Source organism: Phascolarctos cinereus, unplaced genomic scaffold (assembly GCF_003287225.1).
Source record: "Phascolarctos cinereus isolate Bilbo 61053 unplaced genomic scaffold, phaCin_HiC Scaffold_5;HRSCAF=322, whole genome shotgun sequence".
Classification (NCBI taxonomy): Eukaryota; Metazoa; Chordata; class Mammalia; order Diprotodontia; family Phascolarctidae; genus Phascolarctos; species Phascolarctos cinereus.
The window spans coordinates 295,405,780-295,475,047 of record NW_027555958.1 but is presented as its reverse complement, the minus strand read 5'-3'; the positions used below and the strand labels follow the sequence as shown (position 1 = coordinate 295,475,047).

At 43.7% G+C, this 69,268-nt stretch overlaps 4 protein-coding genes across 12 annotated transcripts in view; 3 read left to right on the top strand and 1 right to left on the bottom strand.

The window, feature by feature from the left end:
- The first annotated feature begins 15,245 nt into the window (after positions 1-15,245).
- On the top strand, positions 15,246-50,671 carry HROB (homologous recombination factor with OB-fold). 4 transcript variants are annotated; one of them, XM_020997801.2, is made up of 10 exons: positions 15,248-15,536; positions 16,500-16,550; positions 19,386-20,507; positions 21,342-21,425; positions 22,938-23,075; positions 23,417-23,525; positions 46,398-46,483; positions 46,988-47,116; positions 48,858-49,005; positions 49,970-50,671. In XM_020997801.2, the coding sequence occupies exons 1-10, from the start codon at positions 15,507-15,509 to the stop codon at positions 50,032-50,034; spliced, it is 1,962 nt and encodes a 653-aa protein (XP_020853460.1). In that variant the 5' UTR covers positions 15,248-15,506; the 3' UTR covers positions 50,035-50,671. The 4 variants fall into 4 exon arrangements, with proteins under 4 accessions (XP_020853461.1, XP_020853462.1, XP_020853460.1 ...); XM_020997802.2 differs by lacking the exon at positions 49,970-50,671 and having other exon boundaries at positions 15,246-15,536; positions 48,812-48,997; XM_020997803.2 differs by lacking the exon at positions 49,970-50,671 and having other exon boundaries at positions 15,246-15,536; positions 48,753-48,905.
- A 1,127-nt stretch (positions 50,672-51,798) lies between these two features.
- ASB16 (ankyrin repeat and SOCS box containing 16) lies at positions 51,799-58,091 on the top strand. Of its 2 annotated transcripts, none has more exons than XM_020997807.2 (5): positions 51,799-54,415; positions 54,858-55,125; positions 55,597-56,083; positions 56,611-56,724; positions 57,245-58,091. In XM_020997807.2, the coding sequence occupies exons 1-5, from the start codon at positions 54,055-54,057 to the stop codon at positions 57,428-57,430; spliced, it is 1,416 nt and encodes a 471-aa protein (XP_020853466.1). In that variant the 5' UTR covers positions 51,799-54,054; the 3' UTR covers positions 57,431-58,091. The 2 variants fall into 2 exon arrangements, with proteins under 2 accessions (XP_020853466.1, XP_020853465.1); XM_020997806.2 differs by having other exon boundaries at positions 56,611-56,852.
- A 90-nt stretch (positions 58,092-58,181) lies between these two features.
- Positions 58,182-62,475, top strand: TMUB2 (transmembrane and ubiquitin like domain containing 2). 5 transcript variants are annotated; one of them, XM_020997808.2, is made up of 3 exons: positions 58,182-59,079; positions 60,397-60,957; positions 61,131-62,475. In XM_020997808.2, exons 1-3 carry the CDS (start codon positions 58,604-58,606, stop codon positions 61,492-61,494), a joined length of 1,401 nt encoding a protein of 466 aa, XP_020853467.1. In that variant the 5' UTR covers positions 58,182-58,603; the 3' UTR covers positions 61,495-62,475. The 5 variants fall into 5 exon arrangements, with proteins under 5 accessions (XP_020853467.1, XP_020853469.1, XP_020853470.1 ...); XM_020997810.2 differs by having other exon boundaries at positions 58,863-59,123; XM_020997811.2 differs by having other exon boundaries at positions 58,988-59,128.
- Positions 62,476-62,557: 82 nt separating this feature from the next.
- ATXN7L3 (ataxin 7 like 3) overlaps positions 62,558-69,268 on the bottom strand; it is an 8,262-nt gene continuing 1,551 nt past the window's right edge. Inside the window, exons 2-13 of the mRNA XM_020997813.2 lie at positions 69,043-69,153; positions 68,407-68,539; positions 67,668-67,839; positions 67,462-67,559; positions 67,285-67,307; positions 66,970-67,015; positions 66,749-66,780; positions 66,342-66,410; positions 66,021-66,064; positions 65,598-65,669; positions 65,368-65,501; positions 62,558-65,145 (exon numbers count right to left, since the gene is read on the bottom strand). Coding sequence (XP_020853472.1) covers positions 64,997-65,145; positions 65,368-65,501; positions 65,598-65,669; positions 66,021-66,064; positions 66,342-66,410; positions 66,749-66,780; positions 66,970-67,015; positions 67,285-67,307; positions 67,462-67,559; positions 67,668-67,839; positions 68,407-68,539; positions 69,043-69,093 — 1,023 coding nt within the window. The 5' untranslated portion in view covers positions 69,094-69,153 and the 3' untranslated portion in view covers positions 62,558-64,996. The remainder of the gene's footprint in view (positions 65,146-65,367; positions 65,502-65,597; positions 65,670-66,020; positions 66,065-66,341; positions 66,411-66,748; positions 66,781-66,969; positions 67,016-67,284; positions 67,308-67,461; positions 67,560-67,667; positions 67,840-68,406; positions 68,540-69,042; positions 69,154-69,268) is intronic.

The window sequence follows — 69,268 nt, the reverse complement described above, 5'->3', positions numbered from 1 at the left end:
AGAGAGAATATTTCTATGTACACAAAAGAGGATTCAATATAAAACCATGCATTTTTACTTCATACTGCTTACTTTTTTTTTGCAAAACTATGTCATAAATACTAGACATCATTTTCAAAGCTACATTGCTTTTCTGCACTTCTAAGTATTCTTTTGTTCTCTGCTATGTACTTTTTATTTATTTTTCTCCCTCTCTCCTCATTCTGCCCCAGAGAAAACTACAATTAGACACAAATACACATACATACATACATACATATATATATATATATGTGTGTATATGTATATATACACACACACACACACACACACATACATATACGTATATGTGTATCAGTTGTTTCTCTGGATGGGGATAGCGTCTTCCTTCACAGGTCCTTTGTAGTTGATTTGAGTATTTATAATATTCAAAATTACTTAAGTCATTCAAATTTGTTCTTAGAACAATATTACTGTTACTGTGTACAATGTTCTCTTCGTTCTGCTCATTTCAATCTTCATTATTTCATGCAAGTCTTTCCATGTTTTTCTAAAACCAACCAGCTTATCATTTCTTATAGCACAGTAGTAGTCCTTCACAATCATATACTACAACTTGTTTAGCCATTCCTCAATCGATGGACATTCCCTCAATTCAATATAAACTTCTGATCAAGTAGAAATAGACAGTAAGAAGATCAAACTCAGATCTCCTAACTCTAGTCCAATGCAAAGAATAGAAAATTCTTACCCCTGAATGGAGGAGATTCTGTCAGTTTGTTGTTTTTCTTAATTTTATTTATTTATTTGTTTGTTTGTTTATTTGTCTCTCTATCTTATTCACCCAGGCTGGAAGTGCAGCATCCATTCAGAGACTGATCCCAATACAGATCGGGACAGAAGTTTTAACCTACTCCATTTTATTCTGATCTGGACCTGTTCACCCTTTTCTAGGCAGTGGTGGCCCCCTGATTCCAGGGACTCCCCATATGGATGCCAGACAGTGTAAATACCCAATTGGCTTTAGATCTATAGCAGTTCAGAACTGCTACCTCTCAAATGATCTGCCCGCCCCAGCCTCCTTAGCAGCAGGTACTACAGAAATGTGCCAACATGGCTCAGTCAGGAAGTTTATAGAATCATAGCATCTTAGAGTCTGAAGTGACCTCAGGTAGTCATCTAGTGAATCCCCTCAACAGAATTCTGGCCCCTTCCCCATCCTACCAAAGTGCTTAAACTCTGATATTATCTCAAGAGACAATTCTGTTCCTGATAGCAGTTAGAGCAATGACTCAAGAAGGGAAGGAAGGAGAATAAGCACTTGCTTGGAACTGTGTTAAGTACTTGACATATTTTCCCATTTGATCCTCACAACAGCCCTGTGAGGTAGGTGCTGTTATTATCCCCATTTTATAGTTGAGGTAACTGAGGCAGGCAGCAGTTAAGTGACTTGCCCAAAGTAAAAAAGCCAGTGTCTGACTCAGGATTTGAACTCAAGCCTTCCTGACTCTAGGCCAAGCACTCTGTGTACTATGATGCCACCCAACTACTAGGATGGAGGTGGGGGGGAGGTTCAGAGATTTCATCCTCCATATCCGAAAGAGGAAACTTATATGGGCCTACATCCAGGCCAATGCCAAACCAGGGTAGGACCTCCTTATTTCTTTCCATATTTAGGCTCTAAGGTGTGGTCATGCCAGCTTTTCTGTATTCCTTTTCTACCCAAGAATAATGAACCATAGGGACCTAGGATCTCTTACAGCAACCATAAGATGCATTCCTGTTGGGGTCCCCCATTCTATCTCCATAAGCACATTCAAACTCAAACTGAAGAAACCAAAGGAAATAGGCAGGAGAGTTAGGCAAAGGGACTAAGAATTTACTGTTGGCAGAGGTGGCCAGTTCTCAGGTCTATAAATATTGAAAACAAAACACCCCTATTATGGCCCTGGTCCTAAATACTTCACTCAAAGTTATCACTGTAAACATTCCTTGCTTCTCTCCTCCTGCTGCTACTTCAAGCACCTTGGTTTCCCTACTGTTTGGGCCAGGCCTGATTTAGTCCAGCCTGGTAGTTCAGCTTAGGTTTGGAATGAAATAAAATATCTGTAGACCAAATAATGTTGTTTGGGTTTTTTTGGTGAGGCAATCTGGGTTAAGTGACTTGCCCAGGGTCACAAAGCTGGTAAATGTCAATTATCTGAGGCAAGATTTAAACTCAGATCCTCCTGACTCCAAGGCTAGAGCTCTATCCACTGCAACACCTAGCTGCCCCTCAAATAACAATTTACAAAATGAACTTTACTTGACAAGAGCACGGAAAGGATAATCTTTAAAAATATACTATTACTTCAGTTTGATACATCTCCCCACCACTATATATTGAGACATAACCCATCAGGTGTGTTGACTAGAATGGCAGCAAGGTGTCCATCAGGCCTGAGGACCCCTTCTCTTTTGCTGGGGTTTTTATGTATTAGGTCACTATAAAAGCTATTTCAACAATTCAAGCTTAGTCCCCTGAGACAAATAAGTTTCAAGGACAGCTTTATTGCCTTACAGAGATAAACTAGCTTAGACTACATGGCAGGGATTTTCCAGTCTTAGTAGATGTTGTTCCTAAAACATTACATCTCTTGGTGGCAAGGTCCCATAGGTCTTTAAGGAAATCCTCTACCACTTAAATGGCCTTAGGGGGCAATACTGGAAAATCCTGATTCAAGTATTTTAGAATTCTGGTAGAGACAGCACTGGAGAAGAGAAAAATATATAGACACACAAAAAAGCCAATTAGTCAACAAGCATTTATAAAAATCAGTCAACAATCATTTATAAAGCACTTACCATATTCCAGGCACTGTGCTAAATGCTTAAGGATCCAAAGAAAGGTAAAAACACAGTCCTTGCCCTCAAGGAGCTCATAAAAACAGCAAGAAATATAATTATCCCATGGAGGAATGACAAAATACAGCAGAGATTGAAGACCAGAAATATCAGGTTACCCTACCACAATTTTAACTCTGTCCCAGCTGCATTGCAGAATTGAAAATGTCCATATTCTGCATCCTCACCTAGGCATGCCTGTACCCTCATATAACTTTTTTTTTTTTGGCAAGGCAATTGGGGTTAAGTGGCTTGGCCAAAGTCACATTGCTAGTAAGTATTATGTAAGCCACATAGCTAATGTTATGTGTCTGAGGCCAGATTTGAACTCAGGTCCTCCTGACTCCAGGGTCCGTGCTCCTCATATAACTTCTTTAACCAATCTAATATACCAATTGTGTATTATTTCATAACACTGGCATTTATGTATATTTCATATCTTCCTACTAGACTATAAGCTCTATGAGGACAGGGACCATATATTATTCTAATTTTGTATCTCATGTAGCACCTAGCAGTGTTCCATACACAATATAGTTTAATAAATATTTGTTTAATTGAATTGATGTACTAACTATAAATGGAATAGATCTTCAGAGTAAGAATATATCACTATAGACCATCAAGAAATTCTTCACAGACTTCAAAAGATTGGATGGCAAAGCATGTCTCCTGCCCTTCAGCAGTGATGTGGCTGGCAGAGTTATGGAAGGAGTCAGGTATGGGCAATGCATGGATTATGCAGAATCACAGATTTAGAGCTGGAAGAAGAAAACAAGCATTTATTAAGCACCTTCTATGTATCTAAGTACTATGCTAAGGGCTTTCCAAATATTATCTCATTTGGAAGAAACTGAAGAGGTCATCCAGTCAGCTCCTTTATTACACAGATGAGGAAATTAGCCTAGTAAGCATCTGTCAGGATTCGAATTCAGGTCTTCTTGATTTCAAGTCTAGCACTCTATCCACTGTACCACTGCTTAACTATACAAAGAGGTCCCAACTAGTTCGAATTATGAATCCCCTAAAATGGTCTCATTATTGAAATTCATATCATATATTTCCATTGTGGTGGAACCAATTACTATATTTTACATAATTATAATTTCAAATAAGTGTGAATTCAAATACATGTAACTACTTCAGAGGATTCATTATTCACACTAATCTGGACCTGACTATACAGATTTATTCTATTGTGAGGGGGATTATTGGACAGTGATAGTGATGTAAAAAAATTGCTTAAAGGGAAAAAAATATAATAAAATGAGAGGGTCCTTTTGATTTCTGGGGGAAATATTTAAAGCAAAGGCTTCACAGACTTTGAGGTGAGACTTGAACTGGACCCTAAAGAAAGGTAGGATTTGAAAATACAGAAGGGAAAGGGGAAGTTATTATAGACTAGAGAAATAGTGGAGACAAAGACTTTAGGCCAGTCCTCCACTTATTTAGTCTCTTCCTCAGGATGACTCATTTTCTCCAAGGAGAAAAAGCAGATGCTGACACTTGATCTACAGTCAGAAGATAGGAGAGAAAGCTCCTGAGGGACACTTGATTGAGGCAGTGAAGTATAGTGGAAAGAGCTTTGGACCTGGAACTAGGAGAACTGGGTTCATATCCCACCTCCAACACTTGCTAGCTGTGTGATCTTTAGACAGTCACAATCTCTGAATCTGTTTCCTTATCTGTGAAATGGGGATAATAATAATATTTGCTTTATCTGCTAGGTGGCACAGTGGATAGAGTGCCAGACCTGGAGTCAAGAAGACTCTTCTTCATGAGTTCAAATCCAGCCTCAGACACTTCCTAGCTGTGTAACCGTGGGCAAGTCACTTAACCCTGTTTGCCTCAGTTTCCTCACCTATAAAATGAGATGGAGAAGGAAATGGCAAATCACTTTAATATCTTTGCCAAGAAAACCCCAAATGGGGTAACAAAAAGTTGGAAATGACTGAACAATATCTACTTGTGTTGACATGAAGAAAGTGCAGTATTTTTGTTAATTAGTCAGCATTTATTAAGTGTTTACTATGTAGCAGATACTGATCTAAGCACTGGGGATATACTGAAAGGCAAAAACATAGGATCACAAATCTAGAGGTAGAAAAAAACCTAAAAGGTCAAAAAATCCAATCCCCTCACTTTACAGACAAGAAAACTGAGGCATGAAAAGGGTTGTGTTTTTTGGTTTGGTTTGGTTTGGTTTTAAGATTCACCCAGGGTCACACAGCTAGTAAGTGTCTGGGAAAGGATTTGAATGAGGGCCTTTGTGACTCTAAGTCTAGTGCTTTATCCACTGTGCCACCTGAGCCTTAGTCCTGTCCTCAAGGAGCTTCCATAAAGTGCTATGCAAATAGGAGCTATTATTAGAAGCCATGTGTCATAGCTCCCCAAGCTTACCGCAAGACAATGGAAAGTTGTTTTAGGGAGCTCCCAGGCTGTCCACTCTTCTCATTACCCGGCAACAGTGGGTGGTGGTAGGGGCCCTATAACTCCCTCCTTGGCAAAGCCACTCAACCCCAACTCCTCCCTGCTGCCCCCGGTGTTTGTCCCCTTGATCTGCTTTACAAGCCTAAGTCCCTCCTACTGAAGGCCTAGCTTGCACCAGCTTGTCCCTTTACCCCCACGCCTATCCCTTTAATAGCTCCAAGCTGAACTGCGCCCTCTCTCCCCACAATTCAGTTCCCAATCCTAACCAGGGCATAGATCTACAAGGACTCAGTCAACCATGCTTGTCATTCCCCTCCCTCCTCCCAACTTCCTGGCTGCAATGGAGACTTTGTTAGAGCTCCCTCCCCCTGCTCCTGGGGGGAAAAATAGCTGAGAGAGACAAGTTGGATGTCTCCATCTTTCAGTGGGCTGAGGGAGATGACTCATATGCATTGATGCCTCCATGGATTGAGGGACTAGAGAGATGAATGGGATGCAAGGCAGAGGGAGGAGCTGAAAGTGGTGCTGGGGGAGAGGATTGTTTGGTGCCTTTATTCTCCCTGTGTCAATTTCTTCAGCAACATCTGCAATGCGTGGGGTAGAGTAATTCCGTGGACTGGCAGGCTGAGCTGACGGTGTCGGGTGCTGACGTTGGATTTCTGCCTGCCGGCCTGGCCCCAGGAATCAGAAGTGTTCATGAATGACTCACCTGCTTATCAGGGTGATTCATTCCTCTGTTGGGGATTGGGGAGCAGCCTCTCTGTGGGCACACACACACACACAACTACACATCAACAACTTGAGTAAAATCTGTTCATAGCTAGTGTCAGGGACAAGGGCAGCATCTGTTCTGTAGGCTTCCTGTGTGTGAGAGATGGAGAAGAGCTTGTTACTATATACACAGACATGATTTGACATGATTGGATTGAAGTAGATCCACACACAGTAGAGCCAGGTGCTTTACAATGGGATTTGACTGCACGTGAGGATAAACACAACACAATCATATACACAACTCCACAGATAGGTACTTATGCTACCAGGGTGTAACTAGCAGACTGTAAGTGCCTCAGGGAACCGCCCATGGGGAAAAGAGAGATGCTATCACTCCCCATGGGCTTCTTCCTTTGTGTCCATCTGGACTCTGGGGGGTGGGCTATCTGTTCTGGTGCAATTACACCAAAGGTGACACTAACCTCTCTCTCTACCAGCCCTCCAGCAAATTAATTTGTCGCCTCACAACTTCAGCTAGTTCCAGCTTGGCTAAAATGTGTTTGTGTGTCTTGGACTGGATTGGTGCTTTCATTGGCAAGAAAATTCTATCAATGCAAATTAGCACTGGCTCTGCAACTTACAGAGCTGCCACAGCACAAAGCGCAGGTGACTTGCCCAGCGCGACATAGCCAGGGTATCAGAGGTCTTCCTGACTCCCAGACCAGCTGTCTATCTACTACTCCACACTGCTGCACACAACTGTCTACTGCACAAACACACACACTCCACATACCCAACCAAACATCTGCATAACTCCATATACAGCATATGAACGAATGTGAAATGTCACAATATAGCACTAGACCCAAAAGTCAAACCACACACCACAAACACATATCTAAACATATTCTCCCTATAGACATAGGCTGACTCACTGAACCACACCAGCACAGGTATGTACATACATACACACCAGCACACACATACACACACACATTCACGTAACAAAAATAGACAAAAGCTCTACTCTCAACAAAAGCATGAAAATACATTGAAATAGATGCAAACTGCCACCACTGTAACCATATGGCACATACCAAACGCATGCATGGATAGAAACACAGGCTTGGTATATGCATAGACAAATGCTGTAATATAATGTATAAATGGCTTCATTACATGAAGATGATACTACCACCCAACATAGTATGTTCTGTGATTCTCACCTCCCTTCCACTACAACAATGGACTTTTATTCTGGGTACCCTGGCATAGGTAGTTGAGGCTCTGACTTATCCTACCACAGACTGGGCCATCCTAGCCAGCCATCTCTGCTACCATAAGGGTACTACCCCTCCTCTTTCTAGCAGACCTTTGTCATCTTCTCCCTCTAAAATGTACGTCCTCAAGGGTAGGAACTGTCTTGCTTGCTTGGCACTTAGTATAGTGTTTGGCATATAGAAAGTCCTTAATAAATGTTTTATTCAACTATCCATCATCTAACCATCCATCCATTCATCCATCCATCCATCCATCTATCTGCCCTAAGTTGTAGTATTTCCAATAGTGGGCGAAGATAGTACTGAATCATTTACACTCTCTTGCCTAGTTGCCTTTGCAACCATAATGATGACTCAAGTTTTCAGAGCCCTTTAAGGTTTACAAAGCTCTTCCTCCACAATAACCCTGTGCTTAGTATGGTAGTTGGCACATAGTAGACACTTAAAAATGCTTATGAAATGATTGAGTGAAGGAATGGATCCTATGAGATCTGTAATACATGTATTATTATCTCTATTTTAGAGAGAGGCTCAGTGCCAGCCATGGCCACGCACAGCTAGTTTGTACCAAAACCAAGATTTGAACACAAGTTTCTTGGTGTCAAGTCTAGTGCCTTTTCTACAATACCATACTGCCTCTACAGCACCCTTGTTTTTGAGCAAGCTGGTCATTATTAGGGGCAAAATTTGTGGTGATGGGCCGGAGCAATGCTAACTAGCTCACATTAGGTAGAATACATAACCTTAGCTTGGTTACTTAAAGTATGACCCTTATGACCTGATGCTGGTCCTCTGTCACTTACCTGGTACTTGATTGTGGGCAAATAGCTTGCTTCCTCTAGGCCTCATTTTCCTCATCTTTAATATGAGGGCACTGGAGTAAAAAATCTCTAAAGTTCTGTTCACCTGTGACAGGCTATGTTTGCACAGCAAATATTAATCAACAAAACAAGTGCCTGTGATGCCTCAAGTATTGTGCTAGACCCTAAAGATACAAAAAGATACAAAAACAGAAGTGAAATAGTTTTTACCCTCAAGGAGGCTAATAGAGGGAACAATGTGTGTATTTAGGTATATACACATAGAGGTAAACATCACACATACAAAACAGAGACAAGGTAAATATTCACTCCTTCTCTCTCTCTCTCCTACCCATTTCCCCACATACCAGAATCATAAAAGCTCCAAGTTTGAAAGCATCTCAGAGACCATCCAGTCCTGAACAGGAATCCCCCGTATGACATACTTGAGGAATGGTCATCCAGCCCTTGCTTGAAGATCTTAAATGAGGGAGAGGCCTCCACTTCCTGAGGAATCTCATTCCACCTCTTTTCAACTTCTACCTTTTGCTCCTAGTTTTGCCTCTGGGACCAAACAGAAAAAACTTAATCTCTTTACCACAGCACTTTACTCTCCTTCCTGAACTCTATGTCCAGCCAAACTGCATACTTATAGTACCTGTTGTCTCCCCCAGTAGAATGTAAGTTCCTTGAGAGTAGGAATTGTTTCATTCTTTTTGTTTCTGCAGCACCTAGCACAGTGCCTGGCACATAGTAAGTGCCGAAGAAATGTTTGTGGATTGATTGATCCCTGTAACTTGTGCTCTTGCTTACTCTCTTTTGTTTTTGAATTATTGCTTTTCCCTGGGATCGGGAATAAGAGAGAAGAGAGACAGAGACAGAAGATAGACAAAGAAGAGGGGAAAAAAGAGAGAGGGAGAAGAGGAAAGAGAGAAAGGCAGAAGCCTCTCTACAGAATTGCTTGATTATTTCCTTTTAATTTTGTTTTATATACAGTAAGTTATATTATTACAACATTCTAAGTTTGCTTAGTTTTTGAATCTGGGGGATGCAGAGGCCTGTGAAGAAGAGGGTTCAGATGGGATAGGGGCTTATGAGTTAGATACATATGCATAAGTTATAGCTTATTATTTGAGCAATATTAAATTATGTTAATTTTGGACCTAGCAATTGAGGGTTAATCCAGACTGTTTAGCATTGCAGGGAAGCAAGAGCTTGGCAGGGGGAGAAAAAGCTAGGCATTTGTAGGCCAAGTGCTATCTGGTGGCTAATAGGGATTCCACACCCTCTTAGAAAAGTTCTTTCCTGCTTATGCACCAGAGAGAAATTGACAAAGCAACTGGCCTAATGGCTCAGGAAAAGCATCACTTGTTGGAGAACTCAGATACTGCATTCCCTGGCTGGATAATTAATACGGTGACAAATCATCTTGCTGTAGACTTAAAGAAGGCTGTACTCAAGGCTCACAATCCAAAGGTAAGGAGGCCAGGGTCATGAGTGTCATATCCCACTAGATTTCATTTTATTAGATTTTGCTAAATATTTTATTCTGTAAAAGTCTTTTGAAATTATGACTGTGTCATTCAGCATGAGAGCTATTCTTCTTAGCTTTGTGCCATCTAAAGTTTTATCATAATCATCATTAGCATCAGCATAGCACTTTAAGGTTGGCAAAGCCTTTTACAAATATTATCTCAATTGACCCTTACAACAGTCCTCGGAGGGAAGTACTATTATGATTCCCACTTTAAAGATGAAGAAACCAATGTAGACAAAGCTCAAGTGACTTGTCCAGAATCACACAGCTAGTAAATGTCTGAGGTTGGATTTAAACTCAGGTCTTCCAGACTCCAGACCAAATGCTCTATCCTCTGTACCAAAATGTTAGACACCAAAGAGTCAAGCACTTGTCCGCTTCCTGTCTCATCCTAGGTTGGGTTTTAGGATTCCCTGCTGTCTTTAAGTCTCTTTCAGGTAGTTTTGCTTAGTCTTTCACCTTTTCCTCGGATACCCACCTCCTTTTCATTTTGGTTCAATTCTCCTGGCACCCTCAAAGTTTTGGTCACCTATTGTCCTTTGGAGAGCTTAAAATTTCTCAGTCGGAGGAAGACTGTTGAACTGAAAGAACAGGATCATTTTGCAAGAGGGCCCCACCCCAGTCCAAAACTCAGATGCCTCTTCCCACCTGCTTCTACAATATTTCTAAAATTTTTCAAATCTAAAATTTCCACTTTTTCCTTATTCCCTAGCCACCAACTTAGATCAGATTCTCATCACCTCTTACCTAGATTATTGCAATGGTCTTCTAGTCTCCCTGTTTCAAGTCTCAGCACTGTATAGCTGCCAAAGTGATTTTCCATAAGCATAGGCCTGATCATATCATTCCCCTACTCAGTAAACTTCAATGGTTGCCTGTTGTCTTTAGTATCAAATATAAACTGCTCTATTTAGCTTTTAAAGTCCTTTATAATCTGGCCTCCCACCTGTTTTTCCAAGCTCAGTGTATCTCACTCTCCCTCCCACACTTTGTGATTCAACCAAACTGACTTCTCTTTGTTCCTTACATTGTTGTTGTTTGTCCTTCCTCACTCTCTCTTCCTGAGTCATCAAAGTCCAGGGCAAAACAAAAGTCAAGACAACTGAGATGGCCCGGGATACAGTGTACGACCTTGTGGTCTTTGATGTGCTCTACAATGCTTGCCTCAGAGGCCTTCATGGCTGTTGGAACAAATTGTTCTCATCCATCCATTCTACCTAGGGAAATCTTAGGGGGTAGACATCCCCCTAACTCACGGATGGATTTGAGGTCTGTCAGTTAGCATCAACCTGGTTTAGCTTGTCTGCTGAGACAGTTTTCCCAGGGTGTAGCCACTGCGAATGATAGTTTTTTGGAGCCATGGGTGAGACAAGAGTGGCAGGTGGACACCAAAGGTGGATGAGCAGCCCTGAAAAGGGCTTGGCAAGCCCTTACACCAGAGATGCTAGTGCTCCTTGAACATTCCATACACCCCAGTTCCTCATATACAAAGCACTCTATCGCCTATCTCCATTTGCTCTGGTTGTCCACCATGCCTGGAATGCAACCCTTCCTCAACTCTGCATCTTAGAATCCCTCTCTTCTTCCAAAAGACCTCATGGACTACTTTCTAAATGAAGTTTTTGCTGATTCTCCCAATTACTAAAGCCTTCCCTATCTAACCTACACTATATTTAACTTCTTGTTGTTATTCAGTTGTTTTCGTCATGTCCAACTCTTCGTGACCCCATCTGGGGTTTCTTGCAAAGATACTGGAGCGATTTACCATTTCCTTCATTTTGTAGATGAAAAAAGTGAGGCAAATAGGTTAAGTGACCTGTCCAGGGTCACACAGCTAGGAAGTATCTGAGGCCAGATCTGAACTCAGAAAGATGAGCCTTCCTGACTCCAGGGTCTGGCACTCTGTGCACTATGGCGCCACCTAGCTGCCCCAGAAGTGCTTTAATAAGTGTTAAATAAATGCTTTTTTCATTCATTAATTTATAGTCCTGTTAAGTGATGATGAGGGACTGAACTACCTCCATACTATTCTGTCACATTACCATACTACAATTTGTTTAGGCATTCACCCAACTGATAGAAACCCAATTTCCTCCAAAGTTTGCTCTTTGCTACCACAAAAAGTACTACTACAAATATTTTTGTATGTACGGGAACTTTTCCTCTACCTTTGACCTCATTGGTGCTTTATGCCTCATATTAATATTTCTAGGTCAAAGGATATTAGTAATATTTCCAGTATAATTATAAATTATTTTTCTGCACCATTGGATCTATTCACAGTTGTACTGACATTCGTGTTTCAGACTAATTTTCAAGATATCTCCATCCAATGCAATGACCTTACCTGACTTCCTGGAGGCCCATCAACCAGTCATTCAGCATACATTTATTAAGAACCTACCAAAATGGGGTCACAATCAGACATGCCTGAAATGACTCAGCAACAACGATGACGATGACAACAAAGCACTTCTAGTTGCCAGGCACTGAGGATGTTGTTGTTTTTCAGTTTCAATCATTTCCGACTCTTTGTGACCTCATTTGGGTTTTCTTGGCAAAGATACTGGAATGGTTTGCCATTTCCTTCTCCAGTTCATTTTACAGATGAGGAACTGAGGCAAATAGGATGAAGTGACTTGCCCAGGGTCACATAGCTAGTGTCTGAGACAGATTTGAGTTCAGGAAGATGAGTCTTCTTAACTCCAGGCCTAGCACTCTATCCCCTGTGCCATCTAGCTGCCCCTAATCACTGAGAATATAAATAACAAAAAAGAAAAAAGAAAGATTAAAAAAAGAAAATATAGTCCCTGCCCTTAAAGAAATTATATTTTAATGGGGAGGGGGGAAGGGGATAAGAGAACAATAGCCTGGGGGAAGACACATCGGTCCATGCATCTGAAAGTAACTGGGATGGTAAACAGGGCCACAGGGGAGTAGATTGACATACCCTATCCAGGAACGATGGCAGAGTTTATTTGATCACGGTTCATCATTCCAAAATTAAAGAGAATAGAAAGCAAGAGGGCTCCTCCAAGCTTGGGGAAGGGGAAACAGGGCAGAAGTTCCTCCAGGGCACAGTCTCTGGTATTTGGCAGTCAGGACATTGGTGAGGGAGTTGCAATAACCTAATTGTTCATCTCATCTCTCCCCTCCACGACATCCTCTCCATGAGACTGCCAGGCTGTTATTCCCAAAGCACACAGGTCTGGCCATGTCTCCCCTGCTTAAGAAACCCTGGTAGCTCCCTCTTTCCATAGGATCAAATGCAAACTCTTCTGTTTGACTTTAAAAGCTCTTATCAATCTGGCACCTTCCAGGCTTATTACATATTATTCTCCTTTATGAACTCAATGTTCCATCTAAATGTCCTAGCTGCTTGTCATCTCCCATACCTCTGTTTTATCTCCCATTGTGCCTCTGCACATTCCAAGAATACACTCTCTTCTCACCCCCACCTCTTAGAATCCTTAGTTTCTTTCAAAGCGTAGTTCCATTGCTATCTCCTATGAGAAGCCTCTCCTATTCTCACCCCCACATCCCAGTTGCTAATACCTTGCCTCCTAAAAAATGACTTTTGTGTATATATTTAACTTCTGTGGACATATTTTTCCATGTAGATTGTAAGCCCCTTGGGTAGAGATTATTTCAGCTTTTTTCTTTGTTTCTCTAGCACCTAAACACAATGCCTGGCATATAGTGGGTGCTTAATAAATGTGTGTTGACCTGAAATGAAATGGAAGCACCTGGTCAAAGTCTTGGTCATTCTGCCCTGGTTTTGGCTCTGGTAGTGGTCATGTGAATGGAGGGAAGTGAGAAGGATTGGACAGGTGTTATTGCTAGAGATATAAACTGCAGCTTGAAAGGAATCTTGATCTGGCTGTTAAATGGTAAGCCCTACTTTGACCACTGGGTGCTTTGGCTGAATACAATTTTGGAGGACATTCATGGCAATTAGGTCTCTCTGTGGCTAGACCAGTACTAGATAGCAGTGCCAAGTCAACTCCAGAGGAGAGAAGACGACTAAATTTGTCCCCCCAGGTTGGGAAATGAGCTCTTAGCTTAGAGCTTAGCACTAAGTAAGCACTTAATAAATCTTTTCATTTAGTCATTCCCATTAGAGTTACTAAAAAGGGAGGGGCAGGGCAAAGGGTAACAAGATTACTGATTTCTATTCCTAGCACCTTTCTATGAATTCCTTCCCCACTGAATTTTGTTTCCACCCAGTGGATAGAGTGCTACACCTGGAGCCAGGAAAGCCTGAGTTCAAATACATCCTCTGATATATACTAACTGTGTAATCCTGGGCAAGTTACTTCACTTGTTTGCCTCAGTTTCCTCTGAGTAAAATGGGAATACTAATAGTACCCACCTCTCAGGGTTGTGAGGATCAAAGGATGTTTGTAAAGCCTTACCATAGCATATGGACAGCTAGGTGGTGCAGTGGATAGGGCGGCAGGCTTGGAATCAAGAAAATTCATCTTCCCAAGTTCAAATTTAGACACTTATTAGCTATGGAACCCTGGACAAGTCACTTCATCCTGTTTGCCTCAGTTTCCTCATCTGTAAAAGAGAAGGAAATGGCAAACCACTCAAGTATCTCTGCCAAGAAAATCCCAAATGGGGTCACAAAGAATGGGACAGGACTGAAACGGCATTATATAAGTATTATTATTATTGTTATTATTATTCCACCCAGATTGATAAGGAGAATATAGTCCTGTGTCAGGAGTGATCAGAACTGGTTGAGAAGGTCCACAGAGATGGTACTACCATAACCTACAGACTTCTTGTATAGTGGATCTAGAACATCCCCATTATAAAATACAGGAGTACAGCACAGATCTCTAAGCAATCTTCAACTATTTTTTTCCCCAAAGGGCCTTCAAGGTAAATAGATTTTGCTGCTTCTCTACTTGATCTCTGACGATAAAATGAAGTAGCAAAGGGCGGGGAAAGTAGAAGCTTTCCATCCGTTATTGCTGTTTATGTAGCAAAGGCTTTGGGTCTTGAATTCTCCACTGGGCTTTTGATGAGGGGACTCCTGCAGATACTGGGGAGCTGTTCCCATGCCTGGACACTTTTTTCTATTGACCTGTCCTCTCTTCTGGGCTGGGTTATGGTCGCCCTCTAGTGCCCATTCTTCAGCTACCCATTTTGTGGGGTTGGAAACTGATAGGATCGGGCTCTTCAGCCACCCATGTAGCCAGTTTGGACTCCGAAGCGCTTTAGGAGCCCTGGCAAAGGCGAAGAGGATATAAGTAGCGCCCACGTGCAGAGGAGAGATCCCAACCCAGGCTCAGAGGCAAAGTCCGGGCTAGGATTGGGGTGGACTCAGGGCCAGGAACCTCTGTGCCTTGGAACCTAATTTTGCTAACTTACTACTTTAAGTGACCTTGAATAAGTTCCTTCCCTCTCTCTCGACCTTAGTTTCCTCCTCTGTTAAAATGGGAGCACGACTTGCTCATCTCTAAATTCCCTTCCCCCCTAAATCTAGGACCCAGGGGCACGCAGTCTCTCCAGAAGGAGCCGCTGGGGGGCAGCGGAGAGCTCTCAGCTTTGCCTTTAAGTTGGTGAAGGAGGGGGAAGGGTTTGCGTCCTCCGGCGAAAAATCAGACCTCCCCCGCCTCCCTCCCCTTCCTAGCCACTCCTTTAAGACGTCGGCAACGTAGGCGAGTGGCGGCCGTTTCGAATCCAGGCCTCAGGAATTGCACTTCTCTAGCTGCCTGTTGGCTTCGGATTCCCGGTCCGGGAGCCCTCCACTGCAGCCGCAGGAGCTCCGGCCTTAGCCAGACCGTCTTTCCCGGAGCCCTGGCCTACTCGTTCCCGTAACCCGCCGCGACGGGCCCGGGCCTAGGCCCGAGCTCGAGTTTATGGCGGAGGATGAAAGGAAGCCCACCTCCTGTCGCCACGGTAATCCCTAATGGCCGCCGGGTCTTTCACCTTTCTTCCCCCCTCCCCCACCCCACGTGGTAAATTAACTCGCGCGCGCTGCCTGCCCCTCCCCCAGCCCTCCTGGCGCGTTCGAGGCGCTCCCCACCCCACCCGGGCCTCGTGGCCCCGCCCCCAGAGGAGCTGGTGATGCCGGGAGGGGGATGCTCCTCCCTCCCCCCTCCCCTTGCACACCTGAGCCACGCCCTTTGATGTTTTCTGTGGGGGAGTTCCCCCTACCCCAGTCCACCTCGGGGCTAGGACTCTCTTTCTCCAGACTCAGGCACTTTGACCTTTCCTAGAGAGAGAGGTACTCTCTTTGGTACGCCAGATTGTCTAAATCAATTCCAGTTCTATCCGATAAGCATTAATTAAAGGCCTAGGGGGGAAGCCTTACATTTCAGTCTCCTCTGGCCCGGAGAGGGCTCCGGTTGCTCCAGCCTTTGAATGTGGGTGTTAACTGAGCCCCGAGGCTGAGACACAGTTCCAGTACTGGTAAAACCCCCCCCCCCCCCCCGCCCAATCCATTTTTATGCTGGCTCTAAGGCCTGGCCTGAGGAATATTGCACGTAAAAATGACCCATGTTTCCGGCTTTGACTTTGGGGTGATCCGAACCGGTTCAATAACCTCCCCTTTGCAACCTCTGGCAAAATGATTCAGGATAAACTACATCGTGGGGAGAAAGGTTTCTAAGGCTTGGAAAAAATCCTGCCTCCTGCCCTTCTCTGATGTTCCCTTTCCTCCTAAAGTTCCAGCAAAAAACAAAACAACAAAATTTTTTTAAAATAACCATAGTCCTGACAGTTTTGTTAGGTCGTTATGAGTGGGAACAGAAAGGATGAGGACAGAATGTACTTGTAAGTAGTAACTTTCTCACAAACTTCTCTCTCTCTGCCCGTATTCCCCCCTCCCACTTTCCCCAAATCACTTTATTTTTCTTTCAGGCTTGTAGTTTGCAGAACCTATTTGCTGTGGAAGATGAATTTGAAGATGAGGTGAGGAAGCATTTGTGATCTGAGATGAGAAATGTTCTCACTTAGGTTGTAAACATCTTGGCCTAGAACATATCCACCTGACTCCAGTCCCTTCAGTTGACTGTTTTAGTAGATTTCCTCAGTCTTGGAGAGACTGGAAAATGGAGAAAAAGCTAAACACAGTTATGTGTCTTGAAAAAAAGCACCTCAAAAGGTGGTTTACTACTTTAAATCTGAGAATGACATTTCATTTAAGAATATCCTTATGATGTACTTAAGGTAGGGGATTTAAGGGGATATAAGCATTTTGAAAGGCAGCATGGTATGCTTTCTACCACAGATCTCATGAGCTTAGGAGTTTCTAAGTGCAGTGGGCCAAGCCAATGTCTGTACTAAGTTCGGTATCAATATTAGGAACCCCGCAGGAGGGATTGAGGTGGGATTAGAGGGTATCAGGCTGCCAATGAAGGAGCGAACTGGTTCAGGTTGGAAACAGAATAAGTCAAAACTCCTTTATTGATCAATAGTGGAATCTGGCCTTTGTACTTCCAATCTGGGCAAGATGGGGAGGTCCAGTCTTTTTTGAGAGGCGGGAGAGGGAGGGAAGGAGGAGGAAAACAGAGAGAGGGAGAAGGAAAGGAGGAGAGAGAGAGAGAGAGAGAAAAGGATGGAAAGGGGGTGCATTGGAAAAAAGTCAAAAGACCTGGTTTCTCATCCTGGCTGTGCTATTAAATAACAGTCTTATCATGGGCAAACTACTTATACCTCTCTGGACCTCAGTTTTTTTGTCTGTAAATGGACTATATGATTTCTAACTCTTTAGCTTTCAGATTCTAAGAGTGGAGGTTTTTATGAGCTTGTGAAACCTGGAGAAATTAACTTCTTAAAGTCATGTGATGATTTAGGTAGAGCATAGAACTGGGATCCAAATCTTTTGATTCTGAGGCCAAGACATTTAACTATTTTCATCTTTGTTTTCTTGGTACTGAACTGTGAACTCATCCCTATAGAGAACTTGTGTGAAAATTATATTCAATCCAGGCCAACAGTTCAGCTAAAACTTATAGTCTTAGAGCTTCATGAGGCACTCAGAGGTTAACTGACTTGTCCAAGGTCATACAATCAGAGTAACAGGCATTTATTGAGCATTTGCTAGGTGCCAGGCACTGTGCTAGTATATACACACAGCCAGGATATGTCAGACTGGACTCTTCTAATTCCAAAACCAGGCCTCTATCTGATATACTAGGCTGCTTCAATCATGACCCATACTCTGCTAATATAAATGTTCCCTTTCTCCAAGGAATGGACAATGGTCTTATGCATCAACTGTTGTCCTCATAGCACTAAATGTAATATATGCTTTCCCTCCCCTTTCATCATCATCAAAATGCTTTTATGCATAATTTCGCATGGCATTATGATAGCTTTTGTATGAGGAAAACTATGTAAAATCACCCCCAACTCACTAGGCTAAGCTAAGAGTTTATATGATTCTTCCCTTTGAGGAGGTGGAAATGGAGTCACAGAGGCAGTAGGGGCTTATTTCACTCAGTCAGTAAGCATTTATTAGGTACTTAGGTCCACTCCTTCAAAACTGGTGTCTTTTGAGTTGCTTCATGGTATGGGAACTCCAAGTCTCTTGTTTTCTCAACTATGAAATTTCAGACTTGTCAGGTTTTCTTGAACAGAAGGTTTGCTCTTTCCTTGTCTCTCAGCTTTGGAGAGGTGTGATCACAGGCTAAAAAAAAAAAAGACTGTTGAAATAACCCCTTTTTAGTCTTTCCAGGTGACAGCAGAAACTTCCAGTTGCAAACTGGGGACGGCTCTATGGCGTCAAGGTTGGATTGGGGGGAAGTAGAGTCTATGTTTGAGGATTCATGTTTCTCCATCCATGAAAATGGGAAGATAGTCTTTCCCCCAACCGCCGTGAATGACCTCATACCTTGGAAGGCAGGAGATCCATAAACATTGGGCATCATTTGGGCTTTATGATTATAGTTGTTCTTTTATGATTGTTAGTTCTAACCCCTAACCTAATCCCTTCTGGGGTTTACCGACTGTTGTGATGACAGACAAGGCAGAACATCCTCTTCTGCACCTCCTAGCCAGATTCCTCCTGATTAAGGTCAGCAGTTCTGATTGATTCTAGGCAACAGATCTTTTGAGCTTGAAAGTGCCAGCTTTGCCTTGTTTACCAACTAGGAACTTCACTTGATTTAACCTGCTAGAAAAAGTAGCCAACTTCTCTATATTATGGTGGATATGGGACCTTTCCAAAGTTGCCAGGACTGTGTGTGCTTGTGTGGAGCTGGTGAGGTCCACATTGTCAGTAGGAGGATAGAGCATGAGGAGGGAGCTAGGAACCAGAGATCTGTTCCCAGCTCTGTCAATGGAAATGCTCTGTGGCCTTGGACAGTTCGCTTCTGGGCCTTTGTTCTTTTAGTCCCCTAGTTGCTTCCCAACAACAAGGATAATAAGATGACATTTCTAAGGTACTTTGAGATTCTTGGATAAGGACTAGATTGCTATGAAACCATGTGGCCCTTTGTATTCAAGCTACATGGACTCAGCTCAGTGATTGTTAAATTTCATTGAGATTTCCATCCAAATAGGTTGTTATTCTTCCTGTATTAACATCATGCATTGAAAAGAGCATAAAATTCAGTTCAGGATGGTATAGGATTAGGCCTCAAGGTCAAAGTGAGAGGAGGTGAGAACACTTACTTTCCCATGCCTTCTTTTCTGTCTCTATTAGTACATGTATCTAGAAGAATTCATGAAAGAAGACTTATCTTTTTAATTCTGCCAATTGTCCTAGATGCTAAAATCTGATTCCTCTGGTCCTATTGGCAGGATTTCTTGTCAGCTGTAGTGGACACTGAAAACAAGTTCTCCAGTTCGTTCTCTGTAAATCCAGGATGCCTGCAACCTGTGTGTTCCGAGCCCAGAGCTGCCAAGCAGGCCTTGACATCTGGGCAAATGACTTCCTGCTCCACTCTTCCTTCAGGGGCTTCGAGCTTGTCAGCCCAGGGTCTCAGACTCCCTACCCCTAGTGTGCCCAGGGCAGGAGGAGATTCTCCTTCTCAGGCATCGACATTCCTAAGACTGTCCCCTTCTCCCAGCTTAGCTGGGGGAGGTAGAGCTCTAGTCAGAGTGACTCCAGGAGGAGTAACCACAGAACCTCATGCACCTTTCTCTCTTGTGAACCAATACCCACTGGCTGGTACCACTGGGACAAGGAAACAAGATGAGTTCAATAGGCTGTCATGCATGGAGCTGAGGCAGAGAGATTCAAGTGGGCCTGTGAAAAGCCTGTTTGCCGGGCAGAAGGAGGACCCTGTGCAAGTCAAAAGGCCCCGAATGTCAAAGCTGGGAGAATCTTGTTGCCAAGGGTCAGTGGTCACCAGACTGGCTGAGCCCGTACTCTCGGATCCCATCGCCCACCATGGGACTCCACAGCTCATTATGAAACCTGGGGCTTCCAGCAGCCTTACTTTCCCATCTGGCTTACAAACTCCCACTCAACCTACCCCCTGGCAAGCTGGTCCTAGGGGCAGTCATCTCCATGTGCCTCAACCTCTCCAAGTTGCTAAATGTTATGCTCAGAACAGTTCTCAAAATAGTTCTGTAAAGCCTCGACCATTCCAATCTCCATGTTCCTGGGAAAGTAGAAAACCTAGAGTTCTGGGGCCAGCTGTACCCAACCCAAACTCTTCCATTTTCCCAGTGGCTAGCTCTGTCCAGAGACCCTTAGAGTCCCGAGCTCGGGTCTCTTCTGCTGAGTCTCTTGTCTTTACCCCATCTACCCCCTGTTCTTCCCTGGCAGCCTCAGGGATTCTTCAGACCCCTATAGTCACAAATCACCTTGTACAGTTGGTCAGTGCTACCAATCGGACACCTGGGATGCCTGCCCATATGCCCACTCGGGCTAAAACCCGCCGCTTTCCTGGACCAGCTGGCATCTTGCCTCACCAGGTAAGTGATATTCAGGAAACAGACTGGAACGTGTCTTGGCAAGATTTGATCTGATTTGTCGAAAAGTAGCATCACTACCACTGGGAAAAATAAAAGGACAAAAATGGTGCTTCCAATGCAAAGGGACAAAAGGAGGTAGGAAAATGCTGCCATTCTCTTGATCCTCCTAGCAGAAGAGAGATACAAGTTAGCAGTAAGGAAGAAGGGATTTATATTTATAAGGACTTGACCGTCACACGAGGTTTAGGATCCTGGGTCAGTGGAGATGCTGTGGGCTGGTGTAGGGGCAGCAGAGACCCCTGCTAGGAGAATTTGATTCCCAGATAACATTGACCAACTCTTCAATTGCCTTGCATTTTAGGAATGTTGAGTAGAACCCACTTGCTGATGGGAGTGGGAGTGGGGGTGGATTCGAAAAGGAATGTAAGGCTTGAGTCCACTGAAATGTTTAATTGGGAGCTAGTGGCTTCTTTTTTGTCTTGGACCACACTAGGGGAACATCTTTAATTTTAAGGATAGCTAGCTGGCCTGAAGAATGGGAAGCAGTAGTACTGTTCTGCTCTGGTGGGGGAGGGTCTATAGGTTAGCTGGCCCTAACAAGTAGTCTCTTTAACCCTCTGGGCCAGTTGCAACTTCTTCATGTTCCTCCAAAGATCCTCAGAGGCATATTTTTTTAAACCTGTTAGTGAGGCTCCTGAGATGTGAAAAATGTCATGTGTTAATTGTTCTTATAGTTTCCCTGAACTCATTATGTAACCTAAGACGAAAAGCTGTGCTAGTAAATAACAGCTGCTGAGTTCTCATTCAAACTGCATTCTCTCTCCTTGCTTTTAGCACAATGGAAAAAATCTGGAGGAGATCATGATTTCAGCTCCACAGACTCCAGCTCATGGTGCACTAGCTAAGTTCCAGAAGGAGGTAACTTACTCAGTGACTGTTGTCCCTTTGCCCAAATCAGAACTGTATATCATCATTCAGAGGGATGGTCATATGAGAAAAAGCATTCCCTGTCACAAGTTTGGGAATGGGTTCCCAACAATTTAACAGTTTGGGTATCTTCAGTGATATTATGGGATCAAAGGGGCATTTCAAATTGGAGTCTTAGCATATCCAAAAGTCTCATGATAGAAAATGCTATCCACATCCAAAGAAAGAACTATGGAGTTTGAATGCAGATCAAGGCATACTATTTGCTATTTTTTTTCTTTTGTTATGTTTTGTTTCCTATTTCTGGTAGTTCCTCCTATTGGTTCTAATTCTTCCTTAGAACATCACTAATGCGAAAATATGTTTAATAGGAATATATAGCCTATATCAGATTGTGTGCCATCTTGGAAAAAGAGGAGGGGAGGCAGGGGGAGAAAAATTTTAAAACTCAAGCTTGTGGAAGTGATTTTTGATAAATCAAAATGAATTAATAAAATACACATAAAAAAATTGGAGTCTTAGAGGAGACAGCCACAAAGGGCCCCATTGAATAGGGACCTATTCTCATATCAGCTAGACTCCTAATTGATGGCAGAGATCTACTCTTATTCTCTTTCCCTGGACTGAAATTTCTGAATCTAGAAAATGAGGGCTCTAATATCACCTTCCTACAAAGTTAGGGGTAAGAGATAGTTATTTTGTTAAATCATGAAGAATGACTGATTAGGTGACTAGAGCTGTTCTGCCAGTAAATCGTGTGTAAACGATGGGTAAATCATTTAACCTCTCTGTACCTCAGTTTTCTTACCTGTAAAATGAGGTATAGGGATAGCAGGGGCAGATTTGGACTATATGGTCTCTAATGTATCTTTCAGTTATAAATCCTTGATGAGTTCCCTCTAACCAGATCCCTGAGTTTAGGACTCAGTCATCCACCCCAAACTCTGACTCTAGTTAGCTGTCCTTTCATGTGAAGGGTTTTTTCTTTGGTCTTAGTGTTTTAAAATAGTTTTATGTAGTGCTATTGACCTCATCTGTTGAGCTCTCTATTTTTCAACTGTCATAGTAAATAATAATCTAAGCCCAAAGCATTCATGAGATGGTTTGGAACCTTAATCAGCCTTATAGAGCTAAAGCTAGAGGGACATTGAGAGTACAGCTAGGTAAGAAAAGGAGCCTTTGTCATTCCAGTTTTCAGTTGACAGATCTCTTTGGGAGCTGAATCCCTGTTGTACCCAGAGCTCCTTCTGGGCAGATCTACACCAGAGATTTTAAAACTTAGCTTTTTTAAAATCAAGACCCTCTAAGAGGATCTCACAGTGTTTTCTTGAGCTATTAGTGAAAGTACTTCATCTCTAAACTTTGGCATGAATAGGAAGAGATGGAGATTCTGTTTTATCCAGGAAAGAGATCTCTCCTTTCTTCCACCCATTTCTAAGCCAAAAAAACTTTAGTGGGAAGGAAACTCATTCACTCAGGTTCTCCTTCCTACCCTTGCTCCAGGAAGTACCCAGTTCCCAGTCCTCAGAGGAGGATTTTGAGCATGGCCCCTGGCTGACTATGAAAGCTGAACTGGGACTAGATGACCAAGACCCTTCCTGCTTCCTCCGCACATACAGTATCGTCATGGTATTGCGGAAGGTAAGAGGATAGCTGTTCCATCTCACCCCTCCTTCCCCCATGGTGGGAAAGGCATCTCTTTGCTTTTCAGGAGTGGGGCTAGTAAAGTACCCTGCTTTGCATAGGGTGCGTTTGGGAGTCCGTTTGTGTGTGTCATCATGTATGTTAAGGTGCCTTCTAATAAATATTAAAGAAGGCAGTGTGGAGAGGCAGAATTGAGTGCTCCTTCGAGATTATCCTTAGGACAGAAAGTGATTTCACTTGGGTTGGCATAAATGGCACTTCTAACCTATAGATCTCTGTCCCCACACTTCCCACCTCACCAGAATCTTCCCATGGTCTCTTCTGGTCCTTTTAAATAGGCTGCCCTGAAACAGCTTCCCAGGAACAAAGTCCCCACCATGGCCGTGATGATCAAATCCCTGAGCCGAAGTACAGTAGATGCCAGTGTGGTGTTCAAAGATCCTACAGGTGAGGAGCAGAGCCTTGAGGCCCAACTGGTCTGGGGGCAAGGTGGGGTAGGCACTTCCATGACCTTAGAGGCCACAGCAACATGTGATCCTTAGTCCTTCGGAGATGTGCTAGAATCTTGGAAGCCAGGAGCTGGAAGGACTGTGGAAGCCAGTGATCTGGATAGCATATCCGGCCAGTTTATCCTTTGCTTGGAACACTTGTTGCAACAAGGAACTTACTGCATCACAAGGTTATATTGCCCATTAATTCCTGATTTCCAGAACATTATTCCTTTGTGTTGAACCAGGCTGCGCACCTGTCTGTACCTTCCACTCACTCATTCATATTCTCTGTTACGCAGAATCCAGTCTCTCTTCTAGATACATATCTGAAGGTTGTTTTTACGTTCTCTCTTCTACCTCCAGCACCAAATGCTTCTTTTCTCCAAGCGAAACATTCTGTGGTACAGTAGAAAGAGCCCTGGCTCTGGAGACAGGCCCTGGGTTCGCTGCCTACCCCTGACACAAGCTTCTTCACCTTAAACAGATCACTTACCCTCTTGTACCTCAGTGTCCTCATCTGTAGAATGAGGGTGTTGGACAAAATGGACTCTAATGCCCCTCTTGGCTCTGCATTGATGATTCTCCTTGAATGGAGCTGTGGTCTCATCAGTATAGGTACTCGTTCCAAAGGCGCAAATCGCAAACCATCATACTTTCTTATCCTGTGCAACTTTTGTCCGTGTCCTCCTGGAAATCTTCCTTAGGAGATTTATACAGTGTGTCTTGCAAGAGTCTTCTAAGTATCTTAACATTACATAGGCACCAGTGTGGCATGAAGGCTCTCTATTGTCCCTTGCTCATATTGTTTGAGCAACTTGAGTCCTTTTTCTTTCATAATATTATAATTCCTAGGTTTGCATATTTATTTTTCATTGACCATATTTTCCTTTGAGTATTTGTTGTTAACATAATGGGAGGTACTTGTCATCTCCAATTTGATTTCCTGTACAGTCTATGATGATATCTTTTCATTTGCTTTTTTTTTTTTGCATGCATTTCATCTTGGGTGAGTTAATGCAGCCGATTTATGCCTACCATGAATCTTCTGTTGCCTGTTGGATAGCTTGCAATTTATTCCTTGGAGATAATGGTATTTTTACAATTCATAGCTACATATGATGATGCTATCATCACCATAAAAATGTTTGTGTTAAGAATATGGTGAGGGGTTTTTTAAGATCGGTTATTTTAGAGGACAACTTAGGCTCATTTAAAACACTAATTAAGTCCTCTCTTTACCTCCAGTTCAGTTCTAGGTCCTGTTCATTGTTCATCTGCAGTATGTGTACTGATGGATTACAAGCCATCCATCCAGCTGCAGATCGTAAATTAGACAATAGGCAGTCTTCGTCGCCTTGATTTTTCCTCTGTGGATAGTTATGCTGAACTCTTGGCATGGATTTTAATTTCATTTAGAAGGTTTTTCAGTGTTCTATGAATTGAAACGGTCAGCATGGGACATACCTTGTTGGAGGAAAGTCTTTAAGATAGTGCTTTGTTCTACCAACTCAGATTTCTTTTGTAGTCATTAAACAGTGCAGTAGGGTTTTCTATTCTTTGCTCCTTTAAGTGAATTTTGTGAATGTAAAGATGTGCTCTGTTATACAATACTGTTTGTAAAAGCTCGCCAGTTTTCTTCCCATATTTCCTTCAGAAATGTCCTTGATACATGTATATATTCTTCTCACAAAGATTTTGCAGAGATGAGAAAATAGGCATGTGGGTATTCATAAATGAATGAAAAAACATTTAAGTGTTTACTAAGTGTCAGGCATGCTAAGCACTGGCAAAAAAAAAACAAAAACCTGAGACATTCCCTATCTTTAAGGAGCTTATATTCTAACAGTATAAGAAAACACATAGAGGGCCAAAGAGGAGAGTTTTAGTCCAGTCATAGGGCAGTCAGTTGATATGCTCTTTCCAGGAATTTGATTACTACTCACTGAGTAAGAGGTAGACGTGATAAGGGTATGAGTGAAGCAGTATGGTAGAAAGCTGACCTGCTGGGGCTCAGTGTGATAGTCTGGGGCTAGCATGGGAAATCTGGAGTGATCCCTCATTGAGGGAGACAGAGAACCAAGTTAGAAATGAAAGGTGGATTAGTGGCTTTGGCTTGGCAGGATGAGAACAAATAGTTACTGATATTTTCTCAATTACCTTTTCTTCATAGTAAAAAGAATTCATTATAAAATTCTTTTTTAAAAATGTATTTAGTATTTTATTTTTCCCCAATTACATTTAAAAACAATTTTTAACATTTGTTTTTAAAACTTTTGAGTTCCAAATTCTCTGCCTTCCTCCCTCCTAACCCCCCCTCATTGAGAAGGCAAGCAATTCAGTATAGGTTATACATGTGTAGTCATGCAAAACATTTCTGTATTAGTCACGTTGTGAAAAGAAAACAGACAAAAAAAAAACAACTCAAGAAAAATAAAGTAAAAAGGTATACTTCAGTCTGTATTCAGATGCCATCAGTTCTTTGTCTGGGATTGGATACCATTTTTCATCATAAATCCTTTAGAGTTGTCTTGTATCATTATATTGCTAAGAATAGCTAAGCTGTTCACAGATGATAATCTTACAATTTTATTGTTACTTTGTACATAGTACATTTCACTTTGTATCAGCTCATGTAAATCTTTCCAGGTTTTTCTCAGAGCATTCTGCTCATCATTTCTTACAGTACAATAGTATTTCATTACAATCACATAGCACAGTTGGTTCAGCCATTCCCCAATTGATAGACATCCTCCCAATTTCCAAGTCCCTGCCACAAGAAAGGAGCTGCTATAAATATTTCTGTATATATGGGTCCTTTTTACTTTTGTTTTTAATCTCTTTTTGGATACAGACCTAGCAGTAGCGCTGTTAGGTCAAAGGTTTTATAGCCCTTTGGGCATAGTTCCAGATTGCTCTGAATAATGGTTGAATCAGTTTACAACTCCACCAATGCATTAATGTTTCATTTTTCCCACATCCCCTCCAGCATTTGTTGTTCTCCTTTTCTGTGCTATTAGCCAATCTAATAGGTATGAGGTAGTACCTCAGAATTGTTCAGTTTGCATTCTTCAAATCAGTAGTGATTTAGAGCACCTTTTCATACGGCTGTAGAAGCTTTGATTACTTCATCTGAAAACTGTTTATATATCTTGATCATTTATCAATTAGGGAATGGCTCCTATTTTTATAAATTTGGCTTAGTTCTCTGTGTATTTGAGAAATGAGTCCTTTATCAGAGAAACTTGCTTCAGTTTTTTTTACTGTTATGATTGCTAAATGTTATTTCCCTCCATCCTATTTCCCTCCCTCCACCACATTTATTCTATTTTTTCTTTTCTTTCACCCTGTCCCTCCTCAAAAGTGCTTTGCTTCTGACTATTGGCCCCCCGTCTGCCCTCCCTTTTATCACCCCCCCACAATCTCTTTCCCCCCTACTTTCCTGTAAGGTAAGATAGATTTCTATACCCAATTGAGGGTGTTTGTTATTTCCTCTTTGAGCCAATTCTGATGAAAGTTCATTCATTCCCCCCACCCCCATCTTCCCCTCCACTATAAAAGCTTTTTCTTGCTTCTTTTATTTGAGATAATTTACCCCATTCTACTCTTCTGTTTCCCTTTCTCTCCGTACATTCCTCTTTCTCACCCCTTAATTTTATTTTTTTAGATATCAGTTCCTTCATATTCAACTCACACCTGTGCCCTCAGTATATACTCCTAACTGCACTAATATTGAGAAAGTTTTTATGAGTTACAAGTATCATCTTCCCATGTAGGAATGTAAACAGTTTAACCTTAAGTCCCTTAAGATTTCCTTTTCCTATTTACCTTTTTATGTTTCTTTTGAGTCTTGTATTTGAAAGTCAGATTTTCTGTTTAGCTCTAGTCTTTTCATCAAGAGTGCTTGAAACTCCTCCAATGTCCATTTTTCCCTCTGAAGGATTATACTCAGTGGTTGTAATCCTAACTTCTTTGCCCTCTTGAGCATCATATTCTAAGCCCTCCAATCCTTTAATGTAGAAGCTGCCAAATCTTGTGTTATTCTGACTGTGGCTCTGTAATAACGTGAATTGTTTCTTTCCGGCTGCTTGCAATATTTTCTCCTTGACCTGGGAGTTCTGGAATTTGGCTATCATATTCCTGGGAGTTTTCATTTTGGGATCTCTTTCAGGAGGTGATTAGTGGATTTTTTCAATTTCTATTTTACCCTCTGGTTCCACAATATCAGGGCAGTTGTCCTTTATAATTTCTTGAAAGATGATGTCTGGGCCCATTTTTTGATCATGGCTTTCAGGTAGTCCAGTAATTTTTCTTTTTTTTTTTTTTGCAAGGCAGTCAGAGTTAAGTGACTTGCCCAGGGGCACACAGCTAGTATAGTCCAATAATTTTTAAGTGATCTTTACTGATTCTATTTTCCAGGTCAGTTCTTTTTCCAAGAGATATTTCACATTGTCTTCTATTTTTTTCATTCTTTTGGTTTTGTTTTTATTGGTTCTTGATTTCTCATAAAGTCATTAGCTTCCATTTGCTCACTTCTAATTTTTAAGGAATTATTTTCTTCAGTGAGTTTTTTTTTTACCTCCTTTTCCATTTGGCCAGTTCTACTTTTTAAGGAGTTTTTTTCTTCAGTGAACTTTTGTGCCTCTTTTTCCATTTTTGGCCAGTTCTGCTTTTCAGGGTATTCTTCTCCTCATTGGCTTTTTGAACCTCTTTTATCATTTGTCCTAGTCTGTTTTTTTTAAGATTTTGTTTTCCTCAGTATTTTTTTGTGTTTCCTTTACCAGGCTGTTAAATCTTTTTTATGGTTTTTTTGCATCACTCTCATTTCTCTTCCACCTCACTTATTTGATTTTCAAAATCCTTTTTGAACTCTTCCATGAGACCAATTCATATTTTTCTTGGAGGCTTTGGATGTTGGAACTTTTACTTTGTTATCTTCTTCTGCGTGTATGTTTTGATCTTCCTTGTCACCGTAATAACTTTCCATTGTTAGAGGGTTTTTTTTCCCCCAGTTGCTCATTTTTCCAGCCTATTTCTTGACTTGTAACTGTTTGTTAAAGTAGGGCTCTACTTCCAGGGTGGAGGGCACGCTGTTGTGAGCTTCAGGGGTTTTGTGCAGCTGTTTACAGAGATACTTCTAGGGACCTGTAAGTTTTCACTTCTTCCAAGGTGATATGATCTAAAGAGAGGTCTGTTTACTATTCTTCTGGCCTGTGCTCTGTGCTGAAGTGACCACAAACACTCTTTTCTGCCCTGGAACTGTAATGAGGGTCCCTGCTCTACTGCAGTTGCAAGCTCTGCTATGCTAGTGCTCTTCCTTGCCTTGTGATTGCTACCCAGGACTGCAATCCAAATCTGAGTTTGAGCAAAGCAACAGTCCTGCCCCAGTGCCAGCAAAGAGATTGCTGTAGTCTCCTTCCAGTCAGTTGTTCAGCCCCTGTACCATCTGTGGGCTGAGAGCTCCAGAAGCAGCTGCTGCACTGCTGATTCAGTGGCTCCCAAGGCCTGCTCCTGATTTGCTGGTGCCCAGTCTGCTCTGGTGTGGCCCACACTGGACAGTGCTCCACTCTCATCTAAGTGGGACAGACCTTTCCTGCCAACCTTCTAAATTATCTTTGGCTGGAAGATTATTTCACCCCATCCTTTTGTGGGTTGTGCCACTTCAGGAATTGTTTTATAGCATCATTTAAAGGTGTTTGGGGCGAGTTTAGGTGAGTTGCTGCCTTTTCTCTGCCATCTTGGATTTGTCTCCATTATAAAAATCTTTTCAGATCTTTTCTACTGTTGTTGTTCTTCCAGTGTCATCCTTCATTCAGTGCCCTTGGGATTACCTTGCTAACTTAACCAGACTTTCTTTAAACTGGTTTCACTACCTGCTGCTTCTTTTTGATGTGCTGTTCTTCCAGTTAAGAGTTTACAAATAAGTTTTTATTCTAAACTGGTATTTCCTTTAGCTTCAATAGCTTTCTCCTTGGCAAATAACTCCAGGGCTTTGCTGATTTAGGTTCTTTTGGCTTATTTGTTAAGGCAATTGATTTACTTTTTTTTTTGAATTTTTTTTTTGAATTTTTGGGGCACTTGGGGTTAAATGACTTTCCCAGGGTCACGCAGCTGGTGTCAAGTGTTTGGTCTGAGGCCAGAATTGAACTCAGGTCCTCCCGACTTCAGGGCTGGTGCTTTATCCACTGTGCTACCTAGCTGCCTCCTTATTGATTTACTTTTTAGAAAAAAATTATTGATATCTGGTTTTTATGTCACCATTTTGGAATATGTCCATCCTCCTTCCTCTACCCAAGGAACTTCTTTGTAACAAAGAATAAAAAAGAAAGATGGGAGAAAAAGCAGTTTAGTAAAACTATCTAAGACATCAATGGAATCTGATCATAGTGTGTCTCCCTACTCTTAGTTTTCTGTGTCATCAAAGGGAGTGAGGTGCATTTTTTCTTCTCTACCATAGGACCAAGCTTGGTCAGTTTGATTACACAGTATAATTACTCAGTTTCATTGGTTTTGTTCTTTTCATTTACAGTTTATATTGTTATAATCATTGTGTGTATCATTTTCTTGGTTCTGCTTACTTTACTTTGCATCAGTTCATATAAGTTCTGTGCTTCTCTGAACTCTTCACATTTATTGTTTTTTTAATGTCTCGGCAATATTCTGTTGTGTTCATCTGCAAGTGTTTAGCCATGCCCTAATCAGTAAGCATCTGCTTTGTTTCCAGTTCTTTGCTACTGCAAAAAATGCTGCTATTAATATTTTGTCATATATAGGACCTTTCTGTCTTTGACCTCCTTGAGATATGATGGCAGTTGCTATGCATCAGCTAAATTTATGAATAATTTTTGTTGAATATGTACGTGTCAGGGATTCTTAACTTTTTTAGTGTCATGCACCCCCATTTTAGCATTCTGGTAAAGCCTGTGGACCTCTTCTCAGAATAATGTTTTTAAATGCATAAAATCAAATATGATTATGAAAGAAGCCAGTTATATTGAAATACATCGTCAAGGGGCAGCTAGGTGGCACAGTGGATAGAGCACCAGCTCTGGAGTCAGGAGGACCTGAGTTCAAATCTGGCCTCAGAAACTTATTAGCTAGGTGACCCTGGGCAAATCATTTAACTCCAATCACTCCTCCCCCAAAAAATACCTAGGAGTATACCTGCCAAGATGAACCCAGGAACAACATGAAATACAGTTGTCAAAAGTTCATTGACCTCTATATTTTCATTATCAATAAATTTTTTTTTAAGGCAGTTGGGGTTGAGTGACTTGCCCAGGGTCACCCAGCTAGTAAGCATCAAGTGTTTGGTCCGAGGCTGGATTTGAACTCAGGTCCTCCTGACTTAGGGCCGGTACTCTATCCACTGTGCCATCTAGCTGCCCCATCAATAATTTTTAATAGGCTAATTTGGAGTTGTTTTAGTTGTACGTCATATCTTTTGTATCATTTTTATTTTTCTAGCTTTGTACTAACTTTGATCTCTGCTCTACCAAATCAGTGGTCTCATTGTAAAAAGACAGCTGATTCAAAAGTGACTTCTAAATCAGGGATAAGTTGCTTTCTGTTGTTGGAAAATAACTAGTTTAATTTTTACGATATTATTTGGTGCACTGCATGTCCAGTGTCGTCTAATTATTTTTTCAGAATTTTCATACTCTGCAGGTGTCAGTTTTTGTGTAGTCTTCACATCTTTGTCCTCTCTGTCTTTATTTGTGTGTTTTGTTTTGGTTTGCCATCTTCATTTATTCCCAGTTTTGCATCAAAGTCACTTGGGATCAAAGTATATGTTAACTTAATTTGGAAGGTCTTCAGAAAGTTTTTCTGAAGATTTCTCTACCTCTTCATTCTCTGAAACAGATGTTGGTACATACATTGCAATTATTTTCTTAGTAGTCTTTGTACAAACAGTTATCATGAGCACTGCATGAGATAAACATATGTCCCAAAGAAGGGTGTTTCTTGTTGCCTTTGAACACACAGTAAAATTTAACTCCAGCTTCTTCGTTTTTCTTTACAAGGAGACTCTGTGAGCCATCTTTCCATTTAGATGTAACTTCTTTCTGTCTTTTGGTTTTGATTATAATGAGAATGTCAAGTTGACTCGATTTGCTTCCCCCATTAGTTTGTCCATTGGTTGCCATTGGACAAAGATTTTCCATTTAAAGGACCAACAGATAAGTTAGTTTATAGGTGGTTTAGAAACTTTGATTCATAGCACACTTTTCCACAGCACTGCCACTGTCATTGAAGAAATGAAGGAGACTTCTTTGGTATTTCTGTTGAGATTATCTAGGGTTCTAGGACACAAGGCCATTTTGCATTTTTCTTTGTTTCTATGAAACAAAGAAATTCCAAAGAATTCATCACCAGTGGCTAGCCTAAGAATGACAGTCTTTGCATACTCAGGAAGGCTAGTTCTCAGAGAGCAGGCTCAAGTTATTTCTGGGAGTCTCGTAAACATTTTCCCTTCAGTACTTCTCATTGTTTTTTGAAGCAATACTGCTCATAATCTTTTTTTATCCTCCTACTGTGATATATAAAAAGTTTGAGAGACATAATTTCTGGGTACTTAATCATTTTATTAATCATGCTAGCATATGATTAATAAAAGGGGTCAGTGACACTCTTGAATGCCAAAGATCTCTCAGAAAGCCACTCCATGCTTATGTGCCTTTGGAAGAGTGGGTGTTCCTGAGGGTGGCAATCAACTCTAATTGGTTAACAATTAATGAGGATGAATATTATAATGAGAGGTAGGCTTATTATAATGAGGGTCTTGGGGGGTATATGACTCCAGTTGTTCAGTATTGGTCAAAGAGACTTATCTATACCCATATCATGAGGGTGATCTAGAAAAAAGGGAGAGTCCTTATTTTCCCAAATCTGTTTGAGTAAAATACAGTGGGCCAAAATCCATCGGTTCACCTAAACTAAAATTTCTTTACCTTTTGAACAGATCTGAGTTTTCTGTCCCGTTTTCAGCCTTGCACTTCAAGGGCTGCCTGAATGACCTATAGGGGCTGATTTCTGAATGAGGGAGTAGAAAAGGGAAAAACCTTGGTCCTAATTCAATAATTGGTTATTAATACAAGAGAGAGAGAAATAATAATTTCTCTCGCTCCATAAGATTTTGCAAATCAATCAGTCAAGAAGCATTTATTGTGCACTCACTTTATTATTTCAGACATTGTATTAAGCGCCAGGCATACAAAGACAAAGTCAAAAACAGTCCCTGCCCTTAAGGGACTTACATTATAATGGGGGAGATGACTGGTACATATATAATACATGTAAAATAGATATAAGGCAGTTTTGGGTGCCAGTAAATTAGCAGCAGGGCAGTCAGAAAAGATTTTGTGAGAAGGGAGTATTTGAGTTGAGTCTTAAGTTAACCAAGGATTTGAAGAGAGGCAGAGGTGAGGAGCAGAGTCATTCTGGGCATGAGGGATAGACAGGAAGAGGGCGTGTGGTGTGGAACAGGGAGTAGGTCCATTTGAGGAAGGGAATAATACTTAAGAATGAAAAGTAGGAAGTGGCTAGGTGGTGAGGCAATTTAAACGTCAAAATAGGAATTTATATTTGATCAAAGAGGCCTTAGGGGGTAACTGGAGTTTATTGCACTGGCGCCTTGGCTGGACCTGTGCTTTAGGGAAATGACTTTGGTGGCTGTGAGGAGGATATGCTGGCATAGAGAGACCAAATATGAAGCTATTACAATAGTCCAGGTGAGATGTAATGAGGGCCTGAACAGTGACTGGTGACTGTTAGTTGGAAAGTAGAGTACATATACAAGAGGTGTGGAGATTGAAACAAAATTAATATGTGGAAGAAGAAGTGGAGGATGACACTGAGAGTGTGAAGCTGCAAAAATAGAGGGCCTGTGCTACCCTCAGTAGTAATAGGGAAGTTCAGTAGAGGGTTAAGTTTGAGAGGAAAGATACCAAGTTCTTGCTTTGGACGTGTTGAGTTTGAGATGGGTATGGGATATCCAGTTGGACATATCCAAGATGCCATTTGTGGTGTAGAACTGGTGTTCATAAGAGACCAGCGCTGGGTATGTAGGTTGATGAGTCATCTGCATAAAGGTGGTAAGTGAATGTGTGGTAACTAATAAAGTCACCAAATGAGATAAAGTAGTGAGAAAAGAGAAGAAGGCCAAGGGAAGAACCTTGTGCTACACCCACAGTTAGCAGGCATAATAAGGATATCAGATTAACCAAGAACTGTTGTCTTACAGTTAGCAGACCACAAAAAACCCAGAGAAGAGAGAGTATCCAGGAGGAAATGAGGAGGCTAACAGTATCCAGTACTTCAGGAGGAAGTGCTTTTAAGAAGATAGGAGGGGCAGCTAGGTTGCACAGTGCATAGAGCACTGGCCCTGAAATCAGGAGGACCTGAGTTCAAATCCGGCCTCAGATCAGACATTTGACATTTATTAGCTGTGTGACCTTGGGCAAGTCACTTAACCCTAGTTGCCTTAAACAAAGGTAAGAACTGAGAAGGTACCATTAAAATTTGGTGATTGAGAGATTATTGGTAATTTTGGAAAAAAGTAATTTCTGTTGAGTAAGGTCAGAAGCAAGAGAGTAGGGGAAAGGAAGTGGGGATAGCAATTATAGACAACTTTCTCAAGGAGTCTGGCTTAGGGAAGAAATATATAGGATGATAGTGAGGTGTTTTGTTTTTAAGGATTGAGGAGTCTTGGGCTTATTTGTAGGCAGCAGGAAAGGAACCACTAGAGAGAGATTGGAAGGTGAGAGAAAGAGATGATAATGAGGGCAGTCTGCTAGAAAAGATGGAAGGGTACATTAGAAAGAGCTTCCTTTCCTTTCTCTTTCAGATGAGGAAAAAGAAAGAGAGTTCTTAGCAATTAGCTTCAATTTGTTTTTGGTAAAAGTGTGTCTAGGACCTCAGCTGAAAGAGTAAGGAAAGGAGGGATCCTTTTGAAGGCTTAAGAAGAGAAGGTTTGAAATGGCTGCTGTGGAAAGAAGGCTATAGAAGCAATTAAAGATGAGTAAAAGGAAAGCCCAGCTGAGATCAGAGAACAGAAATTTGTAGTGGAGCCAGCTGATAAGATTCTGAGACTTCCTCCAGCTCAGTTATGTGAATAAGAATGTAGAAGGTGGTTGGTGGGAATAATCCAGGGTTGGAATTTGGCAATTAAACAAATTAATAAAATATTTGAGAGACTTTGTAGAATTGAATTGTTTCACTAAGGAGCTAAGATTGGGAAGAGTGTGTTGGCAGAGCAGGGGTGACCTGGAATAATAAGGGGGGGTATAGGTTTGGAGGAGTAAAGGCAGAGGAAGAAATAGAATGATAGGAGATTGTGATCAGATGAAAGAAATTCAGTGTTCTTGGTCATGGGTGGAGAGAATTTAGGCATGATTGCAAGATCAAGGGTATGACCATCTCTGTGTTTCCCTGAGGTGGAGTAGAGAAGGAGGTCATGGGAGCAGAGTAGATTGAGGAGCCTGGAGATTGGAGTTTTTTAGGGAGCTTCAACATATATGCCTAAATCCTGTAGTATGAGAGTGAAAGGGAAACTGTGAGGTGTTGAACTCTTTAAAAAGGAGGGAGAATGTTCTGGCTCACGGCAGAAGGGACTTCATCGTCTATTTAGTACATAAAAGGAATCCCCACTATAACATACCTGACCAATGGTCCTCCGATCTCAGCTTGAAGACCTCCAAGGCAGGGAACCCACCATCTTTCGAGGAAGCCCATTCTACTTTGAAGCAGCTCTAATTGTTAGAAAAATGTGAGGCATTTCATATTATAACAAGTTATAACTGGCCTGGAAAACAGGTTGAGGAGAAAAAAATATATCGTTGGCTACCAGAATGCCATAACAAAAAAAAAGAGCCTAGACATCACATTTCAAGAAATCTCAAAAGAAAATTACCCAGATCTCTTAGAATCAGAGGGCATAGTGGAAATAGAAGGAAGTCACTGGTTATCTCCTGAAAGAAATTCCAAACTGAAAACTCCTAGGAACATCATAGTAAAATCCAGAATTTCCAGGTTAAAGAAAATTTGCTGCAAATAAAGTGCTAAGGAGCCTCCATCTAGATTACATGTGATTTAGTAGTCACCACTATTAAAGGAGCACAAAGGATATAGGCCAACAACCAAGAGTGACCGGAGGGAGTCGTCAGAAAAACTGAGTATAATCCTACAGGGGGGAAAATGGATCTTTAATGATATAGAAGACTTCCATGTATTCCTGATGAAAATACCAGAGGTCGTAGATATTTTGAACTTCAAACACAGGAGTTAAGAGAAACATAAAAAGATACACATGAGTGAACAAAGGATTAACCAAGAATAAATTACTTACATTCTAATATGGGAAGATAATACATGTGTCCCCTCTGAACCCTGTTGTTATTAGGGGTCATAGAGAAGGAGTTTTATTAGATAAGGACTGGGAATGGTTCTATTTATGTCTTTGATTATCTTAAGAACTGAATGGAAGAAAGGGGGCAAGGAAGGAAACATTAGGGAAAATCATCTCACATAATTAGACAGACAAGAAGGAGGAGTTGGAGTGAAGAGGCTGAAACTTGAACTCATCAAAGGAGGGAAGAATAAATAGAGTTGGGTACAGAAATATATTTTATTCAACGGGGAAATAGAGAAGGGAGAATTGGAGTATAGATTAAGGGAGGGATTAGGCTTAAGCGAAACAAACTAAAGATGTCCAAAAATATCTATATCTCTTTTTGAGGTGGCAAAGAATGGAAGACTGAAGGGCTTTCCGTGAATTGGAGAATGGCTGGACAAGTTATGGTATATAAATGTGATAGAATTATAGTGTATAAATTGCTCTGTAAGAAATGATGAAGGGAATGGTTTTAGAGAAACCTGGGAAGACCTGTATGAAGTGATGCAAATTAAAGTGAACAGAACCAGGAGAACAGTTTATATGATGACAACATCATGATAAAAGCTAATAACTTTTAAAGAATTAGGAACTCTGATCAGTGTAACAGCCAGTCACAATTCCAGAGGACTCATGATGAAATACACCACCTACCTCGTAATGGAGAGGTGAAGGACTCAGTGCATAATGAAACATTTTTTTTGGATTTGGCCAATGCAGAAATTTGTTTCACTTAACATTACATGATTATAACAGAAGTTTTGTTTTTCTTTTGTTCTCATTGTGGGATAAGGGGAAACTGAGTTGGGAAGGAGAGAAGACTGATTTTTGCTGATTGAAAAAAATAAAATATAATTTGAAAATAAATAAACAAGAGCCATATAGCCCAAGATCACATTCACTTTTTTGGCTGCTATATCATACTGCTGACTCATAGCCTGTAGTCCACAAAAACTCCTAAATCCTTTCAGAACGACTGCTACTTAACCACACTTCCCCCATCTTATACTGGTGAAGTTGATTATTTTGTACCCAAGTGAAAGACTTTATAGTAATCTTTTTTTAATTTCATCTTGTTAGATTCAGTCCCAAAGCTCCAGCCGGGGAGATCCTGTTGGATCCTGTCTTCCAGTGATCTCCCAGCTTTGGGTTATTTCAGATTTAAGGAGCATATCATATCTGCTTTTATCTTAAGTCATTGATAAAAATGTTAAGTAACACAGGGTCAACCACAGATCCCTGGGGTACTCCACTGGAGGCCTCTTGCTGCACCAACATTGAACCATTAGCAAGTACTCTTTGAGGCCATCTGACAAGTTCTGGATCTGATTGCATTATCATCTATATTCTTCTCCAGAAAAATAGTATATGATACTGTACCTCATCAAATGCTTTGTTAAAATCTAAGTAAACTATAGCTATAGCATTTCCCCATATCTGCTAATTTGTAATCCTGTCAAAAAATGAAAAAGTTAGTCTTACATGACCTGTTCTCTCTTTCTTTCTTTCTTTCTTTCTTTCTTTCTTTCTTTCTTTCTTTCTTTCTTTCTTTCTTTCTTTCTTTCTTTCTTTCTTTCTTTCTTTCTTTCTTTCTTTCTCTCTCTCTCTTTTTCTTTCTTTCTCTCTCTCTTTCTTTCTATCATCTATCTATCTATTTATCTATCTATCTATCTATCTTTCTATCTAATTTCCCTTCCCCCAAATTACATCTAAAAACAATTTTTGATATTTGTTGAGTTTTTTGTTTTTTAAGTTTTGAGTTCCAAATTCTGTCCCTCTCTCTCCCCCCTCCCTTCTCCCTGAGGCAGTAAGCAGTCTAATGTAGGGTATGGTTGTGTAATCACATAGAACATGACCTGTGTTTAATGACACTAAACTAGTTCTTCCCTTCTAGATTTTTGCCTACCATATTTTTCATGATCTGTGCTAGAATTTTCCTGAAATCAAAGTCAGGCTCACTGGCCTATATTTTTCAGGCTCTGTTTTCTTCCCTTCTTCTGAAAATTAGAACAACAACATTTGCCCTTCTTGAACCTTGTGGTACTGTTCCTGTTTTCTGTGATCTTTCAGGTGTCATTGGCCCTGGCTCAACAGTCCCATCAGCCTGTGCTTTCAGGTCCTGAGGATGTCATTCATCTGGGCCAGGTGACTTGAATTCATCCAGGGCAGCTCAGTGTTCTCTTCCTATAGTCTTAGTTACCTTAGGCATCGCCACCTTGTTAGTCCTTCTTTGTTCTGTCATTTCCAGTGTGTGAAGTTCATTCTCTTTTGTAGAGAAGATAGAAACAAGGTAAGAAAGAAGCAGCTTTGCCTTTTCTCCGTTGTCGTGTATCATCCCATCTGCTCCAAGCAAAGCTCCTGTCCCTTCCATGGTTCTGTTTTTCTCCCTAATTTGACTTTTTAAGAGCCCTTTTTTGTTCCCAGCTTCCCTCCCTAGTCTCAGATCGTTTTGAGATGTGACATTCCAGGCATTATTTTTAAAACACTGTGCTGTGCTCCTATAGTCATCCTTTTACCTGGCCTTGCTTCCATATTCTGTACATGTTTCTTAAATTTAAGTTGGTTGGTAAGTTCCCTGTACATTCACATAATCTCTTCAGATAAATCCCATTTTTTTCTCCTCGTGGAATTGTTTCTTTTTGTAGTTTCAGAATTTTCTTCTTAATTTTCTAACTTTTTTTTGGTTTGTTTTTGGTTTGTTTGGCTAGGCAGTGGGGTTAAGTGACTTGCCCAGGGTCACACAGCTAGTAAGTGTTATGTGTCTGAGGCTGGATTTGAACTCAGGTCTTCCTGAATCCAGGGCCGGTGCTGTATCCACTGCGCCACCTAGCTGCCTCCTAATTTTCTAATTCTTAAGCATCTCAAATTCCTCCTGTGGTGACTGCCTCTGAAGCATTATATTCCATGGCATCCTCTCTGCTTTTGCCCCAGCTTACACTGTCCCTTTCCCCCATCCTGGAGTAGTTTCCATGAGAGAAGGTTATGGAGAAAGAGCAGGAGAATAGAGAAGGGCTTTTAGCCAGATAACGAGAGGGAAAAAGTGTAGATGGCTTGGTACTAGTGAGGTAGGTTGAACTGGGAGAGGGAAAATTTGGGGGAATTTGGAGAAAATTTGAAGTCATACAATCTCTTGTCCTAATTACTAGTCTAGATTGTACTTCTGGGATATAAAGGAAGCAGGATTAACAACAAGGAGAAACAAGAAAATTCAGGAAGTAGATCATGAAGAAGTAGGAAGGAGAAGGTGGATGACATGATAAAAAAGCTAAGTTAGAGGATTAAAGAAATTAGTAGAGCGATGGGTAGAGCAAATTGGGGAAGCAGATAGGAAGTTTGACGTAAGGTTGGAGAGAGGAGCTTTTCTTGGGTAGTCTGAGATTCCAGGAGAATGAGAGAGGGCACCAGTGGGCTCATCATAGGAGACATGAGTCCAGGCACAGTGTCAGTGGATAGGAGGAGCCTGTTGAGTCTGCTCACATGAGAAGGAGATTCTCTTTGGTCTCACCTCGTAGTCTCCTTCTCTACAGGGTGTGGGCCCTTGAGAGAGGGGCATATGCCTGCTTTAACACAATTCCTGCTAAAAATATCCCCACTTCTATCAAATGATCGTTTCTGATGTTTTAAGATTTCTTATTGCCATGGTCAACCTCATCTGGATAAACTCTAACTTCTCCATGTCTCTCTCTTTTTTTTTTTTTTTAATAATTTTTAAATTTTTTTTCCATAAGCTTTTGAGTTGAAAATTTTTCTCCCTTTTCCTCCCCCCCACCCTCCCCAAGACGGTGCACAATCTGATATAGGCTTTACATTTACATACCCATTAAACATATTTTCACATTAGTGAAGTTGTAAGTAAAAATTAAAACCAATAGGAGGAACCATCAGAAAGATGAAACAAAACTAAACAGAAGGTAAAAATAAGTGATAGCGGTTCGACTTCCATAGTTCTTTCTTTGGATGTGGACAGCATTTTCCATCCCGAGGCCTCTGGAGATGTCTTAGATCCTCGTAATGCTGAGAAGGGTTCAGTTTAACAATATTAGTCATCGTATAACGTGGCTGTTATTGTGTACAAAGTCCTCTTGGTTCTGCTTACTTCACTCAGCATCAGACCATATAAGTCTTTCCAGGTTTTTCTGAAGTCAGCCTGTTCATCATTTCTTATAGCACAATAGTATTCCATTACATTCATATACCACAACTTGCTCAGCCATTCCCCAATTGATGGGCATCCTCTCAATTTCCAATTCTTTGCCACCACAAAAAGAGCTGCTATGAATATTTTTGTACATGTGGGTCCTTTTCCCATTTGTTTGATCTCTTTGGGATATAGCCCTAGAAGTGCTATTGCTGGATCAAAGGGTATGCACATTTTTGTAGCCCTTTGGGCATAGTTCCAAATTGTTCTCCAAAATGGTTGGATCATTTCACAACTCCACCAACAATGTATTAGTGTTCCAATTTTCCCACATCTTCTCCAACATTTATCATTTTCCTGTTTTGTCATGTTGGCCAATCTGATAGGTGTGATGTGGTACCTCAGAGTTGTTTTGATTTGCATTTCTCTAATCAATAATGATTTAGAGCATTTTTTCATATGACTATAGATGGCTTTAATTTCTTCATCTGAGAACTGTCTGTTCATATCCTTTGACCATTTATCAATTGGGGAATGGCTTGTGTTCTTATAAATTTGTCTTAATTCTCTATATATTTTAGAAATGAGGCCTTTATCAGAGAGACTGGTTGTAAAAATTCTTTCCCAATTTTCTACCTTCCTTCTAATCTTAGTTGCATTGGCTTTGTTTGTGCAAAAACTTTTCAATTTAATGTAATCAAAATTATCCATTTTGCTTTTCATAATGTTCTCTATCTCCTGTTTGGTCATGAATTCTTCTGTTCTCCATAGATCTGATAGGTAAACTATTCCTTGTTCTCCCAGTTTACTTATGGTATCAGCCTTTATATCTAAGTCTGAACCCATTTTGACTTTATTTTGGTATATGGTGTGAGATTTGGGTCTATGCCTAGTTTCTGCCATACTCTTTTCCAGTTTTCCCAGCAGTTTTTTTCAAAGAGTGGGTTCTTATCCCAGAAGCTGGGGTCTTTGGGTTTATCAAATAATAGATTACTATAGTCATTGACTACTGTGTCTTGCATATTTAACCTATTCCACTGATCCACCTCCCTATTTCTTAGCCAGTACCAAGCAGTTTTGATGATTGCTGCTTTATAATACAATTTAAGATCTGGAATTGCTAGGCCACCTTCCCCTGCATTTCTTTTCATTAGTTCCTTTGATATTCTGGACCTTTTGTTTTTCCAAATGAATCTTGATTATTTTTTCTAACTCTATAAAATAATTTTTGGTAGTTTGATTGGTATGGCACTGAATAAGTAAATTAGCTTAGGTAGGATTGTCATTTTTATTATATTAGCTCGGCCTACCCATGAGCAACTGATGTTTTTCCAATTATTTAGATCTGATTTTATTTGTGTGAAAAGTGTTTTGTAATTGTGTTCATAGAGTTCCTGGGTTTGTTTCGGAGGTAGACTCCTAAATATTTTATAATGTCTACAGTAAGTTTAAATGGGATTTCTCTTTCTATCTCTTGCTGTTGGGCTTTGTTGGTAATATATAGAAATGCTGATGATTTATGTGGGTTTATTTTATAGCCTGCAACTTTGCTAAAGTTGTTTATTATTTCAAGTAGTTTTTTACTTGATTCTCTAGGATTCTCTAAGTATATCATCATGTCATCTGCAAAGAGTGATAGCTTTGTTTCTTCTTTGCCTATTCTAATGCCTTCAATTTCTTTTTCTTCTCTTATTGCTAAAGCTAAGTTTCCAGTACAATATTGAATAACAGTGGTGATAATGGACATCCTTGTTTCACCCCGATCTTATTGGAAATGCTTCTAGCCTGTCCCCATTACATATAATGCTTGCTGAAGGTTTTAGATATATGCTATTTATTATTTTAAGGAAGACTCCATTTATACCTATGCTTTCTAGTGTTTTTAATAGGAATGGGTGTTGTATTTTATCAAAAGCTTTTTCTGCATCTATTGAGATGATCATGTGGTTTCTGTTGGTTTTGTTGTTGATATGCTCAATGATGCTGATAGTTTTCCTAATATTGAACCAACCCTGCATTCCTGGTATAAATCCTACCTGGTCATAGTGTATTATTCTTGTGATAAGTTGCTGCAATCTATTGCTAGTATTTTGTTTAAAATTTTTGCATCTATATTCATTAGAGAAATTGGTCTATAATTTTCTTTCTCTATTTTGACTCTTCCTGGTTTAGGTATCAACACCATATTTGTATCATAAAAAGAATTTGGTAAGACTCCTTCTTCACCTATTTTCCCAAATAGTCTATATAGTATTGGAATTAATTGTTCTTTAAATGTTTGATAGAATTCGCATGTAAATCCATCTGGCCCTGGAGATTTTTTCCTAGGGAGTTCATCAATGGCTTGTTCAATTTCTTTTTCTGAGATGGGGTTATTTAAGTATTTTACTTCCTCTTTGTTAATCTGGGCAATTTATATTTTTGTAAATATGTATCCATTTCACTAAGATTGTCAAATTTGTTGGCATATAGTTGGGCAAAATAATTCCTAATTATTGTTTTAATTTCCTCTTCCTTGGTGGTAGCTTCACCCTTTTCATTCTTGATACTAGTAATTTGGTTTTCTTCTTTTTTTTTAATTAAATTAACCAAAGGTTATCTATTTTATTGGTTTTTTCATAAAACCAGCTCTTAGTTTTATTTATTAGTTCAATAGTTTTCTTAATTTCAATTTTATTAATTTTTCCTTTGGTTTTCAATATTTCTAATTTGGTGTTTAGTTGAGGATTTTTAATTTGTTCTTTTTCTAGTTTTTTTAGTTGTATGCCCAATTCATTAATCTCCTCTTTTTCTATTTTATTTATGTAAGCATTTAGAGATATAAAACTTCCCCTAAGAACTGCTTTCGCTGCATCCCATAGGTTTTGGTATGTTGTCTCATTATTGTCATTCTCTTGAATGAAATTATTGATTGTTTCTATGATTTGTTGTTTGACCCAATCATTTTTTAGGATTAGATTATTTAGTTTCCAATTATTTTTTAGTCTATCTTTCCATGGCCCTTTATTACATATAATTTTTATTGCATCATGATCTGAAAAGGATGCATTTAATATTTCTGCCTTTCTGCATTGGATTGTGAGGTTTTTATGCCCTAGTACATGGTCAATTTTTGTGTATGTGCCATGTACTGCGAGAAAAAAGTATATTCCTTTCTATCCCCATTCAGTTTTCTCCAGAGGTCTATCATACCTAACTTTTCTAATGTTCTATTCACCTCCTTAACTTCTTTCTTGTTTATTTTGTGGTTAGACTTATCTAGTGCGAGAGGGGGAGGTTCAGGTCCCCCACTAGTATAGTTTTGCTGTCTATTTCTTCCTGTAACTCCCTGAACTTCTCCTGTAAGAATTTGGATGCTATACCATTTGGTGCATATATATTTAGTAATGATATTACTTCATTGTCTATGGTGCCTTTTAGCAGGATGTAGTTTCCTTCCTTATCTCTTTTGATTAGATCTATTTTTGCTTTTGCTTTGTCTGAGATCAGGATTGCTACCCCTGCTTTTTTTACTTCAGCTGAAGCATAATATATTCTGCTCCAGCCTTTTACCTTTACCCTGTATGTGTCACTCTTTTTCAAATGTGTTTCCTGTAAACAACATATTGTAGGATTATGGTTTTTAATCCATTCTGCAATCCATTTCCATTTTATGGGAGAGTTCATCCCATTCACATTCACAGTTATGATTACTATCTGTGTCTTTTTCTCCATCCTTTTCCCCCATTTATGCTTTTCTTTCTCCTTTTTCCTTTCTCCCCTTCACTAGTGTTTTGCTTTTGACCACCGCTCCTTCAGTCCTTCCTCCTTTTATTATCCCTTTCCCTTTTCTTCCCCTTTAGTCTTACTGCTTTTCCCTCCCTTCTTTCCCCCCTCTCCTTTTCTTTCCCCTTTTCCCTCCTACTGCCTATAGGGCAAGTTAGATTTCTATACCTAACTGATTATATTATGCCCTTCTTGAGCCAAATCTGATGAGAGTAAGGTTCAAACAATGCTCCCCCCCCTTCTTTCCCTCTGCTGTAATAGGATTTTGTGTCTTTTCCTGTAATGTAATTTACCCTTGTCTGCCTCCTCCTTTCTCAGTACATTTTCTAAGATCAGATTGATCCACTCATTTGGATCCATTTAACCCACTTGATTAGATTTTTTTTTATCATTACATCAAAGTCAACTAATATCCACCCTCTTTATGTATACTCCTTTAACAAGGTGTAATAACAATACAGTTCTCAAGGGTTGCAAGTCTCATATTCCCTTGTAGGGGTTTAAACAGCCCCCCCATTAACAACATATTGTATCTTCTGTCCCATTTACCTTTTTAAGTCCTTCTTGAGTCCTGTACTTGAAGATCAAATTTTTTGTTGAGCTCTGGTCTTTTTATCAGGAAAGTTTGGAAGTCTCCTATTTCTTGAATATCCATCCTCCCTTGAAAAATGATGCTCATTTTTGCTGGGTAATTGATCCTTGGCTGCATTCCAAGCTCCTTTGCCTTATGGAATATCATGTTCCATGCCCTGCGTCTTTTAATGTAGAAGCTGCAAGGTCCTGTGTAATCCTGACTGTGGTTCCATGATATTTAAATTGTTTCTGGCTGCTTGCAGCACCTTCTCTTTCATCTGGTAATTTTGGAATTTTGCTATTATATTCTTGGCATTGTCAATTTGGGATCTCTTTCAGGTGGTGATGGTGATTCTTTCTATGGTTATTTTCCCTTCTGGTTCTAGGACTTCGGGCAGTTTTCCTTTATGATTTCCTGAAAGATACTGTCCAGGCTCTTTTTTTCATCATGATTTTCAGGTAGTCCAATAATTTTTAAATTGTCTCTCCTGAGTCGATTTTCCAGGTCGGTTGTTTTACTGATGAGGTATTTTACATTTTCATCTATTTTTTCATTTTTTTGTTTCTGTTTGACTGATTCTTGCTCTCTCATAGAGACATTAGTTTCCATTTGTCCAATTCTAGTTTTTAACAGATTGTTTTCTTCTGTTAGTTTTTGTACTTCCTTCTTCAATTGGCCAATTGTGTTTTTTAGGGACTTGTTTTCTTCAGTGTATTTTTTTTCCAATTGGCCAATTGTATTTTTGAAGGACTCTTCTACCTCTCTCATTTGACTATTAAAATCCTTCTTGAGCTCTTCTAAGAAGGCTTTTTGGGCTTCAGACCAGTTCATATTCCCTTTTGTTGTTGCAGATGTGGGTTTGTTGACAATGTTGTCCTCTTCAGAATTTCTGTCTTGATCTTCACTCTTCTCATAATATGAATCTATGGTATGTTTCTTTTTACTCATGGTGTTTCTTTATTCCCTGGCCTTTAAAGAGATTGAGCTCTCCTGCTGGGGAACAGAGGGCTGACCCAAGCTTCTTGTGTTGGGAGCCTAGGTCTTGGTCACTGGCTTTGTGCTGGGGCCTCTTATGCTGGCAATTGGAGGCTGTAGGTTTCTGGCAGCTTACCTCTGTTGGGCTGGAATCAGCAAGGCTGGAACTTTCAGGCAATTCTAGGTTGCCTGCTTTTCCTTTCCTTTAGCTTTCTTCAGCTCCTTTTAGATGGGTGCTGCAGGATGTTTATCTGCCTGGGGCCCCTGCAGTGTTGTCTCCCTCGTTTCTGCTAATGCACTGGGAGATTCCTTTGGTGAGTGCCGAGGCTCCTGGTGGTTTTCTGAGCTGGTTTCCACCGTTCCCCCCTCACTGAGGCACTCGAGGTCCAGGTGTTGGTGTTTGCCTGCTCTACCACCTGGGCTTCAGGATTTCTTCACAGTTGGAGGCTTCAGGGTTCCTACAGCTCACCTGGTATTGGGTTGGAATCCAAGGCTGGGGCTTTAGGAAGCCTTTAGGTTGTTTTCTTCACCTCCTTTCAGATGAATGCCGCAGGGTGCTTGTCTGCCTGGGGCCCCTTGTGGTTCTGCCTCCCTTATTTTTGCTGAGGCACAGGGGCACCTGTTTGCTGGGGTACTGCTGCTGCTGCTCCTCGTCTTTCCTCTAGTTCAGGTGTTCCAGGGGTTTTTTTCTGGGGTGATATTTTCTGGGTTTTCAGAGGTTGATAGGGGAGAGTGAGAGTGACTACCTTTTCACTCTGCCATCTTGGCTCCCGGAAGCGGAAGTCCCCCATGTCTTTCTTAAAATTTGGCACCTAAAACTGAATATATGACTTTAAAAGTGTTACTACTCTATTCATTATCACATTGATCCTAGGACGTTAGCAAAAGGAGGAGGCTAGGCTGTGGCTTTGACTCCATCTATGGCTGTGACTGGGTCTGGGTCTGAGTCTGGGTTACCTGTTTTATCTGCCTCTCTGACCTGTTGCAGGAGAGATGCAAGGTACGGTGCATCGGCTGCTGTTAGAGGAAAGACAGAATGAACTGAAGACTGGCTCTGTCCTGCTGCTGAAGCAGGTAAAGGAGTCAGCTGGCTTTGGAGATGCTCCCAGATCACAAGAGTACATTGATTAGTGCTTTAAAGCTTGGAAAATGCTTCACCCATGTGGTTCTGTCCCAGGGCTGTGACTCCCATATCATGACTTAGCTGGCTGCATTTTCTCCCAGAACCCAAGCAGGGATAGGACAGTCCTGTGGCCAGACCTTGAGCACTTGTCCTGCAGCTTTGGACCACTTAGTGAAGAGCTGACCTTGATAGAGTGCTTTAAAGTTTGCAAAGTGCTGTCTATCCATTATCTCATATGGTATCCTGTTTCCACTGAGCTAGGTCCTATTCCGTTGGTGTTGGTTCTTTCTCCTTAGTGCTGGGGTGAGGCGGGGAGAGGGACTTAGGTCAAGGTATGAAGATTTCTGTGTGACCTTGCTGTAGAGCAATCAGAATCTTATGTCCAGATGGGTGCCGCTCAGGAAGTTTAGCTTTGAGTACCTATAGGACTGTGGCCATCTTCTCATGTTCCTCAGATTGGAGTATTCTCCCCCTCACTCCGCAATCACTACCTCAATGTGACACCCAACAACCTGGTCCAGATTTACAGCCCAGATTCAAATGGAGATGAGAGAGTCCCCAGAAGCTCTCAGCCCCTTGCCAAGGTAAGAGGGTTTTCAAAGACTGGGCAGTTGGGAGAAGACAAGGGTCCCTTCTTTTTCCCTCTTCTTTACTCCCACTTCCTTTCATTTTGTCTTCTAACCTGTTTTCTTCCTTAGTATCTCTGCTTCCCAGAGAGGCTAACAGTGGGGAGCAGTGTTCTTATAGTAAAGGGACTTCTCTTTCCCTAGATCCCCTCTGCTGACAAGGTAGTAAGGTGAGCATAGTGAGTGTCTTTGTGAACAGTCCAGGTTCCCAGTGATCTTCAAGTATCTTATTGAAGACTCCAGAGTTTGAGGTGCTGAGAATCACTGTAAATTTAACTAAGGATTGGGGTCCTCAGGGTGGAAAAGGTTGTGGGGAGCCACAGAGCTTGCAGAGCCAGGCAATAGGCCAGCTAACTCTATGTGTTATAATATGCTCACTCTTTTTGCCACTGCAGCCTTGGAGAAGGGGGATGATATGGGGCTTTGAGGACTTTGGGGTTGAAAATGGAGAAACTTAGTCCCAGGACATTGTGTTATTGCAGTTGTGCTGAGAACATGGTCCTTTGGAAGCTCTGAGGCATTGGGCATGACCCTTTCTTTCCCTACCCCCATACCCTGTACTTAAACCCTCCCTGCTTCTTATCCTGGGTTTGTGTTGGGTTCAGCAATATATTGCTTTGGCAGTGCCCTATTATCTTTCGACTTGCCTTAGTGTAGTTTGGCTGAGGATTGGAAAACCTGAGTTCTAGTTCTGACTTTACTGCTAATTAGTTATGTGGTCTTAGGCCTTGTCAGCTGAAATTTCTCCCTGTATTACATAAGGGGGGTTCTTGGGGGCCCCTAGATGACCATAGATTTAGTAACAACAATAATAATGATGATGATGTCTAACATTTATATGGCATTTACTGTGTGCCAGGCACTGTGCTAAGCACTTAACAATTATTATCCTAATTGATCTTCACAATAACCCTGGGAGGTAGGTGCTATTATTCCTATTTTACAAATGTGGAAACTAAAGTAGACAGAGGTGAAGTGACTCACTTAGAGTCACACAGCTGGTAAGTGTCTAAGGCAGGATTTGAACTCTAATCTCCCCTGACTTCAGGCCTAGCAATGTTTTATCCACTGTGCCACCTCTCAGGGCTCTGATAGCCCTGATATTCTATCTGTAGTTCTATCTCAATTTTTCTGACCTTTTTTCCCTTTCTCAAAGAACCATACCATGTACTCTTGATTTGCTGTGAATAGATAAGTCACTTCTTACATTATCTACCACTAATGTTTTAGGAAATTTATTGGTTTTTTAATTGATATGTTTTCCACAGTCCCCTTACTCCATCTTACAAAATGCATTCCCTAAAAAGGAAAGTAACCCAGTCTGATGGTGTGATTTCCATGGCTACTTATTAATCCCAGGCCAGTTTCTCCAGAAGTGTGCCGTCAGTCAGTATGTGGTCAAGGAATTCAAATGCCCTTTAATATTAACCCATTCAGACAGAATTGGGAAGGTAAATTTGATACCCAAAACTCACAGACATTTCAACATGAAACAAATGGCTTTTTGGATTATTGGGTATATTGGGTAATTCCTGCTACAGCTTGTTTCCATTAGCAGTATGACCAAAACCTGGCTGTATTTGCTTGAGCTTAGAAGCTCGTTTGGACAAGGACAAGTGTGCCCCCTGACTCCTGCTCCCCCCCCCCATGAAGGCTGGAAGACTCCAGATCCTGTCTTCAGTTCGTGGGGCATTTTCAGATTTCCAGACCTGTCCAGTCAGAATCTCTGTCTCAGCCTCTTGCCCCTGAGAATGCCTTTAGTGCTCTTCATTGTGATGGGAAACCAGGAGAGGAACATAGGACAGCCCGAGTGGAGGCAGCCTCCAGAGAAGAGCTTCCTGAAGCAGGTAAGAAAGTCAGCCTTTGTCCAGCAGAACACACACTCTTATTGCTGCTCTTTCATAAAGAACGACCCAGCCAGGCTCTTGACTATTGCCAGTTTTGTCCTTCTGTCTTTGGAGCTTTGTATCTTCCAAAATCCTACCTGGGTGAGTCTGGTGTTGCAGGCCATCCGGCTATGAAGAGGATAGCACCCTGTGATGGGGAGTAGGACTTGGGCAATTCTAAGTGATTATTGGGGTGTTTGAGGCAGTGATTCTACCTTTATCTTCAATTATTGGCAGTAGTGAATGGAACTCTTTTCAGTGTGACCGTAGATGTGTTATTTAACCTTTCAAGTCCTCACTTGTCCCAGCTATATGATGGCAGTAATAATGTCGGCATTACCTACCCCATGGTTGTTATTGGGAGAGTGCTTTGTAAAACTTAAAGGACTATTGGAATGTGTGATGTTGTTTGGTGTGTGTATGTGGGTGCTTTAAAGTTTACAGCATACTTGGCATACATTATTTTATTGAAGCCTACAAAAAAAGGGTAACCTTACATGGAGGGATAGGAATATCCCAGAACTAGGGGTGGGATACTTCCACAGAAGAAACTGGGTACAGCTAAAGGCCAGTCAACTGCAATATCTGGGGACACCTTTTTCCAGTTCCACAAAAGGACCATTATGTAGGTTCCCCACTAGGGTATCAGAGAGTGGGGACAAGGGGCAGCTAGGTGGCACAGTAGATAGAGCACTGGCCCTGGATTCAGGAGAACCTGAGTTCAAATGCGGCCTCAGACACATAACACTTACTAGCTGTGTGACCCTGGGCAAGTCACTTAACTCCATTGCCCAGCCAAAAAAAAAAAAGGAAAAGAAAACAGAGAGTGGGGACAGGTAATCCCCAGGGATTGTTGTGCCCCTACTGTCTGTCTGCATCTGGAACTGAGCTCTTTATTCTCACCCTTCCTTTTTGTGCTATGCAGATGATCTGGATGGGCTTCTAGGTGAGCTGCCTGAGGACTTCTTCTCTGAGGACAGTGGCTGGTGAAGCAGGACTACAAGGAGCTGGCATTGTCTTGTTTATTGCAAGTCTGACGTGGACATGTCTAACCTTGTGAAAGAGTAGATGAAGGCAGTGCTGTGTTCTTGCCTTAGCAGATAACCTTGTGAGCGTGTTAGCTGCCCTTCCACTGCCTGTTTCCAAGAGAGCTCTCCTCATCTTCCAGGTCAGAGCATCTCCTTCTTAACAGTGTCTGTCCTTGGAGACAGTGGGGGTCTTATCTGGAATCTGACCTGGCCCCAGAAAGCATCAGTTTCAATTGCAGACTTGTTTCTTGGTCTTCTTATCACTTTGGTCTCCATTCTTTGGATAGTTGGAGAGACAGGAACAAACAGGACATGTTCCCCTAGAATGTGGGCTTAAAACTTATGTATGCTTCCATCACCTGCCCACCTGGGGTTAAATTATCAGTTCATTTTCCCTCAGAACCATGTATATTCTGCTAGTATCATCCTTCCCCTGAAAAACTACTTCACTTAAGCCTGAATTATTTATTTTCCCCTAAAACAAGGTCTATGCTGAAGTTACACAGTTTAACTTGTGCAGGATGCTTTCAGGTTTGGGTCAAAGAATTAGTGTATTATGCCATATTCTGAAATAAAGTATGGTGCCACTTTGGACTTTAGGCTGTGCTGTTCTCCTGCCAGATTCTCTTGTGACTTCAGCCTCCTTAGCTTCTTCTGTGTGTCCTACCTATCTTGATGGTGGATGCCATAATGTCATGAGAGAGGGCTGAACACTCTAAACCCAGAGTGCCTTCACAGAAGGGGACACCGTGACATTAACTGTTAGTCCTCTAATGTAGTGATTTCAGTAGTTTACTGCCATATCAGGGACTGGTCAAGGAGGAGGATGTAGTTCTTTGTATTTGTCCCATCCCTAAAATGTCTCAGAGTTAATTACTGCAGTTGGGGGAAATAGAGTTGGTTTAACATCTGCTGCTCATTGCCAGAAAAGGAGAGGACCCAAAGAGTTAGGGCCTTCTGGGGTTAGGTTTGAATTGCCAACTCGTTCTCAAGGACCACCTTATTTAGGCCTGGGGCCTTGCTCTAAGATGTAACTTCCTCATTTCTAAAATGTATCTCCATTGTGAGGCTAAAGAGAGAAAAGGAAAGGCTGTGGGGGATGGGAAGGCAGTCAGTCATTTGATAAGCATTTATGTTCCAAGTGTTGGACACTGTACTACGCAGTAAAGAATGAAATAACTCCTATCACAGGGATCGTACATTCTAAAGTGGGATATTACAAAGTGTACATATGTATGTGTGTGTATGTCTATTCAGAATAAATAGAAAGTTAATTAATATAAGTAACTAAATGTAATGTTGCTTGGGAGGGAGGACACTGGCAGTTGGAGATATTAAGGAAGGCTTCATGTAGCAGTTGGTGTTTGAGCTGAGGGGTTCAAGGAAGTGGGAGATTCTAGGAGTCAAGAAGTGAGGAGGACAGACATTTCAGGCATGAAGAGCAGCCAGTACAAAGACACAATGGGGTACCTGGAGGGACTGACCCTTGTGCCATAGTTGGCACCTTGGACTGGCCTTTATCTACCTTTTTTACATGAATATTTTACTATAAGCTGGTCCCCTTTCCATCCCTCAGCTGCATATACAGCTAACCACTTTTCTTTCTACCAAATCTCCTGTCTAGAATGTTCCTCTTCTTCCTGCCTAGCAGACCCCCATCTAGCTTTCAAGGCCTGGATCAGTCTTGTCTCTGTGAAACTCCCTCAGGTTCTTCTAGCCCACAGGCCTTTCTCTTCTGAACTCTATTTAATACATGTTAAAAGACACAAAGATGGGAAAAAAAACTGTAGGGTTTAGAGCTAGAAAGGACTTTAGAAATGTTCTTATTGTACAGAGGTAGAAACTGAGGTCCATGGAGTTGAAGGGACTTATCCAGGTCATACCAGTAAACAGATTCAGGATTCAAATCTGTCGCTATTTTTCGTGTACTATAATACTTCTCATAAGGCACTTAGCACATTGCACTGTAGTTACCAGAATTGTGTGTCTAGGCCTTTTGATTACAGTGTAAACTTGTAGAAAACAGTGATTGTGTCCTTTGTATCTCACATGGCACCTTGCACAGAATCTGTGCTCAGTAAATGTCGAATGAAGCAGTCCCTGTATGTTCATAGTGATATGGGGGATAGAAAAGAAAACCCTGTTCTACTCAAGTTACTTAGCTCCTCGGAGAGCATGAGAGACAGACAAAGATACTCTGTGGACACCATAATGAGGGTGCCCTTCAGTCCTAAGTGCTCTCCACTGGTCAAGGATGGGGAAGGTGCCAAGAGTAGATCTGGAAGGCTAGGGCACTCTTCCTATTCCCTTCTCCAACAAGATTCCTGACCCCACCCCCCCCATACACAATCCAACTTGAGAATTTTGTGCCCCTTTAAGAGAGGAAGGGAGTACACACTACCCACCTTGGCTTCCTCAGGCCCACCCTGCTTTGCTGATCTCCAACCATGGAAATTCAGCTGTGGGTTGCTACTGCTGCAACTAGGCGGTTGGCATTTTAATTGTACAATAGTGAGTTCCAATAGGGTTAATTATAGCTGGGTCTATAGAAGTGCCTTTCTCTGATAATCTCCAAGCACTTTCTGGTCATGATCTCATTCCTGCCCAGAACATCTCAGATAGAGGAGGAGGGTGGGATCCTTTATCCCACCCACTCACTTCTATAACTATCTACCCCTACCTACATGGGACAGGTGGAACTAGAGGCAGGGTGAGATAAGTGGACTGATTGAAGAAAACAGTAAGATGATAGAGGCAAAGGAACCTCAAGTGCTCAAGTGTTTAAACCAAAGTAGGATCTGAGGACCTTTATTAAGTGGGGCTAGGGCATGGGGAGGGTGGGGGGATGGACAGCTGTAATATCAAACACAGCTCTAGCAGTGAAGAAACGCTGAAGGCAGAGAGCTCTGCATAGGTTTGAAACAAATAGAGGCCTTTAATCCCCTGCACCAGAGCACAGTAGGGTGTATCAGAGGGGGGGTGCTCAAATTCCTAAGGCCATCCAACAAGTTGGATTGCCCTTGGTTATATTAGGCTCCTGCTATGTCTAGGATGACTGTGAAAGATGCCTCCCTCACTTTAGGAGAACTGGCAGAGGCCGGATCGCTGATCCCTGTACTGACACCGATGCTGTTTCTTGGCGTCATTCCTCCCTCTAGGGATGTCTAAGTAAAGCTGCCATCCCCATGGGGAGAGGTGTTTGCTGTACCACTTCCTTGAATGTTAGAAAGATACCAAGTCCAACCCAAGCAGGGATATACTCTAAACTATCCCCCCAATAAGTGGTCATCCACTGTCTGCCTGAAGACTTTATGTTCTACTTTTGGACAATTTTCTACCTTCATATCACTTCCCAGGCACCTGGGAGCTCCCAGGGGAGGAGATCAAACTTGCCGATTTGTGGGGGCTAGGAGCTTGGCTGAGGGAGAGGAGAATGGACTGCTCTTTGGCCCTTTTCAGGTTCTTATTTGTCCCCTGGCTTATTGCCTGGGCTAGAGGGAGAATGGAAGGGAAGGAGATAAGAGCAGACAGTGGCTAACTGCTGGCCTTCTCCTTCTAAGTCCCTGTAGTGAAGGAAACTTCACTAGGTTTTGTGCTCTTGCCTGTGTGGAGGCTGGAGGCATGTCTCCTCTTGCTAACTCTGGTGACTGATTCCATCTCCCTTTACTTCCTGGGTCTGTCAGTCATCCAAACAACTGATGAATGGAGCCTCCTCTGACGAGGAAGACCCAGGCTGCTCGATTTCATATCCTTCCACCCAAACGCTCATCTGGGACCTTCTGTACATCCCAGTATGGAAGTGAACATGTTAATAAGACAGCATGGCCTCTGGAGGGGGCTCAGGCCCAAGTTTTTCTCCACTGGGACCATGACGCTGCACAAAACCTGTTGATCAGATTGCCAGGGAGGCCTATTTATATCCTCAGCTGCTCCTGAACGAACAGCTTTAGCAAGGGGGGGGCTTCTCAGAGCAGAGAAAGTAATGTTGTATGAGCCCAGCATTGCCTGGGCACCCGCTCGCATAAATTGGGTCCACTACAGCATGGCAAGGGAGACTTTCCCCTTCACTTCTTCCACTTTGCGCTCACTTCGCCTGCAGCAAGAATGGCTAGAATGGGAAGATCGGCGCCGGGCAGCTGCCTGGCAGCGCTACAACCGGAGGTGCCCCCCAAGCACCCGGACCCCACTTACCCGGACTCCCCGCTGTTGCCGGGATCCAGCTGTCCATAATGCCCTGTTTGTGGGTGATCTGCAACGGATCCAGGCCCTGTTCCAGGATGAAGCAACAGCCAACATGATTGTGGAGACTGTCAGTGACCAGCTGGCATGGTCGGCTGAACTGGGTAAGGGGCATCAAGAAGGTGCCTAAGTAGGTAGAAAGAGGAGAATGAAAGGAATGTCATTGGGTAAGAATTTTAGACGCCATTCCCTACCCACTGATGATATTGATACCAAAATGGGGCCTCCTTTCTCCCCATGGAGGATGTTCCCCAGGTTCTTAGGAAATACTGTTCAGCTTATTCCTCCCTAACTCTTTTTTTGGTAGAGGAACAACAGTGATCTGTGATACCCTGGCCAATGCCCAGTGTTTCATCTGGTATCTTGAGGATTTTCCTTAGCCATTTTGGTAGAAGATACTGCATCCTGTCCACTGTATAGTCCTTATGTTCTCATGCCTTTTGGGGGAACCAGTTGTGTCCATCACTTTCCTGCCCCTCCCAGTTTTGTCTTATTCTGCTCCTGACTCTATTTAATGGTATTTATCTCTTGCTCCCCCTTCCCCAGGCCTCTGGGTACTGACCCCAAGGACCAAGCAGACGACCCCATTACAAATTCTGGCAGCCCGAGGCTACACCAGCTGTGTCCGCTACCTGATCCTGCAGGGTGCTGATCCGGATGCCCGAATCGGGGGGCAGACAGCCTTGCATGAGGCCTGTGCCCAGGCCCAGCTAGACTGTGTGAGGTTGCTTCTTGACTTTGGAGCCAATGCTAATACACTGTCAGAGGAAGGCATGGCTCCCCTCCACCTCTGTACTACCCCTGAGTCTTTACGGTAGGTTCCTTTGAGGCCGACCTGTTACTTGGCATAAAACAGTTGGATGGTCATTCAGTTTTATGTTGGTTGTTTTTTTGTTTTTTTTTTATTTCCCTACTAGACTGAAAAACTCACTCTGGGCAGGTACTGTGTCTTTATTTTTGTATATATATCCCAGTGCCTTGCAGAAAAGAAGGCAAGTTCTCTTGCTCAGCAGAGCCCCAGATAATCATAGGATGGGAAGGGAATGTTGACTAAGGGGAATTAGGGAAGTCCAGAGCAGAACTAGAGGAAGAAGCTGGCCAAGGGAGTCCTTGTACAAAAGGATGCTGACGAGCTTCTACGTCCAACATACTTTGTAGCTCTAAAGACTTTCAAACTAGTTGGATCCTCACTTGATCCTTTATCCTGAGAGATCACGAGGAACAGGTCCAAGGGGCTTAGGACCTCAGAATTGACTCTGGTTTTCCTGTCAACTCCACTCCCCAGATGTGCCAAATTACTGCTGGAAATGGGAGCATCTGTGAACCTGGCCTCAAGGGAAAGTAAGGTCACGCCCTTGCATGTGGCTGCTGGTCGGGGCTTGGAAGAACATGTAGCCTTGTACCTGCAGTATGGGGCTGATGTGGGCCTGTGTACAGGCCAAGGCGAGACTGCCCTCAACTCAGCCTGTGCTGGGGCTGAAGGCCCAGGACGACGGCACGAAGGGGTAGTCCAGCGGCTCCTGGAGGCTGGGGCAGATCCCCGGGCAGCAGGCCGGAAGCGCCACACCCCACTCCACAATGCCTGTGTCAATGGTTGTGAGCGTCTGGTGGAACTGCTGCTGCATCATGGGGCAAAGGCTGATGCTCCCAATGGGGCTGGACATACACCCATGGACTGTGCTCTACAGGCAGCTGAGGACATCCCCAACAGGAAGCCTGAGGTCCTCATCTCTGCCCTGCTGGACTATGGGGCTCAGCCCATCCGCCCAGAGGTGATGGAAGACAAAGGAACAGGACAGTGTGAGGGGGCAGGAGGCAAAGAAGGGAAGGCCAGGGCTGGGGACCTGGGGTATAAGAGAGTGGCTGGATTTTGGCCTTTGGGGCCAGATGATGCTGTCAAGAAGAGAGTCAGTCAAGGAGAGGACAAAAGAGGAGTGTCCTAGAGGTTGCCTTGGCCCTGGTGATGGCTTGTTAGCTACTCCTAGACCTTTCCTAACTCCTAGTGCTTGTTATGTGCCTAATTTGGGATGGAAACAAGGGGGTAGAAATTGAATTGTTTGGGGTCCAGGGGGTAAGGAATAGGGAAAGCAGTTGGAAGCTAGAAGGTTGGGGAACATGCCTTAGTGGAAAAATAAACTGATGCATGGGAAAGGGAAAAGAAAAGTCCTAATCATATCTCCTACATTTCTCTCCACTTAGCCCCTCTAGACTTAAGGAGATGTGATCTCGTCTGGGGAAGGGGAAGATGAGTAGTGCTTCCTTCTAGTGTTCTGTCCTCACCCTTTCCCTCCTCCCACAGATGTTGAAGCTGTGTGCTTCATCTCCACAAGGCCTGGAAGTCATGCTCAATGCCTACCCTTGTGTTCCACCTAGTGAAACCTGGGCTGAGGCTGTGCCCCCCGAGCTGTGGCAGGTATGTGTGACAGTGTGTCTCTCCTGTGGGCTCAGCCCTATGCAAGGCACAAGGGAAGAGATGGAGGCCTTATCTCCAGAGACACTCCCACCCACCCCGAGAGACAAGACACAGAGCTCTGACCATCAGTGAGTAGAGGCAGGGAAAAGAGCTAGCAAGTGGTTTTAGCCATGTAAGGCTTATTTGGAGGAGGGAATTGGGGAGGTGTGTTGGAAAAGGAGGAGGAGGGCTTGCTCAGAAAGGATAAAGTATAAAGAATTGCCTCCATTAGAAGCATCCCAGACTCTTCATCCTAACAGCCTAAACAGACCTTTCTTCCTCTCCTGTTCCTATCCTCCACCAGTTTTCTAAATCAGTGCTTTCTTTTGTACCTGTTGCCCAGGTACAGTTCATAAATCATCAGGGGCCCCTGAGAAGGGGGGTGGGCAGTGCCCATCTATCCTTCTAACCTAACCTGTTCCCTAATAGGACAGCTGTGAGGCAAGGATACTAAGCAAAGTAACTTTCTCTCATGGCTTAGGAGCATGAAGCCTTCTACAACTCAGCCTTCCAAATGGCAAACCAGCCGCGGCAGCTGCAGCACCTGGCCAGGCATGCCCTCCGGAGCTATCTCAGGAATCGCTGTCGCCTTGCTGTGTCCCAGCTTCCACTGCCCCCTGCCCTGAAGGACTACATGCTCCTTCGAATTGAGGGGACCATTCAGTGAGCTTGAGTTGGGGTAGGTGCCGGATGCCCAGGTCCTGTTTGTGGCTGTATTACCCTCCCTTCTCACTTAGAAGAAGGAGTTCTTGGAGGGCAGTGGTTTTTAGCCTTTTAAGCCCATGGGACCACTCAAATAGAGCAAAGGACATCATGGAAAACCTCCCCCCAACCCCATTTAAAAAAAAAAGGCTACAGTTAATGGGAAGGATGTTCAACAGGAGTTTTTATTAAACACAAGCAAGTAACATATATGAGAAACCAAAGTATACATGTTGTCATAACATAAACATCACAAGAACCCCCCTCACAGATTGCATGGAGGATCCTCAACGATGACCATTTGTCAAGACGGAATCAATACTGGTAGGCACCTGGTGCCAGAGGAGAAGCAGGAAGTGGGAATTTCAGGGCTTGATTCTTCTGTGTCTTAAATGAAAAGGGCATTGCTTTGGGGTACCACTATATAGAAGCTAGAGCCCAAAGTATTTCCTGCCCTCTGTCACCTCATGGATAGCAGGAGTTGATGAATGAGTGACCAGTGTCATTTACTCTTCAGTCTTGCTGCTTCCTTAGCCTCTTCCTTTTCCCCTGGGTCCCAATCAAGGAACATGGCTTGTAGCAGATGCCTCAGTTTTTGGACAAATACAAGAGATGGTTTAGCCTGGGATCTGAGTTTCTTGACCTGAAATTCTACTCCTTGAAGTTCTTTGGAGAGAAGAGCCCTCTCAGAGGGAGTGGATGAAGAGAGGTGGAGTGATTGCCCATTTCCCCCTCCTGGCCAGACCTCCACTCTGCCTGCTAGTGTCCTCATGCTTCCTGCCACCCAAAGCAGTAGTTACCAGAAGGCCTCTGCCTGGCCTGTGTGAACAACTAATGATCACATTCCAGCTTCGGGGGAGATGGTGGGAGTTGGGCAAAGAGGAAAAGGTGAACAGACAGAGCAGGCCCAATATGCAGAGAGGAACATGGCAGGAAACTAGGCAGTCCTTGGCCCTAGATTCAGATCCTGACTCTACCTGTTAACTGGGCCCTCAAGAAAATTACTTCAAATTTCAGGGTGAATATTTGAATTTTAACTGGGCTTCAGTTTCCTCATTGGTAAAAATGAAGGGGTGGGGGTGCCTGACTCTATGTTCTTTAGTCAGGCCCCTTCCAGCTCTTAATCTTTCTAATCGTAATGCCATCTGTGCGACTCTGGGTAAATCACTTCCCCTCCAGCGGCCTCAATTTCCTCATCTATAAAATGGGGGTAAGACAAGAGCAGTCTTTAAGGGCCTTTCCAGCAGGCCTAAAGAGACTCAGGAGCTTTGCGTGCCCGGCGGCAGCCTTTGGCTTCTCCCGGCCTGCACCCAAACGAATCAAGGATGCGCTCTGTCCCCGCCCCGGGGTACTGCCTATTGCTGCCGGCCATGCCTCTCGGAGACTCCCGCCCCCTTCCCTACGGGCCTTGGCCCGCAGCTTCCCCGGAAGTCGGCTTTTCAAATGGACCCTGTTACAGCGGCTCCCATCCGGGACAATGGCAGCGGGAAGAGGGTGCAGGCGGGACTTCCCGTCTCGTGTCCAAGTAGCTTCCGGCGCGAGCCGGAAGACCCGGTCCTGGAAGGAATCAGGGGTTGCCGATGCCCCCCCGCCCCGCCTTCCCCGGACGGGCAGGTGAGATCCGGGACTGTCCCGGCGCATCCAGGACTCCTGGACAGGTTAGGTGAGGGCCCTCGGGGAACCGCCGTCGGGCCGGCCCCCCTGCCCCGGTGCCGGGCTTTCCGCACCCTTCTCCAGCCGGTACCCTCCGTTTCCCAGGACCCCACGCGGCCGCCCCTCGGCCCCTCCCTCCGGGCCCTGGCTCCGCCCCGAGCTTGCGGGGGTGGGGTTGCGGGGCGTGACCTCTGACCCCGCCCCAGGATCATCCTCTGGTCTGAGAGGCAAAAGTTGGGTCAGGCCCAGGGCCTGAACATGGGCCACTACCCTGCCCGGGCCACTGCCCTGCCCAGCCCCCTGGGAAGCCAAGAGGGGATTGTCCCCGAGTTGCCCCTTCGAGGGGGGCAGGGGTCGATTCCGAGCCCGGGGGGACGGGAGGGGTGGCCGAGGGAACCTCGTCTGAGGAGCCTTCCCCATCCAACCAGCAGTTCATCGAGCCCCTCCTTCGTGCCAGGCGCCGTACCGGGCCCCTGTTGGGGATGCCTGCCCTCGGGGAGATTCCCCCAGTCCTGCTGGATGGCGGAGGGTCGGTCTATGTATGTCCTTGGGGGAGAGGGATGTTGTGAATTGTCCTGAGCCTGTAGTGAGGCCGGAGGGAAGAACTCCGGGGTCCCGTTCGGCTCAGCTTTCTAATGACTGCAGATAAGGAGAATAACCCCGGGGTAGGCGGGCTGCTGTGGGGCGTCTTTGATACTCAGGGAACGGTTGACTCCTCCAGCCTGGGTCTGAGGGCTCTCCTGGAGGCAGTGACAACTTTCCTAGGCCTGCAGTGTCTTACAAGACCTTAAAACTGTGTCCCCAGCACTTTGGGGACAAAGGGGAAATGAAAGGTCAAGTTTGGGAAGCGTTAGGTGTCAGCATGGCATCCTAAAAGGACACCGTTGTTCATCAGAGGCGACTTAACTTAGGTCCCTTACCTCTCCCGGAGGCCACCTACACCTACCTCCTCAAAACAAATTTCAGAACACTGACGTATGAAGAGTCTGGCGTGATCCAGGACCCAAAGAATATTTTTCCTACCTCCATCTTAATAGCATTTAATGCTGAGAGGTTTGGGATTAGAAAACAGACCCAAGAAGGGATTGTATTTGCTGGTATTTGGAAGTTTGAGGTTCACGTTGGAGGACAGGTTTTATTCTTGGATGTAGAGGATTCTCCTCTCCATAAGTACCTGAGTCCATTTTCCCTTGAGTTGGGACGGTTATGACAAAAGCAGGAGATCACAGTTGCCCTCTCCACGCCCCAGCTAATACTCTCCTCCTTGTGCCCCCGCAGCTCAGACCCAGTGAGAATTCCAGCCATGGAACCACCTGATACCACCCTCATTGAAGGCGTGGGCAATGAGGTGACAGTGGTGGTGGGTGTGGTGGTGCTGGTGTTGGCCCTCGTACTGGCCTGGCTCTCCACCTACGTGGCAGATGCTGGCAGTAGCCAGCTCCTGGGCACCATTGTGGCAGCTGGTGACACCTCTGTGCTCCGTCTTGGTCATGTGGAACACCTGGTCGGGGGGCCGGGCACCTCGGAGCCAGCTGAGCCCACCCATCTTGAAGAGGGTACTGAGGAGAAATCTGAGGAGGAAGGGGGGGGGGACTCAGCAGGTGAGCCTGGTGCCGGGGGCGGGGTTGAGCCAGGCCTGGACCACCTGCTTGACATACAGGGGCTGCCTAATAGGGCAGCTAGTGGTGAGGGCAGCAGTCCAGAAGCCTCCCTGAGGTCTGAGGGTAGCACCCACCTTCTGCCTAACCCTGGCCTCATCAACGTTCGGCTCAAATTCCTCAATGACACAGAGGAGCTGGCAGTGGCCAGGCCTGAGGACACCGTGGGCACCCTCAAGAGGTAAGCAAGGGAAGGTGGGTTACTGACCCTTAGGTAGCAAGGCTGGCACAAGAGCAGCACCCCTGAGAGGTCTCTGGAAATATGCAATTAAGCTGTTCTCCCTTCCTAAATTTCTCTTTTTTCAGTCCCCTAGCTCTGTTCATCATTCTGACCTTTGTCTCCTGTTTTCATAGCAAATACTTTCCTGGGCAGGAGAGTCAAATGAAACTGATTTACCAAGGCCGCTTGCTGCAGGATCCAGCCCGAACCCTTCGCTCCCTAAACATCACTGACAACTGTGTAATCCACTGTCACCGATCACCCCCGGGGCCAACAGTCTCTGGCCCCTCTGCACTGCCCACCTCTCCCACCACAGAGCCTCCAGGTCTCAGCGTCAGTGTGGGCAGCCTCATGGTGCCTGTATTTGTGGTGCTGCTGGGTGTAGTCTGGTACTTCCGTATCAACTATCGACAGTTCTTCACAGCACCTGCCACTGTTTCTTTGGTAGGGGTCACTGTCTTCTTCAGCTTCCTAGTTTTTGGGATGTACGGACGATAAAGACACCATGGGGGTGGGAAGGAGAGCCACAGCCTTCTTTCCCCTCCCTATTTCCCCACGCAGAGTTGGGTGCCAAGGACCCCAGGGCCAGTGGTGGTTGGTAAAAGGGGTGTGGGCCCTCCATGGGAGGTAGGCATGTGGCCTCTTCCATGCTCTCAACTCTACCCCCAAGCAGGGTGATCATGCCCCTTCCCCTACCCATTAACAACTCTCAGGTAGAATTGAGGACTCCCCCCCCCAAAGACACACATACCCCTGATGCCAGTGTGAGTGATTGCCCTCCCCTTGGGTGGACTCTGCTGATGGTCCCGCTTGGTAGAGGTGCAGGCTTAGGTGACCCTAGAATATAGAGGGGGCCCCTTGCCAGCTGCCACCATCTCTACACACACTAGAGCCCCTGGCCTGTCCAGCGTCCTGCATGGCCACTCTCATATTGGGCAGCCAGCTAGAGGACATAGCAGTATCCACAGCATGCTTCTGCCAGGGGCAGCAGAGCCCCTGTGCCTAGTCATCAGCCAAACCGCCTCCTCTTGTTTCGATGGTCAGGTCAGTAGTCTCTTTATAAGATGACCAAATCCAGTCTGTTTCAGGAAGGGGGTGAGCAGGGCCAAGGTACTTCCTTGGACCAGCTGTTCTCTTCAGCCCTTTGGCCCCTGAGTAGTGAAAGTAGGATGGTTCTCATGTTCTGGAATTTTTAAGGTTTCCCCCTTTTCTAGAGCACTTTGCTTGCATACTTTTTTTTTTAAACAAAGAGACAGAACTCTGGGAGTCTTAAGGCAAGACCCTAGGATCGAGAAGTGCAGGAATAGGGCTAGGTAGGACACCACGAAGAAATGTCTGCACTATCATGCCCTCTATGGTTGAAATAACTTTGCCCTTGTGGTGTGGACACTGCTGCCCCTGTGGCTCCTGACCTGATGGCCACTGCCTGTGATTGAATAAAGTTTTGCTTTTGTGGCCAGCCATGGTCACTCAAAATTGCCTCTGAACTTCCATTCTGTTGACAAGTGGGTCAGTCTCCAGCCCTTCCCCTAGAGTAACTGTGGAGGGTGAACAAGCATAGTTAACAATAGGAAAATGCAATTTATTTACACCAGCAGCCATGGGGGATGGGGAATACACAGCGTTTACAAAGTTAGCTACCTGTACAAAATGGATTACATATGCAAAAATAAAATTTCAAAACCACAGGACAGCAACACCCCCTCCCTCCCAATGGCCCCAGCATGCATTAATGCCAGGCAGGTGGCCCCTGGGCATGCAGGGGGGGAGTGACGCATGGAAGGAGAAAAGCCACCGGCCACAAAAAAAAAATCAATATAGAACCCCCACACACATACTTAAAGACACATGATAGGCTACAGAATGGACAATACATCTAGCTGGGAACTGGGGGAAGGATGGGAAGCAAAATCCACATAGCCTGTACTAGAGAAAGGGAAGGGAGAGGCCTGGAAAGCTCCTAACCCAGAAGTTTAAGGGCAATAAGCCCTCTTTCCCCAAAGGGAAAGAAATTGTTCCCTAAAGATCCCAGCTAGGCCAGGCTCATCTCATATAGCCCAGCAGGGAGTGGGGCTGTGACCTGAGAGGTGAACTGAAGTTGGGCAAGTCAACATTGGGAAATCTCCCAAAACTAGTTCCTAGCTCACCCTCTTCAGACAGGAAGGGGAAGGTAGGAACCACCTGGGCCTCAGTATAGTAAAAGGATCATCACTGGGCCTTGGGAGCTACAGCCACCTCTCAGAAGGTAAGGGTTCCATGGGCACCCCCCCCCAGCAAACATAAGAGTTTGCCCCTTCCTCTCCAATGCCAACCTGCTTCCAAGACATGATTTGGAATGGCTAAGGGGCACTGGGTTCCCTCCTATAAAGGGGGAGCGATATGGAAAATAAGGGAAGGGAAATGCCCTGGGCCCATCCTCCAGTCTTAACTCACACTAAGGTTTGGCTTTATTTCTTCCTTTAAAAAACAAAATTCTTGGGTTAAAAACCAATCTGTAACCAGGCCCAGCCAGGGAGTTGGAGATGGTAGGTAGGAATTGGGGAGGGGGGGGGTGGAATCCCCAATCTGCTACTTCTGCTAGCTGTCCAGGACCCATCCAAATTTGTTAATCCAGTACTAATACTAGTATCTAGTAGGCCATATCAGGGACGGATTCCCCCATCCTGGGAGGAAAGGACATATGCCCACCCCCCAGTAAGGTTACTCAGGGCATTGTCCATTTCAAGTCTAGTTTTCCCACCAACTTTCAAAACCAATAAGCACTCCAAACCCCCAGCCCTGGCAGGTCTGGGTGGTAGGATGGAAAGAGAAAGGAATGCTTTCATCCCAACTTTGCAGGATGTAACGAGCAATATCTGATCTAACAATGCATCTCTTTCTCCTGTGGTACAAGCATATGGGCACCATTTCTACCCTCTTCACACCCACTATATAAGATCAGGACTCTCCTCAGAGTGTCAGACTACAAGTCCAGAATAAATAACTTGGGGGGGGAAAAAGCTAAGAAGGAAAGGCAAGAGATGAACTAAAGCACATAGGAGTGAAGGAGGGCAGCAAGCAGCAGATAAGAAGCTGGGGAGTCCTATGAGGACAAAAGGGGAAGAAGGGGAACGTGGGGCCCCCTGAGGGCGAGGCTGGGCCCTTTCCCAGGGCAGGGGATGAGGTAAGAAAACATTTCAAATAAAGCAGCACCGTTCCCACTCACTTTGGGGCCCTCTCCTCCCAGGGTTCTGGGGTTTAGGGAAGAGGGAAAAGGAAAGTTCTGATAAGCAGTTTCCCTTCCTCCCCTCTCCCTTCCCATTCCCTGAAGCCAGAGGTTTCTGGCAGCCCCTCTTGGCTCTCCACAGAGGGGCAGTTCCCACAGCCTGGGTGGCCCTAAAATACTGAGGAGAAAGGTGGAGAAGGGAACCAGTCTGAACTGCCCCAAAAAGGGAATACTCTGTGCCTACCCACCCACTCCAGGAAGAGAGGTCACTGGACAGGACTTGGGCAACAGGCAGCAGAGCAGCCCTCAGCAACAAGCACCAGACCCATTCACATTGCAGAAGGCAGATAGGGGCCTCTTTAGGGCTCAGTTCCCAATGCACAACCCCCTGGAGAGTCACAATGCCCCTTCCATGGGATTTCATTCAATCCCTGGGGTGAAAGGCAGGCAGTGTATGCACCCTAGCATGGTATTCAAGTCTGGCCCCCTCTCCTCTCAATCCCAGCTGGACATCCAGGAAATCACAGAATAAATAGAAAAACACTCTCCCCCAAAAAACTTGTTCAAGGCAGAGTACGTCCAGGTCTGAGTCCTGCACGCCTGAGTGTCGTGCACAGTCAACAGGGTCCTGCCATCATGCTGTGGTTCAAACCAGTGCCAAAGGCTGGCATGACTCCCCCCATACTTCACAACCCCAAATCCCTGGCCTTTGATGAAGGCTGCCACCTGTCAACCAGAACTGGGGGGCAGGGGGAAGAGACTGGCCCAGATAAGGGAACACCCTCCAGCCTCTGGTCAGTTGATGTCATCATAGATGCTCGGTGTGGGGGGAGCAGGGGGCTTTGGCTTCTTCTTCTTGTTGGAGCTGAGGCCTGGAGTTGCCCCCACCAGACTCAGGTGGGGTTTCTTTTTCTTGGTCTTCCTTGATTCAGAGTTATTAGTGCCTGAGGGGGAAAACACAGAGAATGAACCTGGGGAAGGCTACTTGAAACTGCCCTGTTCTCTAATCTGTAGGGCAGATACTTCTACATTTCTGCTCCCTTGGTTGGAAGAGCAACACTCAACCCTTTAAAGTTTTACTTTTTGACAATGTATCGGGCACAGGGAAACTAAGAATTCTTTACTGCCCCCACCCAGTTTCTCCCACCACCCAGCCCGGTTCTCACTCGTCTTAGAAGAAGCAGAGTCAGAGGGTGAGAGATCAGAGGAGCCATCCCACTGCAACCTGCTCATCAGGGCCTGGCTCTCGGCCACATCAAAGCTGTCGTTCTCTACAGAGCCCTCTGCCTCAGGCAAAGGGCTGGAGGTGAGAAGGATATTAGGGACACTGGTCATCACCTGAGGTCACTCCCCACCCTCATTCTAATCCCAATGTCCCTTTAAAGTTACTGCTTACGCTGAGGGGCCCAGGAAGTAGACACGCACAGCCCGTCTCTGCTCATCTGTGTGCTGGGGGCAGCGAAGAGACCTGTGAGGGAAATGTCGGTGACAGCCCAAGTGTGGCCAGGAAACTCAGATGCCTATATTCTTTGGGCCCCCTGGACACGTCCTCCCTTGGTAAAGGAGGAAGGTTTGCATAGAAAGCTCTGATCCCCATACTGCACAACAAAGCATGAATGCTGAAGTTTTCCTTACAATGGCAGAGTGTATCTAGTGTATCTGTGACTCCACACCAGAGGAGAGGGACTCATTCCCAGGGATATCTGAAACTCAAGCCCATCTCAAGGGTTAAGAAAGAAGATAATGCTATTTAGCTTGGCACTCCTTGGAAGGTAAAGAAGCAAGAGCTCCACCTACCCCCCCCCCAGCCCTTGCTTACCTAGTGCACATCTTCTTTGTATGTTCAGAGATCACCCCACACTGCTGTAAGAGGAACACAAAGCTGGGGTGAGGACAAAAAGACAAATCTACATCATGTTATTAAATATTCTGTCCTCCCTAAATTCTAGATCCCACATCTTAAAATGATAGTAACCCCACTGCCTTCTTCCTCCAACCACCAAATCAGAACAGATGAGGCTACTAGCTAGACAGAACCATTGAGACAGGGCTGCCCTGCCACTACGTTGATCTCCTCCACAATTTTTCTCTCCCTTCACACCTTCCCAGACCCAGATACCTCCCCTTCCTAGGGTCTCACTGTGGTAAGCAGGGTTCGAAGCTCCTCAGGACCTAGGGTTTCATAGTTGATCCCAGAAGAATTGCTATACTGTGAAAAGATTAGAAAAGGTCAGTGACAGGGAAGATGGGAAAAAGGAGATGGAAAGAGTTAATAAGGCACTAGTGGGTACGTAACATCCCTGAAGTTGCAAGGTTTTATGATAGCAGTTTTTCAAGTGAATCTTTTCAGCTGCACATGAGAAGAAACCAGGTAGAAAGAGGTCCCAAAACCACTCACTGCTTCTGGCTGTTAGAACATCATGTAATATGCCCTAATACAAGAAGCAACACATTTCCAATCTTGGGCCAACCAAAGAGAAAAATTCACCCCATCCAAGGAGAAAAAAATGTAGAGGAACTATCAGAGATGGGACTGGCCCTACTCACCTTAAAAGGATCTGAATTGCTGCTAAGTTCCCCTGAAGAAGAAAAAAAACAAACAAACAAAAAACAAGAGGGGGATTGGATGCAGAGGTACAGGTAGATGGGCCTGCAAATAACCAGAGAGGATGTGGGGGTGACAGAAGGGTCACTGACTCTCCCAGGATGGCTTCCTTAGTCTTTTATCCCCAGAGTCACAGGCTGAAGTCCTCCTTGGCCCCACTTACCATTTTTGTGTTTTAATGACTTGGACCTTCGAGGGGAGTTGGGGTTCTGGAAAGAGAGAAAAGAGTTAGAGTTTAGTGGAGCAAAGAAGCAGGAAAGGCAAAGGTGGTTGACATAAGAACATCCCAAGTCCCTACTCCGCTCCCCTCCTCCAATTCCCCTCCTCTCTCTGCCCTAGTACTTAGCTACCTTGTTTCCAGGTCAACCAAAGATAGCCTTAATCTGAAGCCCACAAAGCCTCCTTGAAGGCCCAGAGGGAAATGTATCTTCTCTGTGTACCCCCCACTCTACTATTCTTCTGTCTGCCCATCTCTCACCTTGTCTGATTTTCTCTTCTTTGCTATGAGGAAAAAAGGAAGATGATTGCAATTACCTGAAGTTTCCAAACCTAATGCCCCACAAGAAAAAGCATCATATCCCCACAACAGAAGCACGAACCAAGCACTGCACCCTCCACCCCCTGCCCCAAGATTTCCCCAGCAGATCTACACCACCTTTCTTCTCCGAGCCATAGAACCAGTCGTTATCATTGATGTCATCATTGTCTTCCTGGTCACTCTCAGACTTGTTCATGTTGTTGCTACTGGCAATCCTGTCCAGAGGAGATGGGATGTGGTTATGGGGACATCTTCATGACCCCCCTCTACCAAGAGCTTCCCTTGGGCCTTTTCCTCTGCCCATCACGGTGCCTGCCCCTTACCGACGGTTGGCAATGCGACTGCTATTCCGGCCCATGCCCAGACACTTCTCCAGGTGGGGAGCAAACCGGGAGGCAGCGATGCTGCGGCTGCAGTTGGGGCAAACACATTCCTTGTTCTTCCACTGATTGTACACTTGCCCAAAGATATCCACTCCAGGCTGGTCTACAATCTCTGGGGAGGTAAGGGTCACAGAGATCAGGGTAAGAAGAAGGATCCTTTAGATACCTTCAGTAAACAGCCCTAATTTCACACACAAGTCCCCCTTGAGCTATGACATGCAGCTACTCATGGGCAGGGATGGACACACAAGATGGGGAGAAAGGAAAGGTCTGCTGCTCCTACTAAGGAAGGCTCTGAAGGCCACATCTAACCATCAACGAGCTTAGCAATCATGGTAGAGATGGCACAGGAAGGAAAGGGATACCAATCCTGGGCTAGGACCATAACAAAGAATACACTCCCACCTGCACATCTCTACCCTGTTTACCTGCCTCCTGCACCCCAACCCAGGAAAGCCAAGGCTATTTTTTAAAGGATTAGGTCTTTTCAATTCCCATTCAGTTCCCAGGCCAGGTAGAGTTAGTCCATAAAGTCCAGCCCCATACCACAATCAACTTTAAGAACCCCAAGTCACAAAGCAGGGAAAATCACTCTCCCCAAGGCCAAAGTTCATAGTCTATACAGACAGGAAGTAAGCTTCTAGGATAGAACAGTATTGTTCCACCATCTGAGTCTCACCAAAGTCCTTCATGCTGTCAGGGTCTGTGTCATCCAAGAAGAAGTAGCCACACTTAACAGCTCGGTGCACCTCAAAGCAGAGTCCCAGACAAGCATCTTCCACCAGGTCTGTATAAATCTCATGAGCGATGGCCTGAGCCCCACGAAAGAACAAGAGTGGTTGCAGGGGCTCTTGTTATTTGTGCCTTATTCCCTAAAGTTACCTACAACTACTTCAGAGCCAGGCCCAACACACCCATCTTCCATCTTGAATTCCTGTTCTTCTTTCTTAGTTCTCAAGGCTTTCAGTTATTCCTTCCCCCAAAGAAGTGGTTAACCCAGATTCCTGTAGCCTAAGGCTGAGAGCTGAAAGAGACTTCAGAGATCATCTAGTCTACCCTTAGATCATTTAATTCAACCTCCTCATTTTTCTGAGAGAAAAACTTAGTTATTGAAAGTTGATGTGACCTGCCCAAGGTCACACAAGTAGAAAATGGCAAATGCAGGATTTGAACCCAAGCCTTTTTGAATTCCCAAATCCTTCAGTGCTCCTTCTACCACACCACCATGCCCAATGGTTTCTCTTTGCTGCTGATATTGAATATAGGTGCCCAGGGAACAAAGATGACAGAGAAACAGGTGGGAGAGAGTCCTCACCTCCAGCTTGCTGTTATCCAGGCCAGACAAAGACATTTCCTCCATTTTCATTTGCAAACTCTCGTGGAGAAGACGTTCTGACTACTCATAGCACAGCAGGCAGCAACACAGCTGTACACATTGAGGGTTGGGGGAAGGGAGAGTAGCTTAAGTCCAGAGTACGTCTACTAGGTCTTGTCCCCCACCCCCAGCTCCCTTCTCCCTCCACAATTTATTGATCCCTGAA

Bases quoted from the DNA above. Each gene is read 5' to 3' on its own strand.
- HROB (XM_020997801.2), top strand. From the start codon at position 15,507: ATGAAAGGAAGCCCACCTCCTGTCGCCACG. The intron at 23,076-23,416 runs GTAAGAGGATAG...CCTTTTAAATAG, and splicing joins TCGTCATGGTATTGCGGAAG to GCTGCCCTGAAACAGCTTCC. The intron at 47,117-48,857 runs GTAAGAGGGTTT...GGGCATTTTCAG, and splicing joins GCTCTCAGCCCCTTGCCAAG to ATTTCCAGACCTGTCCAGTC.
- ASB16 (XM_020997806.2), top strand. From the start codon at position 54,055: ATGTTGTATGAGCCCAGCATTGCCTGGGCACCCGCTCGCATAAATTGG. The intron at 54,416-54,857 runs GTAAGGGGCATC...CCCCTTCCCCAG, and splicing joins GGCATGGTCGGCTGAACTGG to GCCTCTGGGTACTGACCCCA. The intron at 56,853-57,244 runs GTGAGTAGAGGC...CTCATGGCTTAG, and splicing joins ACACAGAGCTCTGACCATCA to GAGCATGAAGCCTTCTACAA.
- TMUB2 (XM_020997808.2), top strand. From the start codon at position 58,604: ATGCCATCTGTGCGACTCTGGGTAAATCACTTCCCCTCCAGCGGCCTC. The intron at 59,080-60,396 runs GTGAGATCCGGG...GTGCCCCCGCAG, and splicing joins CGCCTTCCCCGGACGGGCAG to CTCAGACCCAGTGAGAATTC. The intron at 60,958-61,130 runs GTAAGCAAGGGA...CTGTTTTCATAG, and splicing joins ACCGTGGGCACCCTCAAGAG to CAAATACTTTCCTGGGCAGG.